This window comes from Heterocephalus glaber, unplaced genomic scaffold, assembly GCF_053883595.1.
Source record: "Heterocephalus glaber isolate CG9 unplaced genomic scaffold, H.glaber_assembly_v1.0 deba00001497, whole genome shotgun sequence".
NCBI classification, from domain to species: Eukaryota; Metazoa; Chordata; class Mammalia; order Rodentia; family Bathyergidae; genus Heterocephalus; species Heterocephalus glaber.
Window position 1 is genome coordinate 50,407,522 of NW_028258320.1, and position 72,089 is coordinate 50,479,610.

Consider the following 72,089-nt stretch of genomic DNA (forward strand, 5'->3'; position numbering starts at 1 on the left):
TATGTGTAGAAAAGGTTTATAAAAACAATGGTGAATAAAATGATTAGAGGGTGACTTTAGTCATAGAGACAACAAGCTTGGGAATCTGAAAGTCACTGTCAAGAAAGTATTCCCTCATATAGAAGTATAAAAATGAGAGGGAGGAGGAGGAGGAGGGGAGAGAGAGAGAGAGAGAGAATATGAGAGAAAACTCACATTAGCATAAGAAAATACAGGTATTAGTTGACAATCATAATCAGCTGTTTTCAAAGCAGGTGGCATGGCAGCAGGGCATGACAGAGGAGAAACAGTCCATGGCAAAGCAGGCAGGAAACAGCAAGCAATTTGCTACCCTTTTCCTTTTTATTCCATTCAGACTACAAGCCTATTGGTTGGTGCCACCCACACCCAAGGTGAGTCTTCTGTCTTCAGTAAATCCGTCCATCCATGCCCAGAACCAAGGTAATTCAATCAGTGGACAACCAGTTATTCTGAACTCTTAATCCATAGTCAGACACCCTGGATCCAGCCACCTCCAGAAGCCCCACCTATGAGAGGATGAGGCTTTGGAGGGTATATCTAGATACAAGCCATAACAATGAAATACTTAGGAATTAACCTAACTAAAGAAGTGAAAGGCCTCTACAATAAAAACTACAGTACTCTGAAAAGGAAAGAAAACAGAACATCAGAAAATGGAAAGATATCTCTTGTTCTCCGATGGGCAGAACCTATATAGTCAGAATGGCTATGCTTCCATACAGATTTAATACAACCCCAATCAAAATTTCACATCACAGAACTGGAGATAACAATCCTAAATTTCATATGGATCCAGAAGAGACCCAGAATAACTTAGCAGTCCTGGGTAAAAAGAGCAAACTAGAAAGCCTCACAATTTTGGACTTAAGTTGTATTACAAAGCTACTATGGTAAAAACAGCACAGCCCTGGCACAAAAACAGACAGGATCATGGAACAGGATACAGGATGGAGAAACAACCCCTGTAACATTCAACAATTTGATTTTTGGCAAAGGGGCCAAAAACATACATTGGATTGAAGATAGCCTCTTTAATAAATGGTGTTAGTAAAATGGCTGGACACATCCAAAACATTGAATCTAGATACATATCTCTCACCATGTACTAAACTAAAATAAAAGTGAATTGAAGACCTTAATACAGAAACATTTAACCTGCTGGAATGCAAAATAGATACAATTCTTGAAGTCACAGGCATAGGCAAGGACCTTCAGGACAGACCACTTGCACAGGAAATAGTATTGAGAATCAACAAGTGGGGTCATATCAAATTAAAAACCTTCTGGACAGCAAAAGAAATAATCAACAGAGTTAAATGACAATGTATCAAATGGGAAAAAATTTGGCCAGCTATTCTTCAAACAGAGAACTAACCTGTAGAATATATAAAGAATTAAAAAAAAATAGACTCTTCAAAATAGAAGACCCAATCAGAAAATGGGCAAGCAAAATGCATAGATACTTTACAGAAGATGAAGTATATTTAAATACGTGAAGAAATGTTCAACATCACTGGCCATTTTGGCTTCTGTTCAGATGCCCTCCAAAGCCTCATGAGGTCATAGATGGGGCTTTTCAGAGATGGCTAGATCTAGGGTGTATGATACTGGGACTATGTGCTTGATGCTGTGAGTAAGGGTGTGTGATTACTAAAGTAGTCCACTGATTGATTTGGTATAGTTCTTGGTGTAAATAATGGGAAGGCCCAACCTGGGTATGGGTGGCACCACCCAAAGGATGGGTGGCCTGGAAAGGATAAAAGGGAGAGGCAGGCTGCTACTGCCGCTTCCTTGATACTTTGCTACTCCGCTGCCTTCCTGTCTTCCCATCATGAACTGTTTGTCCTCTGCAATGCACCCTGCCTTGCCACCCTGCCTTGGAGCCAGCTAACTACGAACTGAAACCTCTACAAACTGTGAAACAAATGTGCTCTTTTAACTTTGGTTGTTGGGTATTTTGTCTCAGCAACAAGAAAAGTAACTAAAACACTGGCCTTTAGAGAAATGGAAATTAAAACAACACTGAGATTACTTCTTACTCCATAAAGAGTGGCTATCATCAAGAAATCAAATAACAACAAATGATGGACTGACTGCAGGGAACAAGGAACCTTGCTATACTTTTGCTAGGAATGTAAACTAGTACACTTTCTATGGAAATCAGTGTGAATATTCCTCAAACATATTAAAACTAGAAATTTTGTTAAACCGATTTGTTGGCCCTCTAGTTATCTTTCCAAAAGAGTTAAAGACACAATATATAGTGATTTGTGCACACCTATGTTTATAGCAGCACAACTCATAATAATTAAACCTTGGAAGTGTTCTATATGTCCATCAATGGATGAATGGATAAAGAAAATGTGGTTTTTACACACAGTAGAGAACTACTCTGGCAGAAAGAAAGATAAACTTGAGTCATATATAGGAAAATGGGTGAACATTGAGACCAAAATATTAAGTAAAATAAATCAGATGCACAAGCTTAAATATCACATGATTTCCCTTATAGGAGAAACTCAAATTATAAATAAAGAGTAAAAGAAAAGATAGGTAATAGGAAGTAGGGAGATAAAACTTTCTCAAATGGGAATGTGATCAAAGATGGATGGGGGAGGGTGTGTCGGGAAAGGTGATTAAAAAAGGAATTAATATGTGTTATTTATATGTACCAAGTCCCCACAAGGAATATAAACATTATGTAGTGAAAACATATACTAATAAAAAATTAAAAATGAGAGATCCCAGTAAGAAGCCTGCATGGACCAGAGCTGCGTAGAGGCATGAGGACTCCAGCCAGGGTCACACCCTGAAAAGAGCTGCACAGCCCCACAAGCAACAGCCAGAGGCCCACCCAGATTCCATTGGTAAGTGCACACAGATCCCAGCGAGAAGCCCACATGGACAAGAGTTGAGCAGGTACAGGCAGGTCCAAGCCAGGGCCCATCTCATACCCCAGTAGCTTGGGCCCACAAGCCCCAGCCAAAGGTGTGACTAGAAAAGACTGCAGAGGCAAACAAGCAACAGCCAGAGGTCTGCCCAGATTCCATTGGCAAGTGTGCACAGATCTCAGCGAGAAACCTGCATGTACCAGAGCTGAGTGGGTGCAGGCAGGTCCCAGCCAGGCCCCCACCCAGACCCCAGCAGCTTGAGCCCACAAGCCCCAGCCAAAGGCCTGCCTGGAAAAGAGCTACAAAGGCTGGCAAGCAACAGCCAGAGACCTGCCCAGATACCATTGGTGTGTGCAGACCCCAGCCAGAAGCCCAATCAGACACAAGTGATTCAGATGCACAGTCCCGAGCCAAAGGCCATCCCAGACAACAGCTATGCTGGGGGGCAGGACCCAGCCAGAGGCATGCACAGATACCATCCCAAGTGTGCACAGGCCCCAGCCAGAACCCTGCAGGAAAAATAGAGCAGAGCAGGGATCCAGAGGGCCATCACTCTGAAGCCAAGAATTGGCACAGTGGTGAGCAGCAGAGGAAAGGCCTCTCTGTGGCTTGCTGAGAAGTGAAGACCACTGTGTGAGCAAAAAGTTTCCTCAACAAAGCTGTATTAGGCTGCATCTTTTGAAATGAGAAGTCACATAAATAAGTCTCAAAACCAGAATACCAGGTCACCTAAGGCAACCCCAAAGGGAAACAAGATGGAACAATCTGATACTCAATCACCTGGACTCCCTCAACTGGCAACAAAAGACCATCTGGAAAAAATGAAATCAGAAATAATTTCTCAGATAACAGCATAGATTGTGCCCATAGTGCAAGATATAATTAATAATTCTAGAGAGAACACAGATAAAAAAATTGAGCTGAGGAACATGATGGAATCCCAGCACAGGAAACAAATGGAATCCATAAAACAGATGCAAACAGATATCCAGGAGATTAAAAAATCCAGTGAGAGTTTACACAGAAAAATGAACGAATGTGAGGACAGAATTTCAGATATAGAAGACAGGACTGCAATTACTGAACAGGAAAAGAAAAATTTCTTTAAAATAGTAAGGGACCATGAGAAATCAATCCAGCAGCTGCTAGATGATGGAAAGAAAAATAACATAAGACTGATTGGAGTTAATGAAGAAACAGGAGACAGTGCAAAAGACATAAAAAACTGTTCACAGAAGTAATGGCACAAAACTTCCCAAGCAGGGAAAAGAACTTGACATACAGATAGGTGCGGAATATAGGACTTGAACTGGCCATGATAAACAGAATCTATACCTAGGCATATACTAGTTAAGATTCCAGAAACCCAACAGAAGAACAAAATTCTACAATCAGTTAGAGAAAAGATACAAATTACATACAAAGGAAAGCCTATCAGAATCACAGGAAACTAAACAAAAACCCTCATGGCAAGAAGAGCCTGGAGTGAAATATTTCAAACCCTAAAAGAAAACAACCTCCAATCCAGATTGATATATCCTGCAAAACTATCTTTCGAAATTGATGAAGAAATAAGATACTTTCATGACAAAGAGCACCTTAGGTATTTCATGAATACAGAACCAGCACTCCAAAATATTTTAAACAATATTCTAGGAAAAGACAATGAGGATCCCAACCCCAGAAAGCCCAGCATAATGGATCCATCAAGCAGGACAAGAAATTAAATGCAAAGGGGAAGAATCCAACAAAATGAAAACGTCATGACCATGATAAGTCAATACATATCATCAATTATAACCATCAATGTTAATAGTCTCAGTTCACCAATCAAAAGAAATAGACTGGTAGAATGGGTCAAGAAGCAAGATCCAACAATGTGCTGCATACCAGAAACACAAAATTCACAAAGAAACTCATGGACTGAAAGTTAAAGGGTGGAACACAATACTCCATGCAATAGGAACCTGAAAAAAAGCAGGAATAGCTATCCTCTTTGCAGATCAAATGGATTTCAAACCATCACTAATTAATAGAGACTAAGAAGGCCACTACATCCTTGTAAAGGGAGCAATCCAAGAGGAAGAGATGACCATCATAAATATATGTGCACCAAATACTAGTGCACCCAACTTTATGAAGCAAATATGAATGGACATGTAAAATTAAATAAGCAATAATAAAATAGTAGTGGGAGACCTAAAAACCCACTGTGACAAGTAGATAGATCAACTAGGCAAAAAATAGACAACAAGATACTAGAACTCAATCAAACTCTTGAACAAATGCACATAACAGATGTTTATAGAGTGTTCTACTCCCCAAAATCAGAATATGCATTCTTCTTTTTGCACATGGGTTGTTCTCCAAAATAGACCAAATATTCACTCATAGAACATGTTTAAGTAACTGCAAAAGAACTGAAGTTATTCCCTGAATATTATCAGATTAGAGTGTGATGAAATTGCAGATCAATAGCAAAGGAAACTGCAAGAATTTCATAAAGACATGGAAATTGAGCAACACTATCCTGAACAACCAATGGGTCACAGGGGAAATTAAAGAAGAAATCAGGCAGTTTCTACAATTAAATGCCAATGCCAATATGCCATATCAGAATCTACAGAACACAATGAAAGCAGTCTTATGAGGGAAATTCATAGCAGTGAATACTCATATTTGGAAAAGAGAGTGAGCTCAAATAAACAACCTAATGCAGAACCTCAAGATTCTAGAAAAAGAAGTGCAGGAAAAACCCAAAGCCCATACAAGGCAGGAAATTATAAAGATCAGAGCAGAAATCAATGCAATGGAGACTAAGAGAATGATACAAATAATCAACAAAGCAAAGAGTTGGTTCTTCAAAAGAATCAACAAAATTGACAAACCCTTAGCCAACTTTATCAAAAAAGAAAGAAAGACCCAAATCCATGCAATTAGGAATAAAAAGGGAGAAATTGCAACAGACACAGCAGAAATTCAGAGGATCATCAATACCTACTTTGAGAACCTATACACCAATAAAATGGAAAACACAGAAGAAATGGATGGTTTCCTACATATGTATGAATTACCAAGGTTGAATGAGAAGACCTAAAAATTCTAAAAAACCCAATATCAACCAACAAAATTGAAAACATAATTAAAAACTTACCAACTAAGAAAAGCCTGGGTCCCGATGGCTTCACTGTTGAATTCTACAAGATATTTAGAGAAGAATTATTGCAATTACTCTTTAAACTCTTCAATGAAATTGATAGGGAAGCAATACTCCCAAATTCATTCCTGGAAGCAAGCATCACCTTGATCCCCAAAGCAGAAAAGACCCAAGCTAAAAATAGAACTACACACATATCTCATTAATGAACATACATGCAAAAATCCTCAATAAGATACTGGCAAACAGAATGGAAAAGATTATCAAGAAGATCATACACCCTGACCAAGTGGGATTCACCCCAGGGATGCAGGGATGGTTCAACATATGCAAATTAATAAATGTAACACACTATATTAATAGAACCAAGGACAAATCCATATGATTGTCTCAGTAGATGCAGAAAAAACATCTTGCAAATTGCAAATTGCAATACCCTTTCATGTTAAAAATCCTACAGAAATTAGGAATAGAGAGTCTCTATCTCAACCTGATAAAAGCCATCTATGAACAACCGACAGCCAATATCATACTAAATGGTCAAAAAATGTAATCCTTCACACTAAAATCAGCAACAAGATAAGGATGTCCACTGTCACCACTCCTGTTCAATATAGTTTTGGAAAAATTAGCCACAGCAATTTGACAAGAGAAAGAAATAATGGGAATAAAGACAGGAAATGAAGAAGATAAATTGTGATTATTTGCAGAGCCCGTTGCAGACAGGCAGGTCTGTGCATGCCCTACCGAGGTCCCAAGTCGCTCCGAAGAAACCGAATCATCCCACTGCAGACAGGCAAGTCTGCCTACATTCTACCGAGGTCCCGAGTGGCACAGAACACACTGAATAACCCCACTGCAGACAGGCAGCCACCTGGTTCCACACTACAAAGATGCAGAGGACACCAGACCACCAGACCAAGGTACTGAGTCGCGCTGCTCCCGGCCCAGAGGTAGGGACTTCTGAGCCGCCATCCCACTACTCCTGGTCCAGAGGAAGGGGCTTCCCGGCCACCATCCCTCCTGCTGCTCCCAGCCCACAGGAAAGGGCTTTTGGGCCACCATCCCTACCGCTGCTCCAAGCCCCTGTCCCACCTCTCCTAGCTCAGAGGAGGTAACTCGTGCAGGTGTTAACAGCGCCACACCCCAGTTGAAATGAGAAATTACGTAAATAAGTCTCAAAACCAGACTTCCAGATCACCTACAGCAACCCCAAAGGGAAATGAGATGGACCCCTCTGATACTCAACCATCTGGACCCACTGAACTGGCAAGAAAAGGGGATCTGGAAAAAATGAAATCAGAAATAATTTCCCAGATAACAGGAGAAATTGTGCCCCTAGTGCAAGACATGATTAATAAATCTAGAGAGGAGCTGAGGAACATGATGGAATCCCAACATAAGAAACAAACAGAATCCATAAAACAGATGCAAATAGATTTCCAGGACATGAAAAACTCCATTGAAAGTCTACACAGCAGAATGAGCCAATGTGAGGACAGAATTTCAGATATAGAAGATAAGATTGCAATTAGCGACTAGGAAAAGAAAAATTGCTTCAAAATTATAAGGGAACATGAGAAATCAATCCAGCAGCTGCTAGGTGATGCAAAGAAGAATAACATAAGACTGATTGGAGTCAATGAAGAAACAGGAGAGAGTGCAGATGACATAAAAAACCTCTTCACAGAAATAATGGCAGAAAACTTCCCAAGCAGGGGAAAAGAGCTTGACATACAGGTAAATGAAGCATATAGGACTCCAAATAGCCTTGATCAAAAAAAATCTACACATGGGCATATAATTGTTAGGATTCCAGAAACACAACAGAAGAACAAAGTTCTACAAGCAGTCAGAGAAGAGAAACAAATCACATACAAAGGAAAGCCCATCAGAATCACAGCAGACTTCTCAACACAAACCATCAAGGCAAGAAGAGCTTGGCGTGACATATTCCAAGCCCTAAAAGAAAACAGCCTCCAACCCAGATTGATGGACCCTGCAAAACTATCTTTCAAAATGGATGGAGAAATAAGATACTTTCATGACAAAGAGCACCTTAGGAACTTCGTGAATACCAAACCAGCACTCCAAAGAATTTTACATAATATCCTAGGACAGACATTGAAGATCACAACCCGGGGAAGCAAAGCAGAATGAACCCATCTGGCATGACAAGAAATTAAATGGAAAGGGGGAGAACCCAACAAAAAGAAAAAGTCATGGCAATGACAAGTCAATACGTTTCAGTTTTAACCATCAATGTTAATGGTCTCAATTCACCAATCAAAAGAAATAGACTGGCAGAATGGGTCAAGAAGCAAAATCCAACAATATGTTGCATAAAAGAGACACACTTAATTCAAAAGGAAACTCATAGACTGAAAGTTAAAGGGTGGAAAACAATACTGCATGTGACAGGAACCCGAAAAAAAGCAGAAGTAGCTATCCTCTTTGCAGATCAAGTAGATTTCAAGCCAACAGTGATTAAGAGAGATGAAGAAGGACACTACATCCTTGTAAAGGGAAGAATCCAAGAGGAAGACATGACAATCATAATTATCTATGCACCAAACACTAGTGCGCCCAACTATATAAAACAAATACTAATGGACATGAAAAGTCATATATGCACTAATACAATTGTAGTGGGGGACCTCAACACCCCACTGTCACAAATAGATAGATCAACTAGACAAAAAATAAGTAATGAAATACTAGAACTCAATCAAACTCTTGAAGAAATGAACTTGACAGATGTTTACAGAGTGTTCCACCCCACAAAATCAGAATACACATTCTTCTTAGCTGCACATGGGTCATTCTCAGAAATAGATCACATACTCACACATAGAACATGTTTAAGTAAGTGCAAAAGAATTGAAGTTATCCCCTGTATATTATCAGACCATAGTGCGATGAAAGTGGAGATCCATAGCAAAAGAAACTCAAAAAATTTCATAAACACGTGGAAATTGAATAACACACTTCTGAATAACCAATGGGTCACAGAGGAAATTAAAGAAGAAATCAGACAGTTCCTTCAATTAAATGACAATGGCAGTACAACATATCAGAATCTATGGGACACAATGAAAGCTGTCTTATGGGGGAAATTCATAGCAGTAAATATGCATATTAGGAAAACAGAACGAGCCCAATTAGACAATCTGATACTGACACTCAAGCTTCTAGAAAAAGAAGAGCAGGACAACCCCAAAGCTCATACAAGGGAGGAAATTATAAAGATCAGAGGAGAAATCAATGCAATGGAGACTAAGAGAATGATACAAAAAATCAATGAAGCCAAGAGTTGGTTCTTCGAAAGAATCAACAAAATTGACAAACCTTTAGCCAACCTTGTCAGAAAAAGGAAAGAAAAGGCCCAGATCCATGCAATTAGGAATGAAAAGGGTGAAATTACAACAGACCCAGCAGAAATCCAGAGGATCATCAATACCTACTTCCAGAACCTATACGCCAATAAGATGGACAACACAGAAGAAATGGACAGATTCCTAGATACATATGAATTACCAAAGTTGAATGAAGAAGACCTAAAAATTCTGAACAACCCAATATCAACCAATGAAATTGAAAATGTAATGAAAACCTGACCAACTAAGAAAAGCTCAGGCCCTGATGGCTTCACTGTTGAATTCTACAACACATTTAGAGAGGAACTGCTGCCACTACTGTTTAAACTCTTCAACGAAATTGATAGGGAAGCAATACTCCCAAATTCATTCCTGGAATCAAGCATCACCTTGATCCCCAAAGCAGAGAAAGACCCAACTGAAAAAGAGAACTATAGGCCAATCTCACTAATGAACATAGATGCAAAAATCCTTAATAAGATACTGGCAAACAGAATGCAGAAGATCATCAAGAAGATCATACACCCTGATCAAGTGGGATTCATCCCAGGGATGCAGGGATGGTTCAATATACGCAAATCAATCAATGTAATACACTATATCAATAGAGCCAAGGACAAAAATCATATGATTATCTCCATAGATGCAGAAAAATCATTTGACAAAATTCAACATGCATTTATGATAAAAATCCTACAAAAAATTGGAATAGATGGTCTCTACCTCAAACTGATAGAAGCCATCTATGAAAACCCAACAGCCAATATCATACTAAATGGTCAAAAATTGAAATCCTTCACACTCAAATCAGGAACAAGACAAGGATGTCCACTATCACCACTCTTGTTCAATATAGTTCTGGAAACAGTAGCCATGGCAATTAGACAAGAGAAAGAAATAAAAGGAATAAAGATAGGTTATGAAGAAGTCAAATTGTCATTATTTGCAGATGACATGATACTCTATATAGAAGACCCCAAGAACTCCCCCAAAAGTCTTCTAGACTTAATAACCAAATTCAGTCAAGTAGCTGGTTACAAGGTCAACACACAAAAATCAATAGCTTTCCTCTACACCAATGACAGACTCTCTGAGAGAGAAATAGGTCAAACAATTCCTTTCATAGTAGCATCCAAAAAACTGAAATACCTAGGAATCAACCTAACGAAAGAAATCAAAGACCTCTTCTCTGAAAACTATAGCACTCTGAAAAGAGAGATTGAAGATGATATCAGAAAATGGACAGACATCCCCTGCACCTGGGTAGGAAGGATTAATATAGTGAAAATGGCCATACTTCCAAAACTGCTATATAGACTGAATGCAATTCCAATTGAGATCCCAGCAGCATACTTCATGCACCTTGAGAAAACAATCCAAAAATTCATTTGGAACAAGAAGAGACCCAGAATGGCAAAAGCAATTCTAGGTAACAGAGACATGGCAGGGGGTATCACAATCCTCAACCTGCAACTATACTACAGAGCTACTGTGATAAAAACAGCATGGGACTGGCAAAGAAACAGACCTGAGGACCAGTGGAACAGATTAGAAGATGCAGAAACAATGCCAGACACACTCAGCCATCTCATCTTTGATGAAGGAGCCAAACACTCTCACTGGAGGAAAGATAGCCTCTTTAATAAATGGTGCTGGAAAAATTGGGCTTCAACTTGCCAAAGATTAAAACTAGACCTATACCTCTCACCATGCACTAAACTAAAATTGAAATGGACTAAAGATTTACATATTAAAAGAGAAACACTAAACCCTAAAAGAGAGGTTAGATAGAACTCTTGAAGACATTGGTGTAGGAAAAAACTTTATGAACAAAACCTCAGTTGCCCATGAACTAGCACCAAAAAAAAAATCAAGAAGTGGCATCTCTTCTTGTTAAAAAGCTTCTGCATAGCAAGAGAAACCACCAATAGTGTGAAGAGACAACCCACAATGTGGGAAAAATTTTTTTACCAGTTATTCCTCATACAAAGGTCTAATATCTTGAATCTATAAAGAATTAAAAAAAATCAGACCTCCCAAATTTAAAAACCCAATCCAAAAATGGGCATCTGAAATGAACAGACATCTCTCAAAGAAGTAGAAACAGCAAATAAACATGTGAAAAAATGTTCAACATCACTGGTCATTCAAGAGATGCAAATGAATACAACACTGAGATTGCACCTCACCCCAGAAAGAATGGCTGCTATCATGAAATCAACCTATAACAAGTACTGGCAGGGCTTTGGGGAAAATGGAACCCTTCTCCACTGCTGGTGGGAGTGTAGACTGGTGCAACCACTGTGGAAATCAGTATGGAGATACCTTAGAGAACTAGGATTAGAGGTTCCATTTGACCCAGGTATTCCCCTATTGGGGATCTTCCCAAAAGAATTAAAAGAATCATACCACAGTGATATTTGTGCCCCCATGTTCAGAGAGGAACTGTTTGTGATAGCTAAAATTTGGAAACAGCCCAATTGCCCATCAGCTACAGACTGGATAAAGAAAATGTGTGTGCTTTTCTTTTTATAAAATGGAGTACTACTCAGACATAAAGAATGAGAAATTAGAGACATTTATAGCTAAATGCATGCACATTGAGGTGATGCTCTTAAGTGAAATAAATTGAACAGACGTGTAAATACCACAAAGTTTCTCTAGTGTGAGAAACTGAAAGTGTAAATAGGATCAAAATGTATAATACATAATGTGAAACAGGAAGCAAAGTGGCAAAGGGGATGGGGAAGTGGGAGGGGCAGGAGAAAGAAAGAAGGGAATGGAATTAATATGAGAAAAGGAAAAAAATGGAAACAGTCTATGTAAATAGCAAGGCATGGAGGGGTTGAAGTGAGGGCAGGGGAACGGGGAAAAATAACAACCAAGATATATTATGTAAAGGTGCAAATTTCCGATGTTGAATATCATTATATTGTCTACCTATAATGTAGCAATGAAATTAATTTAAAAAATCAAAAATGATGTCAGTTGTCTTTATTTACAGATGACATGATATTTTACATTAAAAACCCAAAATTATTTCAAAAAATTCCAAATCAAATTGACAGTCAAATTCAATAGTGTAGCAGAACACAAAATCTACAGAAAAAAAATCAATAGCATTCTTGCACATCAAAAATGCACTCAAGAAGCATCCGCAGCCCAAGCGGCCGCCGGCTCGGTGTGGCTCAGTGGGCTGCAGTGTTACTGGTGAGGAGGAGGTGTTCTCGGTCGTTCCGCCCTCCGCCGCCGATGCTCCTCCGGGCACCCCGTAGCCCGCACGCCCACCATGACGAAGGGCGAGAAGTCTTTCAACGATAGCCTGGCTGAGTGGAAGCTCTTCTTGTACAACCCGACCACCCGAAAGTTCCTGGGGCGCACCGCCAAGAGCTGGGGTTTGATCTTGCTCTTCTACCTAGTTTTTTATGGGTTCCTGGCTGCATTCTTCTCATTCACAATGTGGGCTATGCTTCAGACTTTGAATGATGAGGTTCCAAAATATCGTGACCAGATTCCTGGTCCAGGACTTTTGGTTTTTCCAAAACCAGTGACTGCATTGGAATATACATTCAGTGTGTCTGATCCAAGTTCCTATGAAGGGTGCATTAAAGACCTTAAGAAGTTTCTAAAGTCATATTCTTTAGAAGAACAGAAGAATCTCACCAGCTGTACTGATGGAGTACTTTTTGAACAGAAGGGTCCAGTTTATGTTGCATGTCGGTTTGCTGATTTCTTACTTCAAGCATGCAGTGGTAGAAATGATCCTGATTTTGGCTATTCCCAAAGACAACCTTATATTCTTGTGGAAATTAATAGAATAATTGGATTAAACCCTGAAGGATCACCAAGGATAGACTGTATTTCTAAGGATGAAAACACAGTATCAACTTATCTTACTCATGGAATCATTGACTTAAAGTATTTTCCATATTATGGAAAGAAACTGCATGTGAGCTAGCTACAGCCATTGGTTGCTGTCCAGGTCTCCTTTGAATCTAACAGTACTAAGAAAGAAATAACAGTAGCATGCAAAATTGAGGGATCAAGGAACCTAAGAAATGAGGACAATCGTGACAAGTTTTTGGGAAGAGTTGCATTCAAAATCACAGCACGCACATAGTCTGAGTAGGATGCCTCCACAGAATAAATGTGTTGGCTGTCTTCATTTTGTGTCCGCTGGACCTGTCATTCTGGAATTCTGAGACCACCTAGGAAAAAGGTGGCGCTGCCTGACCTGGGTAGCAGCATAGCGTGCTTCCAGATCACAGTGTTCAGTGTCCTCCAAAGTAACTGCCTGCTGCCTCTGCTGCCCTTTGAACCAGTGTCCAGTCACCAGATAAGGACCAGTGAACACTGATCCAAGCATGTGGGTGGGGGTCTTGTCCTCTTTTTAAAATGTGGTTTAATTGCCAAGTGTCTAAAACTTATTGTGCTGTGCAATGTAAATATTTTATGGATTTAACACTGGTTAACTCATATTTTGATGCCAACAAAGTTTTAGGGGTAAAATGGTACCTGGCCAACATTAAGTAACTTTATGGCTGCAAGAAATGTGTGTGGAGAAGCTCTGTATATGAAAAAGAAAAAAGAATAAAAGTGAATCTGAAAGTGTTATCTTGGCTTTTTGTAAAATTTTTACATGCTGAATTAGTCTGGATCTTTTTGATTAAGAGTACAAACTTTTTGTTGTAAAACATGTTTTTAAAAAAGCTGATAGCGTTATTTTTGTGTTGGAACTGAGTCTCTTATAGGTTAATGTATTGCAGACCATTAAAAACAGCGTTTTTAGTTAGAATGAATATGCACTGAATTTTTTATGAAATTAAATTCATGAGTCTTAAATTGTATAATAGTTTGTGAAATATCTTGTTACTGCTTTTATTTAGCAGACTGTGGACTCTAATAAAAGATTTAAATTGTGAAAAAAATGCACTCAAAGTGAAAAATATTAGTGAAATAATACCATTCACAATAACAGCAATAAAAGTGAAATACTTAGGAATTTACTGAACCAAGGAAGTGAAAGATATCTACAATTAAAACTATAGTACTCTGAAAATGGAGATTGAACAAGACATTTGAAAATAGAAAAACATCCTTTTCCCCCCTAGATAGACAGAACCAACATTGTCAAAATCGCTATTTTCTCCAAACTGAAATATAGATTTAATGCAATCCCAATAAAAATGTGACAATATTCCTTATAGAAATAGACTATACAATCCTAAAATTCATATGGAGCCAGAAGAGTCTCAGGATAGCAAAAGTAATCTTAATTAACAAGAGCAAAGCAGAAAGTATCCCAATCTAGGACTTCAAGTTATATTACAAAGCTACAGTATAAAAATAGTACAGTAAAAACAGGCACATGAACCAATGGGATAGAAGAGCAGATGCAGAAACAACCACAGGAACATTCAGTCACCTGATCTTTGATGAAGGGACCAAAAACATACACTGGAGGAAAGATAGCCTCTTGAGCAAATAGTGCTGGAAAAACTGGCTATTGACATGCAGAAGATTGAATCTAGAGCCACATCTCTCACCACACACTAAAATAAAATAAAAATAGATCAAAAATGTATATATTAAAACAGAAACACTTATTTTTGTGGAAGATTAAACACAAGAACCAAATCACATTCAATGGTTAAGTTCAATGTTGACCTTATAGGAAATTTGTTTTGATTCTCATTCCATTCAATTTGTGACCAGTATCATGGAAAGAATTGAGTTTGTGAACTGAGGCACCACTGGTAAAACTCTTGTAGACATAGGCATAGGCAAGGACTTTCTGAACAGAACCTCAATTGCACAAGGAATAACATTAGGAATTAACAAATAGGATTATATTAAATCGAAAAGCTTCTGCACAGTAAAGCAAACAACAGAATGAAGAGCTAACCTACACAGTAGAGAAATTTTTACCAACTACAACTCAGAGGATTAATAATTGGAATATATAAATAACTAAAAAACAAACAAACAAACAAACAGGTAGACCCCCCTAAAATAGAAGACCCAATAAAAAATAGGTCTGAACTGAATGAATAGATATTTTTCAGAAGAAGTATAAATGGACAATAAATACATGAAGAAATGCTCAACATCACTGGGTATTAGAGAAATGCAAATCAAAACAGCATTGAGAGAGAGAGAGAGAGAGAGAGAGAGAGAGAGAGAGAGAGAGAGAGAGAGAGAACAACATTGAGATTTTATTTTACTCCAGAAAGAATGGCAGTCATCAAGAAATCAAATAATAATAAATGCTATAATAAATAATAATAAATGCTAGTGAGGCTGTGGGGAAAAAGCAATCCTTTTTCATTGTGGGTGGGAATGTAAATTAGTACAACCACTATGGAAATCAGTATGTAGCTTCCTTAAAATATTTGAAAATAGAAATTCCATTCACCCCATGTATTCCCCTTCTATCTTTTTGAAAGTGTTAAATCATCACATTATGGAGTTAAATTCATACTTATGTTTATAGCAGCACAATTCATAATAGCTAAATCTGAGAAGCACCCTATAGGCCCATCAACAGAGCTTAATATCACACAGTTTTTCTTATATGAGAAAGCCAAAGTATAAATAAACAAAAGAGCAAAGTAAAAGATAAAAAATAGAAAGCAGGGACATAGAACTGTGGCAAAGGGATTAAAAGATGGAGGGAGAGAGGAGGGAGTAGAGGGGAATAGGATAAAAAAGAAATAAGATGTGTTACATACATGTATCCACTCCAGGTGATGAATGTAATCATTCTATAGAGTTGCCAAAAAATGTATACACTTCAGAAAAAGAAAAATAGTATGATGTTTTTTCAACAGATGGTGTTACCCTTGTATGTGGGACTCTAGAGGATATTTTGTATTACAGAAAACTTACTACAGTGCCGGCTCTTGAGAAGAAGTTGAAAATGCATGTGCAGCTATCTTAATGATCAAGGTTACCCAAGCAGCAGTTTGCTGTACCAATATAAATGTCTGGAAGCTAATGGCCACAAGTTTGAGCACCTCTTGTAACTGTAGAAGTCAAAGATAACTTGTATTAATCTGATGATGTCCCAATAAATTTAGTATTACAATATTTATAGAAGTTTTTCTTTTCTTGAAGTGTGTATACATTTTTTTGGCAGACTCTGTATTGCAAACATGTACTAATAAAAAATACAAAACATTAAAAGTAAAAAATTTTAAAAAATAAATGTGATGTGAACACCCAGTTGACATGTTGAAAGCAATGCAAAGATCTAACAAGACATTTGACATCAAAATCAAAAACAGTCTTTCCATTATTTTTTAATATGCCTCTCCCTAATGAACCTTATCCCCTCCCCCACTATCTGTTGGTTTGTGATTCAAACAAAATCAAATGCCAAATGAAAAAAATGTCATGAATTTTTTCTCCAGGAAATATAACATCCTGAGGTAAAGAATTTAACTTTTTACTCAGTAGATAATATTTTTTATTCATTTGAGGCAAGAGTACAGTCAAGGGGCAGTAGCAAGCCTAGTAGCTCTTTCAAGACCCAACCAAGAGTTCCTGAGGACAAGAAAAGAGGATAGGAACAGAGCATAACATTAAGTTTAAAAGTCTGTTGCAATCAGTCTGTTGGAAATCTGTATCAAGCTGTCATGTCTTTCCAAACTGAAAGTTATATTGGAAATTGCCCATCTTGCAATAAAATTTCTTCTTTGTAAAAAGCAGAAAACAAAATTAAAGTTTCCTTTTAAACTTTAAAGGTAACATTTTATCTGGAGAAAACATGGAAAAATATCTGAATAAAAGTTGATTTTGTGGGCTGAATACTCCGGTGTTCCCACATTCGTATGTTAAAACTTCAAACTCGGAATTTGATGGCATTCAGAGACAGAGTATTTAGGAGATGATTAGATCCTGAGGGAAGAGCCCTTGTGTTTGGGATTAGCAAGAGCTCTCTGGCCTTCTTTTCACCATGTGAGAGCACAATGAGAAGTCAGCAGGCTGCAATCAGAGAGGTCGTCATTAGGACCAACCATATTGCCCCCTGACTTCAGATTTCCATACTCTAAATTTGGCTGAAATAAATTTCTGTTGGCCCGGGGATTTTACTCAGTGGTTTCGCCGCCTGCTGCGCAAGCGCAAGAACCTGAGTTCGATCCCCGGTACCAAAAATAAATAAATAAATAAATTTCTGTTATATATAAACCACCCAATGTGTGGCACTTAGAACTAGTTGCCTGAACAAACTAGATATTTAGTGACCTTTCTACTTCCCTCCACCCTATCTCTCAGGTCACCAGCCAGGTCTCAGTCACACACATTCCTCTTGTCCATGCACACATACAATGAGTCTATAGTGGACACAGTGTAACAGTGATCAGCATTGTTTATTATTAAAAAAATAAAACCAAGGATCACCTTATATTCTGTTCTATATTTTCTCACCAAATATTTTATGAACATTTCCTTTGAGATCAACATATATAGCTTTCATTCATCCTATTAAATGCTTCATAATATTCCATGGTGTGATACACTACCTTTAATTTAATCCTTTTCCTAAAGAGGTACATTTTGGTTGTTTCCAGTCTTCTGGTTTGGCTGTATAGCTGGGGCTGGGTATGGGTTGAGCAGAGCAGCTACTATACACACTTGGTCAATGATGCTCACACACAGATGAAACATGATCTGCAGAGCCAAGGTCAGCAGGAACTGGCTCCTTTCAGATGATGTGTGTTAGTGAGATAACAAAAGGGGACATTCTGGAGGCCCTTGATGTCTTATTTTTTACCTGTTACATAATGATTTGATAGCACCCAAGGGAGTGAGTTGATTAATGCATCATAATGTTCTAACCCAGAGACATGGGAGTTTAATTCCACATTGGGAGAGGAGCAGGGTGCATAGACAGCAACCTTGTATCTCCAGAAGAACTACAAGAAGGTACTGCTAGGCCCTAAGCAGAGCAATATAGGACATATAGTCTAGATATTTTACCTGTATTTGTAAGAAAATTGTTTTGTTAAGCTCACTTATGAAAAAGATATGTTCATTCATAGAGGAAAGTAACAATAAAACATGGAATATTTTCAAAATGACAGAAGAATCTGGTGTGAATAATGTTGTCTGAGAATGGAGCCTTGACTCCCACAATTCAGTGGCCCTCTCAACAGACCAAGTTTTTGGAAACAAAGACATTATTTTTGTAAGGTGCTTCACTATCTTGGTTTGCTTGTGCTACTGTAACAAAACACTTGAAACTGGGTAATTTTTGAAGAATAGATATGTATTTTCTACAGTGATGGAAGCTAAGAAGTCCAAGATCCAGGTACTGGCAGAGTCAATGTCTGGTGAAGGCTATTCTTACTTGGAAAAGGACACTTTGTTGTTGTACTTTCTGGAAGGGACAAATGATGTGTCTTATTGGGTGGAGGGGCAGAAGCACAAGACAGGATGAACTCAATAGAAAACAGAGATTCAGCTGAGCCTTTTGGGCCACTGTACCACTTCCCCCAGTGCCAAGGAGCAGAGCCCACCCCAGCATCAAGGAGGTGAGCCTTTCGGGCCACTGTACCACCACTCCAAGTGCTGAGGAGCAGAGTCCCCCCTGGCGCAGAGGAGCTGAGGCTTTCTAGACACCATACCCCGCCCCCCGAGCCAGCACAACACCCCCCCTTAGAAATGAGAAGACATGTAAACAAGTCTCAAAAACAGACTTCAAGATCACCTAAAGCAACTCCAAAGGGAAACAAGATGGAACAATCTGATGATACTCAACCACCTGGACTCCCTCAACTGGCAACAAAAGAGGATCTGGAAAAAGGGAAATCAGAAATAATTTCTCAGATAAGAGCAGAGATTGTGACCATAGTGCAAGACATGATTAATAAATCTAGAGTGGACACAAAAAAATTGAGGAGGTGAGGAACAAGATGAAATCCCAACATAGGAAACAAATGGAATGCATAAAACAGATACAAACAGATTTCCAAGAGATTGAAAACTCCATTGAAAGTTTATGCAGCAGAATGAGCCAATGTGAGGACAGAATTTTGGATATAGAAGGTAAGATTGCAATTAGTGACCAGGAAAAGAAAAATTGCTTTAAAATAGTAAGGGACCATGAGAAATCAATGCAGCAGCTGCTAGATGATACAAAGAATAACATAAGACTGATCAGAGTCAATGAAGAAACAGAAGAGAATGCAGATGACATGAAAAATCTGTTCACAGGAGTGATAGTGGAAAACTTCCCAAGCAGAGGAAAAGGACTTGACATACAGATAAGTGAGGCATATAGGACTCCAAGTAGCTGTGATAAAAAAATCTACATCTAGACATATAATAGTTAAGATTCCAGAAACCCAACAGAAGAACAAAATTCTACAAGCAGTTAGAGAAAAGAAACAAATCACATACAAAGGAAAGCCCATCAGAATCACAGCAGACTTCTCAACACAAACCATCAAGGCAAGAAGAGCTTGGAGTGATGTATTTCAAGCCCTAAAAGAGAATAGCCTCCAACCCAGGTTGATGTACACTGCAAAACTATCTTTCAAAATTGATGGAGAAATAAGATACTTTCATGACAAAAAGCACCTCAGGAACTTCATGAATACCAAATCAGCATTACAAAAAATTAAGTAAATGATAATGACAATACAAGATATCAGAATCTATGAGATGCAATGAAAGCAGGTTTACAAGGGAAATTCATAGCAGTGAACACTCATATTAGGAAAACGGAGCTAGCCCAATTAAACAATCTGATGCTGAACCTCAAGCTTCTAGAAAAAGAAGAACAGGATAAACCCAAAGCCAGTACACGGGAGGAAATTATAAAGACCAGAGTAGAAATCAATGCAATGAAGACTTAGAGAATGATACAAAAAATCTATGAAGCAAAGAGTTGGTTCTTTGAAAGAATCAACAAAATTGACAAACCCTTAGCCAACCTTATCAGAGAAAGGAAAGAAAAGGGCCAAACCCATGTAATTAGAAATGAAAAGGGTGAAATTACAATGGACCCAGAAGAAATTCAGAGGATCATCAATATTTACTTTGAGAACCTATATGCCAATAAGATGGAAAACACAGAAGAAATGGACGATTTCCTAGATATGTATGAATTACCCAAGTTGAACGAAAAAGACCTAAAAATTCTAAACAACCCAATATCAATCAATGAAATTGAACACTTAATTAAAATCCTACCACCTAAGAAAATCCCAGGTCCTGCTGGCTTCACTGCTGAATTCTACAAGACATTTAGAGAGGAACTATTGCCACTACTGTTTAAACTCTTCAATAAAATTAATAGAGAAACAATACTCTCAAAATCATTCCTGGAAGCAAGCATCACCTTGATCCCCAAAGCAGAGAAAGACCCAACTGAAAAAAGGAACTATAGGCCAATCTGACTAATGAACATAGATGCAAAAATCCTTAATAAGATACTGGCAGACAGAATGGAGAAGACCATCAAGAAGATCATGCACCCTGACCAAGTGGGATTCATCCCAGGGATGCAGGGAAGGTTCAACATATGCAAATCAATAAATGTAATAACTATATCAATAGAGCCTAGGACAAAAACCATATGATCATCTCAATAGATGCAGAAACAGCATTTGACAAAATGCAATATGCATTTATGATAAAATCTCCACAAAAAATTGGAATAGACAGTCTCCACCTGAATCTGATAAGAGCCATCTATGAAAAGCCAACAGCCAGAATCATACTAAGTGGTCAAAAACTGAAATACTTCACAGTAAAATCAGGAACAAGACAAAGATGTCCACTATTCCACTCCTGTCCAATACATTTTTGGAAACATTAGCCACAGCAATTAAACAAGAGAAAGAAATAAAAGGAATAAAATAGGAAATGAAGAAGTCAAATTGTCATTATTTGCAGATGACATGGTACTGTATATAGAAGACCCCAAGAACTCCACCAAAACTCTTCTACACTTAATAATCAAATTCAGTAAAGTAGCTGGATAAAAGGTTAATACAAAAAAACAATAGTTTTCCTCTACACAAACAACAAACTCCTTGAGAGAGAAATAGGGCAAACAATTCCTTTCACAATAGCATCCAAAAAACTGAAATACCTAGGAATCAACCTAGCAAAAGAATCAACAACCTCTTCTCTGAAAACTATAGCACTCTGAAAAGAGATTGAAGATGATATCAGGAAATGGAAAGATATCCCTTGCTCCTAGGTAGGAAGAATCAACATGGCGAAAATGGCTATAATTCCAAAATTCATATAGATTCAATGCAATCCCAATTGAAATTCCAGCAGCATATTTCATGGACCTTGAGAAAACAATCTAAAAGTTCTTTTGGAATAAGAAGAAACCTAGATTAGCAAAAGCAATTCTAGGCAACAGAGACATGGCAGGGGGTATCACAATCCCCAACCTGCAACTCTACTACAAAGCTACTGTGATAAAAACAGCATGGTACTGGAAAAGAAACAGACCTGAGGATCAGTGGAACAGATTAGAAGATGCAGAAACAACTCCAGACATACTCAGCCACCTCATCTTTGACAAAGGAGCCAAACACCCTCACTGGAAAAAAGATAGCCTCTTTAATAAATGGTGCTGGAAAAATTGGGTTTCAACTTGCCAAAGATTAAAACTAGATCTATTTCTCTCACCGTGCACTAAACTAAAATTGAAATGGATTAAAGATCTAAATATTAAAACAGAAAAGCTGAACCAGGTGCTACAAAGGTTAGGTAGAACTCTTGGAGACATTGGTATAGGACAGGTTCACTTGCCCGTGAACTAGCACAAACGATCAATAAGTGGGATCTCTTCTTAATAAAAAGCTTCTGCACAGCAAGAGAAACCACCAGCAGTGTGAAGAGACAACCCACAATGTGGGAAAAAATTTTTACCTCCTGTTCCTCAGACAAAGGTCTACTATCTAGAATCTATAAAGAACTTATAAAGATCAGACCTCCCAAATTTAAAGAACCAATCCAAGAAAGGGCATCTGAAATGAACAGACATTTCTCACACAAAGAAGTAGAAATAGCAAATAAATACACTAAAAAATGTTCAACATCACTGGTCATTAGAGAGATGCAAATGAAAACAATGCTGAGATTCCACCTCACTCCAGAAAGAACAGGTGCTATCATGAAATCAGCCATAAGAAATGCTGGTGGGGCTGTGGGGAAAGAGGAACCCTGCTCCACTGCTGGTGGGAGTGTAGACTGGTGCAACCACTGTGGAAATCAGTATGGAGATACCTCAAAGAACTAGGACTGGAAGTCCCATTTGACCCAGCTCTTCCCTTGCTGGGTATCATACCCAAAGAATTAAAAGAATCATATCACAGTGATATATGTGCACCCATGTTCATAGCGGCACAATTTGTAATAGCTAAAACTTGGAAGCAGCCCAATTGCCTATCAACTGGAAATTGGATAAAGAAAATATGTTTTTTTTTTTTTTAAGTAAAATGGAGTACTACTCATCCGTAAAAAATTAGAGACATTTATAGCTAAATGGATGCACACTGAGGTGATACTCTTAAGTGAAATAACCAGTACACACATGTGTAAATATGGAATAGATTCTCTACTGTGAGAAACTGAAAGTGTAAATAAGGACTAAAAGTTATAATAGATAATGTGAAATAGGAAGAAAAGTGACAAAGGGGAAGGGGAAGTTGGAGGGGTAGGGGAAAGGAAAGAAGGGAATGGAATTGATATGGGAAAATGAAAAAATGAAAATAAAGTCTTTGAAATAGGTAGGGTTGTAGGGGTTGAAAAGAGGGCAGGAGAATGGGAAAATTAAAGAGCCAAGATAAATTATGTAAAGGTGCAAATTTACAATGATGAACGTCATTATATTGTATACCTAAAATGTACCAATAAAATTAATATTAAAAAAGAAATAAAAATAAAAAAAGAGAGAATGAGCTCCCTGTACAGACTCCTTTTATAAGGGTCCCTAATCCAATTCATGAGGGCTCTACTTTCATAACTTGATCATTTCTAGAAGGTCCCACCTCTTAATCATGTTCCATTGGTGATTAAATTTCAACCTGTGAATTTTAGGAGACACATTCAGATCATAGGACCATCTTATACTGGATCAAAATAAGTCCATGTGCCAACCTTCCTTAGAGATTTCAATGTCTTTTTGCCAGCTTTTGCATTTTTCTTTGTAGAGAATTCTCATACTAAGAAATTTCTACAGGATCTGATGAAGTGATACATAGCTACAGATTTGAAGTTATCTACTTGGAGTTGAATCAAACATCCCATCCTAGTTCTCTGATCACTTCTCAAGCAGCAACCAAAGGATTTTTTCTTTTGTCTTTATCAGGACCCCTCTATTTTGTAAAATGTGGTTTAGAGCAACAGAGGATTCTTAAGGTGAACTTAATTTTGTGAAGCAATATTACTTTTAGAATCAGTGCTTCTCTTTCAAGGAGACAGCAGGACCTGTGACAAACTAGATGTGGGAAAACACTAAGTCAATGTAGTTTGGGACTCCACTGACCAGGATGTCAACTTCTGACACCTAGCATCCAGGTAATGCTTTGATCAGTCAAGCAATAACCTTCCCAGGCCCCCACACTCCCTTGCAACCTTTTCCCATCACTATTGGCACTTCAGAATTTTCCTAAAGTGATCTCTCAACTTGAAACCCCTCTCATTCCCCTAAAGCAAATAAAAAGATATTTAATATAATTTCTGTTGGAAACAGGGAATCTTGCCACGTACAGGTGGAGTGGTGAGGAAAACAGGTGCCTCCAGTAGGGCCACTGGTCCTTCCATCTGTCAATGTGCCTGTCAACTTTGTTTTTTAAGTAGCGGCTCATAGTGGATGAGCTAGAAGGTAGGGTCAGCAGAACAATGTCTCCCAAAGATGCCCAAATCTGAATCCCAAGAAGCTTTGAATATGTTACACGAATTGTAAAGGGAACTTTGAACATATGATTAAATTCAGAATCTGTAGAGGTCTGCAGACGTGGTCCCGAGGTTGCCAGTCACACTGAAAACACCGAATCAGCCCGCTGCAGACAGGCAGGTCTGCGGATGCTGTCCTAAGGTCACCAGTAGGGCTGAAAACACCGAATCAGCCCACCGACTGGACCCCCCCGCTCCTTTGGCCTCTTCTCTGTACAGCCACCTGGTTCCACACTACAAAGACGCATAGGATATCAGACCACCAGGCCGCTGTACTGGAGCTAATCAAGTTCTCAGCATTTAAAGAATTCCTGCCCAGAGGTAGGAGCTTCTGAGCCTACTCCTACTACTCCTGGTCCAGAGGAAGGGGCGGCTCGGAGCCTAGAGGAAAGGGCTTTTGGGCCACCAGCCGTACCGCCTCTCCTGGCCCCTGGCCCACCTCTCTCAGCTCAGAGGAGGTGAGCCACACGGACGCCAACAGCATCTCCCTCCCCGCCCCCCCCCCAGTTGAAATGAGAAAACACGTAAATAAGTCTCAAAATCAGACTTCCAGATCACCTACAGCAACTCCAAAGAGAGATGAGATGGAACACTCTGATACTCAACCATCTGGACCCACTGCACTGGCAACAAAAGGGGATCTGGAAAAAATGAAATCAGAAATAATTTCTCAGATAACAGGAGAAATTGTGCCCCTAGTGCAAGACATGATTAATAAATCTAGAGAGGAGCTCAGGAACATGATGGAATCCCAACATAAGAAACAAATGGTTTCCATAAAACAGATGCAAACAGATTTCCAGGAGATTAAAAACTACATTGAAAGTCTGCACAGCAGAATGAACCAATGTGAGGATAGAATTTCAGATACAGAAGATAAGATTGCAATTAGTAACCAGGAAAAGAAAAATTGCATTAAAATTTTAAGGGAACACAAAAAATCAATCCAGCAACTGCTAGACAATGCAAGGAAGAATAACATAAGACTGATTGGGCTCAATGGAGAAACAGGAGAGAGTGCAGATGACATAAAAAAACCCTGTGCAGAAGTAATGGCAGAAAACTTCCCAAGCAGGGGAAAAGAACTTGACATACAGACAAGTGAGGCATATAGAACTCCAAGTAGTCTTGATCAAAAAAAATCTGCACACAGGCATATAATTGTTAAGATTCCAGAAACTCAACAGAAGAACAAAGTTCTACAAGCAGTTAGAGAAAAGAAACAAATCACATACAAAGGAAAGCCTATCAGAATCACAGCAGACTTCTCAACACAAATCATCAAGGCAAGAAGAGCTTGGAGTGACATATTCCAAGCCCTAAAAGAAAACAGCCTCCAACCCAGATTGATGTATCCTGCAAAACTACCTTTCAAAATTGATGGAGAAATAAGATACTGTCATGATAAAGAGCACCTTAGGGACTTCGTGAATACCAAACCAGCACTAGGAACAGACATTGAAGATCACAACCCCAGGAATCAAAGCAGAATGAACCCATCTGGCATGACAAGAAATTAAATGGAAAGGGGGAGAACCCAACAAAAAGAAAAAGTCATGGCAATGACAAGTCAGTACATTTCAGTTTTAACCATCAATGTTAATGGCCTCAATTCAATTCACCAATCAAAAGAAATAGACTTTTTAAAAAATCCAACAATATGCTGCATATAAGAAACACACTTAATTCAAAAGGAAACTCATAGATTGAAAGTTAAAGGGTGGAAAATAATACTGCATGTGACAGGAACCCGAAAAAAAGCAGGAGTAGCTATCCTCTTTGCAGATCAAGTAGATTTCAAACCAACACTGATTAAGAGAGATGAAGAAGGATACTACATCCTTGTAAAGGGAACAATCCAAGAGGAAGAGATGACAATCATAAATATATATGCACCAAACACTAGTGCACTCAACTATATGAAACAAACACTAACGGACATGAAAAGTCATATATGCACTAATACAATTTTAGTGGGGGACCTCAACACCCCACTGTCACAAATAGATAGATCAACTAGACAAAAAATTAAGTAATGAAATACTAGAACTCAATAAAACTCTTGAAGACATGAACTTGACAGATGTTTACAGAGTGTTCCACCCCACAAAATCAGAATACACATTCTTCTTAGCTGCACATGGGTCATTCTCAGAAATTGACCACATACTCACACATAGAACATGTTTAAGTAAGTGCAAAGGAATTGAAGTTATCCCCTTTATATTACCAGACCATAGTGGGATGAAATTGGAGATCCATAGCAAAAGAAACTCAAAAAATTTCATAAACATGTGGAAATTGAACAACACACTTCTGAATAACCAATGTGCCACAGAGGAAATTAAAGAAGAAATCAGACAGTTCCTTCAATTAAATGACAATGATAATACAACATATTGGAATCTATGGGACAAAATGAAAGCAGTTTAACGAGGGCAATTCATAGCAGTGAATATATATATTAGGAAACAGAACGAGCCCAATTAAACAACCTGATGCTGAACCTCAAGCTTCTAGAAAAAGAAGAGCAGGACAACCCCAAAGCTCATACAAGGGAGGAAATTATAAAGATCGGAGGAGAAATCAATGCAATGGAGACTAAGAGAATGATACAAAAAATCAATGAAGCCAAGAGTTGGTTCTTCGAAAGAATCAACAAAATTGATAAACCCTTAGCCAACCTTTTCAGAAAAAGGAAAAAAAGGCCCAAATCCATGCAATTAGGAATGAAAAGGGTGAAATTACAACAGACCCAGCAGAAATCCAGAGGATTATCAATCCCTACTTCCAGAACCTATATGCCAATAAAATGGACAACACAGAAGAAATGGACAGATTCCTAGATACTTATGAATTACCAAAGTTGAATGAAGAAGACCTAAAAATTCTAAACAAACCAATATCAACCAATGAAATTGAAAATGTAATTAAAAACTTACCAACTAAGAAAATCCCAGGCCCTGATGGCTTCACTGCTGGATTCTACAAGTCATTTAGAGACGAACTACTGCCACTACTGTTTAAACTCTTCAATGAAATTGAAAAGGAAGCAATACCCCAAATTTATTCCTGGAAGCAAGCATCACCTTGATCCCCAAAGTAGAGAAAGACCCAACCAAAAAGGAGAACTATAGGCCATTCTCACTAATGAACATAGGTGCAAAAATCCTTCATAAAATACTGGCAAATAGAATGCAGAAGATCATCAAGAAGATCATACACCCTGATCAAGTGGGATACATCCCAGGGATGCAGGGATGTTTCAATATACGAAAATCAATCAATGTCATACACTATATCAATAGATCCAAGGACAAAAACCATATGATTATCTCCATAGACACAGAAAAAGCATTGGACAAAGTCCAACATGCATTTATGATAAAAATCCTATAAAAAATTGGAATAGATGGTCTCTACCTCAAACTGATAGAAGCCATCTATGAAAAATCAACAGCCAATATCATACTAAATGGTCAAAAACCGAAATCCTTCACACTAAAATCAGGAACAAGACAAGGATGTCCACTATCACCACTCTTATTCAATACAGTTTTGGAAAAATTAGCCACAGCAATTAGACAAGAGAAGTAAATAAAATGAATAAAGACAGGAAATGAAGAAGTCAAATTGTCATTATTTGCAGATGACATGATACTCTATATAGAAGACCCCAAGAACTCCACCAAAAGTCTTCTAGACTTAATAACCAAATTCAGTCAAGTAGCTGGTCAACACACCAAAATCAATAGCTTTCCTTTATACCAATGGCAGACTCACCAAGAGAGAAATAGGGCAAACAATTCCTTTCACAATAGCATCCACAAAACTGAAATACCTAGGTATCAACCTAATGAAAGAAATCAAAGACTTCTTCTCTGAAAACTATAGCACTCTGAAAAGAGAGATTGAAGATGATATCAGAAAATGGACAGACATCCCCTGCACCTGGGTAGGAAGGATTAATATAGTGAAAATGGCCATACTTCTAAAACTGCTATATAGATTCAATGCAATTCTAATTGAGATCCCAGCAGCATACTTCATGGACCTTGAGAAAACAATCCAAAAATTCCTTTGGAACAAGAAGAGACCCAGAATAGCAAAAGCAATTGTAGGTAACAGAGACATGGCAGGGGGTATCACAATCCCCAGCCTGCAACTCTACTACAAAGCAACTGTGATAAAAACAGCATGGTACTGGCAAAGCATCAGACCTGAGGACCAGTGGAACAGATTAGAAGATGCAGAAACAACGCCAGACTCACTCAGCCATCTTATCTTTGATAAAGGTGCCAAACACCCTCACTGGAGGAAAGATAGCCTCTTTAATAAATGGTGCTGGAAAAGTTGGGGTTCAACTTGCCAAAGATTAATACTAGACCTATATCTCTCACCATGCACTAAACTAAAATCTAAATGGATGAAAGATCTAAATATTAAAATAGAAACACTGAACCAGTTGGAACAGAGGTTAGGTAGAACTCTTGAAGACATTGGTGTAGAAAAAGATTTTATGAACAAAACCTCAGTTGCCCATGAACTAGCCCAAATCAACAAGTGGGATCTCTTCTTATTAAAAGGCTTCTGCACAGCAAGAGAAACCACCAGCAGTGTTAAGAGACCACCCACAATATGGGAAATAATCTTCACCTGTTTTTCCTCAGACAAAGGTCTACTATCTCAAATCTATAAAGAATTTAAAAAGATCAGACCTCCCAAATTTAAAGACCCAATCCAAAAATGGGCATCTGAAATGAACAGACATTTCTCACACAAAGAAGTAGAAATAGCAAATAAATACATGAAAAAATGTTCAACATTTCTGGTCGTTTGTGAGATGCAAATGAAAACAACACTGAGATTCCACCTCACTCCAGAAAGAATGGCTGCTATCGTGAAATCAACCAATACCAAATGCTGGCAGGGCTGTAGGGAAAGAGGAGTCCTGCTCCACTGCTGGTGGGAGTGTAGACTGGTGCAACCACTGTGGAAATCAGTATGGAGATACCTCAAAGAACTAGGACTGGAAGTCCCATTTGACCCTGCTATTCCACTGCTGGAGATCTTCCCCAAAGAATTAAAAGAATCATACCACAGTGATATATGTGCACCCATGTTCATAGCATCACAGTTCGTATTAGCTAAAACTTGGAAACAGCCCAAATGCCCATCAACTGGAGACTGGATAGAGAAATTTTTTTTTTATAAAATGGAGTACTACTCAGCCATAAAAAATGAGAAATTAGAGACATTTATAGCTAGATGGATGCACATTGAGGCAATACTCTTAAGTGAAATAAATAGGACACGCATGTATAAATACTGAATAGTTTCTCTGGTGTGAGAAACTGAAAGTGTAAATAAGGACTAAAATGTATAATAGGTAATGAGAAATAGGAAGAAAAGGGGCAAAGGGGAAGGAAGTGGGAGGGGTAGGGGAAATGAAAGAAGGGTATGGAATTAATATGAGAAAATGGAAAAATAGGAACATAATCTTTGTAAATAGGGAGGAATGGAGAGGTTGAAGGGAGGGCTGGGCAAGGGTGAAAAATAAGAACCAAGAGAGATTATGTAAACGTGCAAATTTCCAATGATGAAGTCTTTATATTTTATACCTAAAATGTACCAATGATTGGAATTAATAATTGATAATGCTAAATAGGAAGAAAATGTCCAAAGGGATAGGGGTAGTGGGAGGGGCAAGGGAAAGGAAAGAAGGGAAAGGAAAAATGCTGAGAAATGGAAAAAATGGAAATAAAGTCTTTGTAAATAGGGAAGGGTGGAGGGGGTGAAGGGAGGGCTAGGAATGGGGAAAAATTAAGAACCAAGATGCATCATGTAAAGGTACAAGTTCCCAATGAGAAATGTAATTGTGTTATATATCTAAAATGTACCAATAAAATAATTAAAAAATAAATAAATTCAGAATCTTTAGATGGGGAGATTATCCTGGGTTGTGAGTGGGCTCAATGAAATCCTTAAGAGATGGAAGCAGAGAGGTAACAGACAGAGAGGATGGAAGATCCTGAGCTGCTGGCTTTGAAATATTACACATTTTATTAAGAAACATTTACACAGAATGCACAGTGTTTTGGTAAGTGTGTGCAGTGGGAAGGGGCTGTTCTCATCTCCATAGGACAAAGGAGAAAATGAGTCACAGTTGTATGCACAGCAAGGGCTCGCTGGTGCATATGAGCCAAGGAGGATACGGTCCTTGTTATTAAATTCTCTTCCATTTCACTACATTAACATTTATCCACTGAGATTTTATGTTTTGTTAATTTTTGTTTCATTCCCCTCAAGGGCTTCTGTATACTTAGAATTTCTTTTTCCAGATACAATGTCACATTTTAATATTGAGAGATAATAATAGATGGCTGTGTTGATTTGTTTTACATGTTTTACCATAATATACAGGACAGACTGATGGTCATAGTGTGGCCAAGAAACAACTTCACCTCCTAAGGCAAGATGGGAATGGAACGGCTTTTGACCAGGCTAGTAAGTCCTGCCTTATCTACAGTACCCCCCCCCCCCCTCCTTTTTAATCTGTCTCTTGTACATACTGACCATGGTGACTAGACAATTCTACTTTTTCAGAAGAGCATAGCTGAACTCAGAGTGGGAGATTCTTAACTACCATTGTTTCCAGGACTTCAACACTGCCTTGAACTGAATACTGGTTTAGTAAGTTCAACAAATCTTTGAATTTTGCTTCCAATTGAAGATTGACTGTGGAAAGGCTGTCTCTGGTGTGATTCACTCCTGTGGAGCTGCTGGTCCTCACAGACTGGGGAGCATCTTTCTGGGCCCTGAGAGGCTCTCACAGGCTGCACTTAGGGGACAGGTGTGTTCCAGGGTGTCTTTTTTTTACACTTATGATCGGGGAATGAGGCAGAGTTTGTAGTGTGGTGGAATGTTGCCAAAGCCAACTGTGATGGGCTTAAGGTCGATATCCTTTGGCTCAACAAGAGACTTCAGATTAAAATGCTGTAGAATGGCAGTCAAAAGCAGAAACACTTCCATGCGGGCCAGGCCTTCTCCAACACACACCCGTTTTCCTAGAAGTAACAACAGCATTGATGAGACAGAGTCTCAGAGAGACAATGTTCTTAACAGTGAGCTTGCAAGGAGAGGGGCAGGAGGAGGCTGTGGGTAAACTCTGTCCTAAACCAGGATTTACTCTCTTCACCTAGGAGGAAATACAAAGCATATTAATGAACAAGAATATTAATGACATTGGTTTATTCAGAGGCCAGCTCTTACATGCCATCAGTCATCCAGGATGCAGATACAAAAACTTGGAAGTAAGGAAAATGGTCTCTGCCCAGTAAAGAATATGCTACCCAATGCTTACTCACAATGCCCTACAGGAAGGAAGTAAGGCCAAGTTAGCAATCAAAGCATGAAAGTTAGCTTGAAATCAAGCTGCTTGTAGGGGAGGCCCTGGGAAGGAGCCAAGGGCTTTAGAAGGGCCACTGAGTCACATCCCAGGATAGCTTTCATGTTTCCTATGATGAGTTCAGGTGACCAAAGGTCAGAGTCTGTTTCATAACCCTTGTTTAAAGTTATGGAAGATTAGATAATATGGTATCTGTTTGTTTTTGCAGTACTGGGGATTGAGCTTAGTGCCTGACTCCCTTTTTCTAATTTTTACTTTGAGACAGGGTCTTATTTACTAAATTAGAGGCTAGCTTTGATCTTGCAATCCTCCTGCTTCAGCCTCCTCCAGTAACATGGTTTTGAGAGACTTTCACTAAGCCCTGTTAAAGCACAAACAGAGTTTAACAATGAAGGAGACAAAATATCCCTCTGAAAAAGTAATACATCTACAACACCTCATCTTCAAGATGTCTGGTAAAAATGTCATTTAACTTCTCTGAATAAGAAGGAGCACAGTTGAGTCATATTTTAAATAGAAACAAGGAATGTGATGGTTCTGGGACATTTGTACCTGCCTGATCACGTATGGAGTAGAGATGAGGAGCAGAGGAGAGATTGGCTAGGCAAAGTGTTGTCTCTGAACCCTGCTTACCTGCAGAAAATGCCTTGAAGTAGTCACTGTACTTGAACTTGCCACTTTCATTTAGAAAGTGCTCTGGTTTGAACTTCTCTGGATCTGGGAATTCTTGGTCATCATACAAAACGGAGTCCAGAGTTGGAATGACAACTGTGCCCTGAGGGAAGCATAGGTGTATCCATCAGTCAAGTTAACAAAACATGATCTCTCCTGGGAACCCCAGAGAAGAAGGCTGTTTGAATTTTATGTTGCACAAGCTAGTATCTTTCCAGTTGGAGAACTTGTTTAGGTAGCGACTAAATAGAAAGCAGTCAGAGGGCAGGTCTAAATGGAAGAAAACCCCTAAACTTTTCACAGGATGGACTCCAGGACTGGTTGCTGCAGCTGTTTTTTGCTGGTGTTGGAATTTCTACAAATCCCAGGTGTCACTAGAGGAGGCATTTTCCCAGAGTTCCTCCATCTTTTTGGTCCTAGGTCCATGCTAGGACTGCTGGGGAAGCAGCACTCTGCAGGGTGAGGAGCTGATCTAGCCTAGGCCAACTGATATGGAACAGAGTCTGTGGACCCCCGTCGTGCTTCTGGTAGAGGAAGTGATGTGCTGACAGGATGGTGCTCATGGTGTGTGTTCCAGCTCATGTCTGACCTTAGGGATGAGGTATCCTTGGAACATGGTGTCTCGGGTTGCTTCATGGGGCAGGTTGGAGGGCACTAGGTTGATGAATCGCTGAATCTCATGTACTACAGCATCCATGTAGGGCATTTCTAACCTGTCTTTGACAGCAGGTATGCGTGTTGGCCCAATCACCCTGTCAATTTCTTCATGAAGTTTCTCTGCCAAGATATAAGAAATATAAAGAAATCAATTGGAATATAAAGATATATAAAATTAATTTGAAGGGTTGACTCCAGGCTGGACATTCACCTATCATCCACCCATTTATCTAATTACCCTTCCAGCTATCCACCCACACCTATGCACCTGCCCACCTATCTTGCCACCCATCTACTACTTATTCATTCACCTATCTACCATTCATCTAACCATCCATCCCTCCATCCAACCATCCTTCCAACTTCACATGTATCTAATCACTCTTCCATCTATTCATCAAACTCACCCAGTGGATGTTTATGGAGCATACTAAACAGTGCTTAAGATACCCTAGGCCCTTTGAATTATTGAATAAATTACCAACGATTGGTAATAAGAAATAAATTCTATGAGGTTATTTATAGTTTACAGAAAGTTTTGGTATCCATTATCCTAGCTGCTGATGCTTTATCCATCTCTCTTCATGTCAGGAGATGAGAATAAGAAAAGAGTCTTAGGAATTTTTTCTTGGAGAGAAATCTTTGCATTAATGATTGCCCTGGACTGGTTTATTGTATATTTCTGAAGAATATGAAGGGAAATGGTAGGGGCAATTGGAATATTACTTTGATTAGTATAAATAAGTTACTTAGCAGAATGCAGACCCACTGTCTCTCTCCACCTTAGTTTAGGTCATTCTTTTCTGTATCCAGTAGCCCTGGTAGGGCATGAATTGACCAGTGTTCAAGGGTACCAGGTTCCTTGCACTTACAAGGACTTCTGCCATCAAAGCAATTCATCCAGCAATCCCACAGCACCCAAGGTTAACAAGCAGCTACAGACTGGAGCCTAATGTGCACAAGGCTGGCCATGCTGTGAGATTTAACTGTGTTGCCTGAATATCTTGCTTTTCATTTATGTACCTTCAACTTCTGGGTACTTCATGAGAATCAGAAGCCCATATCTCAAAGTGGTGCTGGTAGTCTCTGTTCCCGCAAAGAACAAGTCAGCCAAAGTCACAGAAATGTTTTCCATTGTGTACATAGAAAGCTCCCCACTCTGATTTTCCTTTGAAAACACAGGAGACAGAGAGGTACCTGGTGAGAGGATGTCTTTGGATGGCTGGGAAAGGGGCACCTGCTGCCCTTCATGAGGGAGGAGCCAGGGTTTAAGAGACAGTGCAACCAGGACTCAAGCATCTCTACCTCACAACTGGGAAAACAGGCTCCCAGGAAATAGGCTGGGGCAAGCAGAAATCTTTATCTAGGCCACCGGACTCTGTCTTTGCCAAGAGTGCCAGAGCAATCCTTCTGCCCTGAGGCTGGTACCTTTGGACCATGTGGCAAGGGTAGACAGGAAGGGACTAAACTGATGGCTGGATTTTCAGACAGTCTGGGGAGTTATCCAGGGGAAATAGGCATGGAATTCATATGTTGTTTTCAGGTCATAGGAAAGGAAGTAGAGGCCTCACCAATTTGAGTCAGAGGAAAGATTCTAGGGGCTGGTGGGAGATGAAGACAGGGAGGCTTGGGAGTGCCTGAAAACCAGACACAATTGGGGAATAAGTATAAACAAAGAATACTGAGGTCTTCTTAGACAATATGTGATAGTCAAAGGAGTACAACCCAGCCTGGCCTGGAGGGAGCTGAGATGAGGGCCCCATGGCCAGCCCACTCACCCTTGTGCCTCCATGTATGAAGAATGGAGTGGGGCGATCATGCTTAAGCCTAGTGTGTTTGTATAAAACTATAGTAGTTAGTTATAGTTAAAACTATATAGTTATATATATATATATAGTGTTAAAACTATAGTGGGTAGTTTGGACACCAGCAAGTGGGTCTCACATCAGTGTGAGAAGTCTATGCACCCAATTCCATCCTAGCAAGCCCATTTCATGTGGTGGATTGTGGGTACCTTCTCCATTTCTGCAAGCAGGCAGTCAGTGACATCCCGGGGGCAATTGGGGTCCAGTGACTGAAGGTGTTCTTTAGCTCTTTCTAATGCATAAGCTTTTATTTCAGACAGATTTTTCATTACTTTTCTGTGGCTTCCAGGCATGTAGCATAGGTAGTCTGAAAAATAATTGTAAAAATGTAGAGAGAGGGAATTATATTACTATTTTTTTCTGGCTGCAGCATAATTTTTATGTGCTGAAATAATAACCTCAAAACCTGAATGTATGGCTTCCATTATTGTATTATTTGGAATATTTGGAGCTAAAACTATCTTCTGGAGGCAATTCTTTTTTTTTTTTTGTTAAATTCTTTTATGGGTACATTGTAGGTATACAACACAATTACATTTCTCATTGGGAATTGTACCTTTACATAATGCATCTTGGTTCTTATTTTTTCCCCATTCCTAGCCCTCCCTTCACCCCCTCCACCCTTCCCTATTTACAAACACTTTATTTCCATTTTTTCCATTTCTCAGCATTTTTCCTTTCCCTTCTTTCCTTTCCCCTGCCCCTCCCACTACCCCTACCCCTTTGGACCTTTTCATCCTATTTTACATTATCGATTATTCATTCTAATCATTGGTACATTTTAGGTATACAATATAATGACATTCATCATTGGAAATTTGCACCTTTACATAATCTCTCTTGGTTCTTATTTTTCACCCTTGCCCAGCCCTCCCTTCAACCCCTCCAGTCCTCCCTATTTACAAAGATTATGTTCCTATTTTTCCATTTTCTCATATTAATCCCATTTCCTTCTATCCTTTCCCCTAGCCCTCCCATTTCCTTCCCCTTTGACCCTTTTCTTCCTATTTCACATTACCTATTATACATTTAGTCCTTATTTACACTTTCAGTTTCTCACATCAGAGAAACTATTCGGTATTTATACATGTGTGTCCTATTTTTTTCACTTAAGGGTATCGCCTCAATGTGCATCCACTTAGCTATAAATGTCTCTAATTTCTCATTTTTTATGGCTGAGTAGTGCTCCATTTTATAAAAAAACCCACATTTTCTTTATCCAGTCTGGAGGCAATTCTTGTAGACAGTGTACTTTCACATGGGTTGATACATTCTGTGAGATTAGAAAATGAGAGCACCATAGATGTCTTTCAGAGCTACCTAGTAAAACACCCTCTGAAATGCTCCTGATCTCAGGCTTTTGTAGGCCTATCATGTATAACCAATTTTTCCTTCTCTTTAATCTAATGTAAACTATACAATTGAAGATTAATGGAAAAGAGGGAAATGGCTTCACCTGCAACCAGGGAGTACTGAGTAGGTAGAAGTCCTCATTGAATAATCTCATGAGCCTCAGACATGTCTTGTCCTTATAGTCAAAACGACTGTGGAAGAGGATGTCAGCTATGACATTGCAGGGAGCACAGCCAATGAGAAAAGTGGGGTCAAAAGGCTGGCCTGGAAAACAGGTAAGATGTCAGAATCCATGTGGGGGCAAGTGGTGTGAACATGATCACCAAACCTTCCCCAACCCACAACTTAGTCTCCTGTAAGTCTTTGCCAATGGCCATGGCAACATACCCTAAAAATTTAACAAGCACAGAAGAGTGCATATTTCAGCCACTTCAGGTTTTCTTTACTTTTAAATGCTATCTAGGGGATAACAATCACACATGGTGGCCACTCTTGCTCTCCTTAGAAGAACAGCTGGAAACTCATCAGAAACACCAATATGCCCAAAGTCCCCTTAGCTGCCAACTGTTTCCAAGTTATTGAATGCAGTCTGAGGGCCTGGTCAAGAATCCCCATCCCCTGCTATATGGTGAAGGATATATACCCTGGGTCTTCCTGAGCTCCTGCAGCAAAAACCCAGCTTCCTTCTGGATCCGTGCCTCATTGCCCTGTTTTCCCATCCCGTAGTCTCGGAGTATGCTCAGGGAGAACCGCCGGACATCCTTCCAGGTGGGTCCATTATTGAAAATAATTCCTAAGGAAGAGGTTCCAGCAGAGGTTACTTCAAATGCCCAGTTCTTGGAGAGATGGGGCTGGAGTGAGAAGTGGCATGACAGGACTTTCGGGGTAGTGGGCTGGGCTTGTAGGTGCAGAAGAAGCAGAGGGAGGAGGGAATGTGGCATGCTTCTCTGGCACATTTCATCCCTTCTGGATGCTTTCTTCTTCATGGCACCAGTTTATTTTCTTTGGTTTTCCACTTTCCCCTGAACCTTTCCATGTCAAATAAAACTTCATGTGGCTACTTAAAGAAAGAATTCTCACCTCTTTTCTGCCTATTGACAAAATTCTTGGACAGCCTTTCTGTTCCCATGGATTTGAACTCTCACACTGTCAACATCACAACTTGGCTTTCTGGCTTCATAGCAATGGTTTGACTAAGATCCAAAGTTCACACGATTTCCCACTGCAGGGACCATTGAGCTGGGAAGATTGAATACTGTTCCTTCTATGTGCTGCTTGGTGGTTAAAACCCTCCTCTGCCCTCCCTCTCCTCCTGGCATGTGGCATGCTGGATTCTCCTGCAGCATAAAGACATTGAGAATCAGCAGATCTAAATATTTTTCCTTTAAAAATGTTGCGTCCCTATCAGAGTCAATCCTATGAACATTTTCTGTGCTTCTCTAGATACGGGCCTGAGTACCCTGAGCACTGTCTTCTTCAGCTTATCTCTCTGAAGACCATTAATCCCCTTGGGACCAGCTCACCCTGGCCAGTCCCAGCCAGTTCCTACCCAGCAGAGCCCTTATAATCCAGGGGCCCCTTGTATCTCCCTCTCTCCCTTCTTCCTTCTTTCTCTTACTTTATCCAGTGTCAGTCTAAGCCATGTGGCATGTATTAAAATAGGATTTTGGAAATCTAGGTGGAGGCAGCAAAGACTCCTTGAGACCAACCTGTGGAGACACAAATCCTGGCCCCTCCCTTGCTGCCTTCAACACAAATGCCTTGGACCTATGAGTGGTAGATAAAGGCCCCAAAGCAGGAGTGTTCTCTTTACAACAGGACCCTATTTTATGAAGTCTTCCTCCAACAACCTCTGAGGTGATGACAAGGGCTGAGACAATTTTGCTTTTACTGAGACAGCACAGTAAAACAAATCTCAGTGTTGTAGAGGAAAATATCAAATGCCACCTCTTGTAAGATGCAAAGACTTCAGAAACAGACTGGAAAGATGTGCAGGAAAACCAAGAGGCAGAGCATATGGCTGTGAGGTCACCAGTTTAAAATCCCACATAACAGTCAGTGTCCAGCAGGTTTGGGTACCAAATGGTAGGTGAGGAAATCTGGTGGATGGAACCATTTACACTACAGAGCAATTGAAACCGTGAGTGGAAAGAATCCCAGGAAGTGCAGAACTAGAGGCAGATCCTGGGGGAAGGCTGGCTCAGGCCTTACTTTTCTGTAGTCAGCCTGGGTGCTAGGAGAGCCCAACTGGTTGGTATACAGTACTACTCACAGTAGCTTTTACCCATGTATAAACTATCACGAATTGGTCTGAAGTGTCATTTGGCTTTCATCTTCATTCCATGGCTGTCACTATTATTGTTAGGGTAAGATTTGGCTGGGTGGATGGTTTGCACTCATCATTGTCCCTGTGGGTGTGCCCCACTCATTGTCAGGAAGCAGACTCACCTTTGTCCTTGTATTCCTGGAACACGGGGATTTCACCTCGGCCAGAGAATTCATTCTTGTGGTTCAGCAGCACCTCCTTTACTGCCTTGTAGCCATGTAGGACAACTATACGTCGTGAGCCCAGGTGCAGTGTGAATACAGGCCCATAGCGCTTGGCCAGCTGTGGGGACCACCATATACAGTGGGTGGAAGCATGCAGAGAAAATGCCTTGCTCTAGAGCCCCCCATTACATTTATTGTGGTCCATCAGGAAATTAGATTTAGGGTAAGGTCATCTTTGTCCAGCTTAACACAGGAAGACTCTAGTCTGACCATCAACGTCAGGCACTTTGGCTCCTCAAGGTCCTTTCCTGCAGCTGTGGCTCCAGTGCCTGCACTTGTAACTCTATTGTTGCTTCCAAAATCAAGGATCTGGATCCCATGGTGCTGCCTGCTGACCTGGAGCCTGTGCCCCAGCCACAAATGCACCTTCTCAGTGTAAAATGATGCTTCCTAAAATACATACCAAGAACCGGCTCTGGGCCTTGTGACATTCTGACCTTGGTTAACTCACACAATACTCACAGTAGTTGCAGGAGGTTAGTGTTATTCTGATGAAGCACAAATTGCTCCAACACTTCATTCTTCAGCCTGTTCTTTGGTATCACATAGGCTGACACCAGACAGGTGCATCCATCACTGGCATCAGAGCTGGTCCTTGGCAACTATGGCCACACCAGTCTCCCTATAATCATGCCAACTACATGAGGCTTCCAGGGTCTGTGAAGCCAAAGCCCATCCTGAGTGCTCCATGCTCACCATCTATCACTAGGTAAGTGTTCTGTACATTACTCTGTATTAGATGCTATTATTCAGGTAAGTCATAACAGGCTGGTTTTAAATAACAGTACTTTGGCAGTGAATTGAATACACATGTATTAAATATAATTCCTGACTTACTCCCCCTAAAATTAAAATTATTCTCCTACCTTGGTGAAGGATTTGGGAATATCCTTGATATCCACCTGGAGAAGATTCCCAATAATGGGAAGTGGGAAAGGTCCAGGGGGTAGGTTCCAGCTGCTGTAGATCTGCTTCCAGATGGATATAAGCAGGAGGGTGACCACCCACACCAACAGGGCAAGAGTGATGCCAAGTACAGCCATGGCTCCTCTGGGATTTCACCACTAACTTGTGGTAATGATCCATGGAAAGGTAAAGCTTTTATAATGCATCTTTGAGAGGAGGGTAACCTACCAACCAATGCCACCTTCCTTCTCCCTTGGCCAAGGTGTTAGTTTATTATTAGTGGTGTTGGCTGTCATTTCAAAGGGATCCCTGCATCACATGTCTCTTAGAAGTTTCATCCAGTGACCTGACAAAAATGAGGCTGTGTTCTGTCAATACTCTGGTTACTGACATCTGTCACAGTGCAAATAAACACATCCAGGGACACTTTAATTCTCCAAATAAAATGAAAAGATTTCCTTTATTTAAATCTCTAGGCCAGTCCAGGAAATAGGAGACTGTCCTCCTCCTTGATACCAGTTGGAATGGTGGGGAATATTCAGATTATTTTTGCGAGTTTGTTTGGGTAGGATTTATGTAAAGACACACCAATAATACATTGGTCATTTCAGGAAAGGACCAGCTCAAGCAGCAAATGTCTCTTAATTTCTGATCAAGAGATTTGTCTAATTAGCCTCAGTACACTACTACTGCAGTAGTCACTACTTGGAAACTATTGAGGGCAGAGGTGGGAATTCAACTTCTGAATCCCATTCTACTTTGTCAAAATAACTGGTTAATCCAGTGGAAGGAAAAAGAACCAAAGCAAAAGTTTACCAGTTTTGAGAAAGTTAATCTCTGATTATTTTAAAAGAGGTATATTTTTATTCTAGAAAATTTGGTAGAAATTATTCTACAGAATAATTTTGTCAAATTCTAAAAAAATTACATTAGGGATTTTTATTGGATTTGTCTTATATCAATGAATTAAATTTAGAAGAATTTGTATTTTTAAAATAACCAGTCTTTGTTTATCCAGAAGTTCCACATTTCTTTGGACTTCTTATGTACATTATTTCCTTCATATAGTCTTACATCTACTTTCCTATTAGGGCTGTCTCCAGGTATTTTGTGAGTTTTGCATGTGTGTGTATGCATGCATATGTGTGTATGTATATGTGTAGTGTAAAGAGACTATTGTTCTTTCTGTTTTCTAATTAGTAATATTGGGAAGGTCTTTATTTGCATATTGTAATTTTATATAAGTAACATATCTTTGTGTACTGCAGAAAATGTGATGAAAAATAAGGAAAAAAATCCCACAGTGCATCCAAATCATTTGTGGATTTGGGCAATGGTCTTTTACTTACATAAAAATGAGACTAGACACCATACACTGCATTCTAAGTCAGTTTTCCCCCAGGTAATCTTTTATCAACATGGACAAGTCATTGTTCTGCCTTTAAAGCCACAGCTATGGTGCTGATGTCTGTTTGTTGACTCTCCTGACTATGGAGAAGTGTTACCTTCTGTTAGGGGCTTCAGGGACTTTCTTGCCTTTGAGGTAAGACCTGATGATATGAGCTGCCTTGCTTCTGGGTGGGGTCATTATGTGCCCTCCTGTTGACTCTTCTCCAGGGGTCAGTGTGGGGTGAGCTCTATCTTGAGGGAGAACACTGAGTTGTTTTGATCCCTGTACCCTATTCTCCTTTCCCAGACCCAAACAAGCCTATTCAGGGAAGATGCTCATGAGTTCTACAAGTTCCCTTGCTATTGGTCTCTCCTGGTGACAGAGGAGCAGAGTTAGCTCCCCTTTAGGCAGGAAGTCAAGGTGGGGTGAGGACAGGAAGTAGAAAAGTGTGAAAAGTGGAGCAAACTTCTGGCTTCCATTGGCTGAGAACAGTTACACCTCCACAGCTTGCTTTAACATGTATATCCCAGAGAGTCTAAGGCTGCAGATGCAGTCCGTAGCAAGGTCCCACTATATTGGGCCTTTTGGCTGAAATGCTGTTGAGGGTCCAATCAACATCAAGTTCTATATACAGAAATAAATATTTTGAAAAAAAGGATGTTTCTGTGGGCTTCTTTTTAGAAGCAAAGAATTTTATTTGTTTTACATCTCATTCAATTGATTGGACCTTCTAGGACAAGGTCAGATAATCAGGTTGGTAGAGGTGGCTGCACCATCTGCCTATAGCAGTGGAAGATTCTTCAAGCTTTCATCACTCTACTAGTTAGCTAGGTATGCAGAGAGATCATATTAGGACAGTTTTCTTCTCTAGTTCACAACATTGTACAGGAATGAGAGTTGAGTTAATGAAATATGTTTTTGATTGAGACGATCCCATGATTATTACCAAGATCTGCTAGTGTGATGCTAAATGAAAGCAGTGTCTCATATAAAAGTACACCCATAGTTTCACATCACAACCAACTTTCCATGGGTGATACTCTTTTAACATGTTAACAGTGTCAACTCATTAATACTACCGTTAATATCTTTGCTTCTATACCCATAAATAAAATTGGGCTGTTAATTTTTTTGAGTTTTATTAGGTTTTTGTGTAAGAATCATGTTAACTTTACTAATCGTAGAAATGCCCTCTATCTTTCTCTATGCTCTTGAGTACTTAAAATTGTAGAGGAATTTTCTGGACTTGGAAACCATGATAGATCTTGTTAGTAAAACAATGGAGTTGGAGTCTACTAGAGTTAAAGTATTATTTAAAAAAGATAATTTTAATAGAGAAAGTAAAACATGTCCTTGTAAAATATACAAATAATATAGATGTGAATGAAGCAAAAAGTAAGAGTTCCAAATCCACCCCACAGAGGGGTAGCTTCCATATTTTAAGCCCCTCTAAGAAAAAAACATGTTGCCAATTCTTTTCATCTTTTCTTATTTTTATTTTAAACTTGCTAAACTATTTTTTTGAACTTAGTTTAATTCTATGTATCATATGAATTTGAATTGCTATCCAGTGTCCTTTATTTCACCCCAAAGAACTCCTTTTAATATTTTTAGAAAACAGGCCTCTTTGTGACATTCCCTCAGTTATTTTATTTGAGACTTCTTCATTTTGCTTTCTTTTTTGAAGAGTATTTTTTTTTTCTGGATACAGAGGTTCTTTGAGCATTATGAATGTGTTGCCTCCTCCTTCTGGTCCCTCCAGTCCCAGTGCGCAGCTGCTGCTGTATGTAGAGAGTATGGCTTGTAGCGATGGTTCACTTTGCTCTGCTGTCTTCCAGTTTCCCTTTGTCTTTGTTTGATAGTTTGACTTCGATGTGTCTGGATGTGAGTCTCCTTTAGTTTATCCTACTGGAAATTTGTTAAGGTTCTTGGTTATGTAGATAAGTGTTTTTAAAAAATTAAATTTGGGGAATTCTCAGCCGTTATTTCTTCACATTGCTTTTCTGTTCCCTTCTTTTTTCTCCTTCTGGGGCTCCCATTATTCATGTGTAGATATTGAGGTCCCTCTGGTCTCTGAGGCTGTATTTCAACTTTTTTCTTTATGTTGACAATTTTTCCAGTGTTCTCATTACCCTTCTGGAGGAAGAGATCCTAGAGGGTCTTCCTCTGCCATTCTAGAAGTCTTCTCTTATCTGTCCTTTTCATTAGTAAAGTGAAAGTATCCCAAGAAATTTCTTGAAAATTTAAAATTTTTAAAATTATTGGTTAGAACATATCCCCTCCTATATGCAAGAGAGGTTGCAAAGTCAGCAACTTTCCAAGACTTCAGCAGTATAAATAGCTTTGTGTCCCTTTTGGTCACTGTGGCCACAAGTGTTTCCTGTTTATGTGGATTTAAATTATTATCTTTATTCATTGTAACATTTTAAGTATCTCTCTGAAACAAAATTGTTTCTTTATAAGTGTCTTGTAAACATCCTATAGTTTTGACATAATCAGAAAGTTTTTCCTTTCAGAAGGAGAATTATTAGCCATATTCATCATGTTTACTGGTAAATTTGGCTTTATAATGTGTATCATTTTCATATCTTCTGCTGAATTGATCATGTTTTCTTTGTTCCTCTTCTTGTTTGATGCTTTGAAGTTCCAAAATCCTATTGTTATTCTGTTAGATATTACCTTTCTATCTGAAAATATCTTTAGACTGATATTCTTCATTAACTTGAATAACTAACCAACAGCTTCTGATCTCAACAGAAAGAGACCATTAGCATAGATTTCTTCTTCACTTTTCATGCAATATACCACACCACCCCAACTCTAGGGAATTTTAGGTTCAGAATTTCTAGTTTTTAATTTGTTCAAATATATTTACTTCTATTTTATACATCAACTGTTGGCAATATAATTAAGATTCCCTTATCAAAAACTTATTTGCCCTCAAGTATACACTCTAATGATCTTTTTGTCTGTCTCATCTATGTCCTGTTGTGTCTTTTATCCCTGATCCCAGGCATGTGAAATCTCCTACCAGATTTAATGGGGAGAAAGAAGATAGGCTACACAAAGGGACACATCTGGAAGGTCTACTCCCCTGGCTCTCTGGCCTTTTTCCATAGGGCTGTGTCCTTGTTAATGGAAGATCACATGGCAGAAATATTTTCTGTTGGGCTTAATGCACACTCATATTCACAAGAAGGAAGTATAAAATATCCCAGAAGTTCTCTAAGAGGACCCTCAGTGGCCATAAATCCTTAGGGCACAATGGGAAAAAGGTAGAAGTGTGTTACTTTTCTTGATGTCCAAAAGGACTACATAGTAAGAAGGGAAGGAAACAGTGATGGTGCTGGAAACATGACCAGTATAATTGATTGGAGGATTTACCCCCGGGAATCTCTTGTTTTTATGGTAAAAGGCAGAAATATCTCTTTTCATTAAAAATATCAATCTTGACAAAAGCCAAAAATCTTTTCCAAGTAAAACAAGCAGAGAGCGAGCGGACAACATCACAGCGTCCAAAGGGCAAACCAGCTAGACCTAGAGTTTCCACATCAAGGGAGTGGGGTTCTATGCTATGTTCTCTTATCTGTCATTTGACTCATTCTCTGTCTGAGCTGCAGTTTAACTTTATAGGCACAAACAATACTGATTTCCTAGGAGCGAGGTTAGGCCTGCTGCGTGGAGGAAGCAGTTGCCGGTCTCGTCTGGGCTTCAACTCCTTGAGAGCCTCAAGGAGATGCAATCATTTCAAAGTAATGCTTGCGGGACACGCAGATGCCCACCAGAGGGCGCCAATGCGGGAGAGAAAGGAAACCGAGCTCCAAAGTGCTTGAAGTCTTTAATACTTTATTTGATGCATAGATAAGGATTGTGAGATAGTGCAGGTGCAAAGAGTGCTAATATCATGAACACCAAGCACCTGACCCTAACCCAGAACCACCAACCCATTCCATCTGCATCTGCCAGCACACACCACCACATCCTCTGTCTTGAATTTTTCACCCCGTTGCCTTTATAAAATAGGATGTGAGGTGCGGCTGCCGGTCACTGACTTCATGACTTCACTGATACAACTATGAAACACTTTATTTACCCACCATCCTGCTAGACTATTCCTAAGATTTTGCAAACATTGCAAAGACTGTTGCTAGGAACGCTTTTGCATGTACTTTGAGGAGCACTGTGCAAGAACATCTGTGGACCAGGCTGTACCTGACAACCTGGTGCACAAGGCACCCTGCCATTTCCCACGTATTTGAGCCCCTCTGCACCCTCATGGGAGGCCCGAGTGCTGTGTTGTGTTACTCCCTCTCCAGCACTTGGTATCATTCATACATTTCTTAACTTTTGCCCATCTACTGGGAATGAAATGGTTGTGTTCTACTTTGCATCTCCCTAATTATGAAGAAAAAAGAGAATCTGTGATTATTTGTAGTGTGGTTAACAATTCTTGCTTAGTTTTATATGTTAAAATGATTTTTTCCCACTGTTTGTTTTTCTCTCTTTTATTTTCTCTTTAAAGAAAACAGATACTCTCAAATTATAGAAATTAATTTGAATGTGAGCACTTTTTGGGAGAGTTTAAAGATTCTTCCTTACCATGGAAAGATAAAGATAGTTGCCTATTTGCAAGTTTTGTTTTTAATATATATGTCTAAATCCAGATAGAATTGATTTTTGTTTATCATAAGGACTAAGGATGAAATATTTTTTCCATGTAGATATGAATGTCCTAATTTCTCATCCCAGATCTCTAATCCTTCCTGCACAGGTCAGGGTTCCCATACCCGCAGTACATAAGAGCCAGTCTGGCTCTTCCTGGGCCAATGATACACTACTTTAATTAATAAAGTTTTGTGAGGCTTGAAATGTAATGGTCCTACCATCATATTTTTTTTCAATAGTGCCTTGGTTCCTTGTTCTTCCACACATTTTTCAGTGTTATGAGATTTTATTTTTCATCCAGATTTATTAGAACATCATGATGTATAGAGAACCAAGACCATCAGATGTCAAATCAGTTGCTCTCCCTTTGCAATGACAAATACACAGATTACCAAGTTGTTCACAAGACTGTTCCTGGTCTTGTGACAGAATCTTCTTATCAAGCCATTACTTGCTGCTTTAGATGAAAAGAGATCTTTGTGAGACTTTTTAATATTTAGATATGTGCTTTCTCCAATTTAAAATGGAAACATTTAATAACTTTGAAAATAATAATATAAAATAGAATGTATGTTTCATTTGTTTTTGTGGTTCTGGAGATCAGGGCCTCATGAATCCTAGACAAGTACTCAACCATTGAGCTGCAACTCTAGAATATGTTTTTCTTTGGTCTCAGTTTCATGCCACTGCCCAACCAGCATTTCCCATCTTTCCTAGTTACCCCTTTCATTATTCAACTGCAGCCAATAATTTTGCTTAAATGAGATGCATCTTTTCATTGTCAGTCACTCATTTCCTTTCCTTCCTTGGCACACAGCCTAAATTCTGTAGTTAGCTATAAAATCTCTCCCTTAATCCTCAACTCACCTTCCTCTCTTAGCAAAGCTGTCATCCTGTTTTTTGTTTTGTTTTGTTTTGGTATTGGGTATCAAACTCAGGACCTTGTGCTTTCAAGGCAGACACGGTGCCACTGAGCTAAATCCCCAGCCCCCTGCCATCCTGTTTAAATGTGACATCAGCTATTGCACCAGGCCTTACAATAAGAGGAAGAAGAAGATGGAGAAGAGCCTGAGGTCTTTTTAAACAAAACAATTTGGCTGTGTTCTTTCCTGGGTCAAAAAGACTTGGCTGGCTCTTAGGGTGGGATAGGAGATGAAGCTGAACATATAAAGCCAGGATCAAAACCTTGAGGGCATTGCAAAGGGGCCAGAATCTTTTAATTAGAATGTTTAGTCATTTATACGTATTCCATACAAATTTTAAGACTCAGTTAAATATCTTCAAAAACTCTTTTGGGATTTTGATTGGCATTACATAGACTGTGAATTAAAAATCTTTAAATACTGTTTCCTGCTATCCATTGAATGTGATCTACTTCCACTTCTTTTGTCTTTGTTTGGCATCAGGAATCAAACTCAGGCCTTTGTACTTGCCAGGCAGGGACTGTGCTGCTGAGCTACATCCCCAGCCCTCCACTTCCACTTCTTTAAGCCTTTTGCACATTTTATGAATTTCTTCATATAAATTATATATACTTATGTTAGATTTATTCTTAGGTTACTGAGAATTTTTAAACAGAGTTTTTAAGAATTACATTTTCTACCTATTTATTGCTGATCTCTAGCAATGCAAATGGATTTTGTTAACCCTCGAGGCAGCCCTTTTGGTAAACTCTCTTATGTCTAATACTTTCTAGGTAGATTCTTCTTGAGGTTTTTCAGTACACAGTCTTATCATCTGTGACAAATAAGAAGTTTGGCTCATCTTTTCTAATTCTTATTCCTATGAATTCATTTTCTTGTCTTACTGTTTGAATAGAGCCTCAGCACACTATTGCTTTGGTTTCTTTTTTTAATGGAGGTGTGATTTTTAGCATTCCCCCTTTAAAATGATGTCTGTTACAGGGTTTGGTAGATATCATTTTGAAATTTAAAGAAGTCTTTTTAAAATTTATATTCTAATAAGTATTTCTTAAATTAGTAATGTTGAATCGTATTAGAAGCTTTTATTCATCTTTTGAAAGGGTCACCCATTTTCCCTTTATTTGTTATTGTGGTAAATAACATTTATATATAGTCTAATGTTAAGACAGTCTTAAAATCCTGAGATAGATCCAATATAGTCATGTCACTTTATCTTATTTACATATTGGTGGATTTGTAACCAAAGGAAGAACCAGCCGGTAGCTGGATTTGGTTTGTTTACTATTACATGTATGTTTGGGATTTTTTTCATCTGCGTTCAGGATGAGATTGACCCCTTCTAGTGTCCTTTTCAGCTTTTATATTGTTAGGGTTACCCCCAGTTTTCATAGAATGATTTGTTGACTATTCTCTTATGTCTGATCCTTCAGAAGAGTTGTGTAGAATAGGGAGGATCTATTTTCTGAAAGTTTGAAATAATTCACTTTTGAAACTACCCGGTATTTTTATTTGAGAGGACATTTAAAAACAATAATCCAATTTGCTTAAGGAAAATATGATTTGTCAGGCTCTATAGCTCTTGAATTACTGGTAGAAAATTGTTCTTCTTCTAGGAATGCTTGATTTCTTCTAATCTTTTATACTTTTGACCTAAGTTTATTTTAGTATTTTCTTATATATTCAGTCCTCATTGCTTTGATCATTATGTTCTCTTTTCACTCCAAATATTGTTTATTTAAGCTTTTTTTGTTCTTACATAGCCTCATACACAGTTTATTTATTTTATTGACCTTTTTCAAAGAACAAGTCTCAATTGGGTCCTTTCTATTTCATCATTATTTGCATTTCATGGTTTCTGGCTTCATCTTCATTGTCTGACCTTGTGTTCTCTGAGTTCATTATGCTGTTCACTTCCAAGCTGGCTCATTTCTTTTCAGTTCTTCTTTTTAAAAATATATGCATTTATGACTATATCCTTACCTCCAGTTCCACTTTTACTGCTTCCCTGTTTGATATTTAATGCTTTCATTATTAGTTGAGCTTGAAATGTTTTAATTTCCATTCTTTGATCCATGGTGTAGAAAGGAAATATTTTTCAAAAAAATACATAGGAATTATTTTCTAATTAGAGAAAGTTTCAAATGTGTAAAAATAGTGAGAAAAACATAATATACCCCATCTACCATCCCTCAGATTTAGCAGTGACCAAAACATATGTAATTTTCTTACATCTGTAGAGTTAAGTTCACTTTCTCTTCATTTATAAAACCAGTATCTCATCTAAAAAACAAGAATAACATAGAGATTATATATATATGTATATATATTTTTTTCTTTTGCTATTGATACCTACCTTTGTTCCATTGCTGTCAGATAATGTGGACCATGTGTGCTGCTTCTTGCAAAATACCAGGATTTGCCCCTGACCTGGCACCCAAACCCTTTGTAATGAGACTAGGATAGAGGATAGAAAGAGCAGAGGCCCAACACAGTTTGATGTCACTGGGCTTTTCAAGCACAAAATTCTACTTCTGGGAACTCACTTTTAAATGAATTTTTTAAATGCACTGGTTCATCCTGATTAGTCACTAAGTTGCCCAGGCTGGGCTCAGACTTGTAATCCTCCTGCCTCCACCTTCCAAGTGCTGTGATTGCAGGCATGTGCTTCTTTTTATGCTCTTTCTTACATTCTGGCATATGGTATTTCAGGTTTATCTTAAATTTGCCTTTAACCTAGAAACAGCCATTTATCTGATGATCTCTTGCTTTTTTTATTGAAGAACAGTATTTTAAAGCCAAAATGCAAGCACTGAGTGTGCTCATTGCTTATATCATTGCTTCTCAACCCTCTCAGAAAAGAGAACCAGGACATATGTACATGTATGTTAACCCAAGGCTGCATACGTGTCAATGTATTGTTGCATATATCAATCTAAATTTTTTTTAGTACTGGGGATCGAACTCAGGACCTTGTGCTTGCAAGGCAGGCAGAGTCTACACATATTAAACATAAATTTTTACTGGTATCTCTAACTGTACTCCACTATTAACAGCTTGATTCTAGCCTTCTTCTCTTGCTTATTTGTAACCTCTTTCTCAAATAGTGAGAAACTTGGGTCCCATTATCTACTGTAAATTTACTTGTAAATATTGTGTATTTACTTTATATCTATCATCTATCTACATATATCTATTTTATGTATATAAAGCAGTTTCAGAATTTTAAATTGATGCTCTTATAAGAATCCCATTTACCAATGACTATATAGTCTTTATGTACTTTCTTTTTCTTCAGTCTTATAGAATCTCATCAAAACTTCATTTTCTGTAATTACTTAGGTCAGCCCATTTCACTAGATTCCCTTAGTGAGATTATGTCAAAAATTCACAGTAGAGTTCAATTCACTTTTCACAGACTGCATTCTACCTTGAAAACCTCAACATTCTGGGTGACTTCTCAAGATTTCCCTTAATACAAAATTCACTGTTGGTGGTCTAGAGTTGAATGGGCTTTAAACATTGCATAGCACCATGCATTCATCTTCCAGTGTCACACAGAAAAGTTGTGAGCCTAAAAATCCTCTTATATGGTCAGTTTATATACAATCCCCTTCTCTCTTCTTTGGCAACTATTGGTCTGCATTCCATTCCTACAGGTGTTTTTTTTTTTTTTTTTTGTCTTTTCCTGACTGTGATGTAAACGAAGCCATACCTTTGGGGTGTGCCATCTTTTACATAGTAAAATTCACTGAAGATTCACCCATTCTGGTGCACTAATAGATACGTTATTCCTTTTAATTGCTGTGTAGTATTCCATTCTATGAATATACTACAATTTGGTCTTCTGTTTACATCGAGGACAGATTGGCTGTTTCCAGCTTTTAGTGATTATGCACAAAGCTACTTTAAACATTAGCATACAGACTTTTATGCAAACATCAGGTTATTTTCATTAATTATTTATTGTTTAATTTTTATTTTTAGTAGTTTATTGACCCTGCACATATTTAAAAAGTGTACAGTTTTGATACATTTTGAATTATGCAGTTATGAAACTACTGCCATAAACAACACAGTATATTTAGCCCTCACCTCTAAATATTTGGGTCCTTTTGTCATCGTTTTCTGTCTCATCTTCCCCTCTTCTCTCCATACCCAGAAAACCACAGATCCATCATTACAGATTAGTTTTCATTTTCTAGAATTTCACATAATGGAACTCTATTTATTCCCTTTGAAGATTTATTTCCCTCAATGTAATAGTTTCAAAATTCATTCATATTGTTTTGTATGTTAATAGTTCAGTCTTTTCTATTGCAGTTGTATTGCATTGTATGAATGTAACAAAATTTGTCTATGCTTTTCTATTGTAGGTAGTCTTCTACTGTATGTATGTACCAACATTTGTTTATCTATTCACATGTTCATAGATATTTATACTGTTTCTAGTTTTTGGTGAAAACAAATAAAGACCTTGAAGATATTTATGTACATGGAATTGTGTGAATAGTTTTCTTTTTCCTCTTGGGTACATATCTAATGGAAAGTCTGGGTCATATTTTCAATTTTTAAATTTTGATATGAGTTTAAAATATCTAAAATATTTCCTCTTTATTGAGTGCAGAATATTTTAATTTTTTTCTTGATAGCTCTTTGACTTATGAGTTATGTAAAACTATGTTGTTTAGTTTCTAAATATTGGAGACTTTTCTATATATCATTTTATTTTTGACTTCTAGTTTAACTACGTTCAGATAACATATGTTTATGATTCTCCTTCTTTTTAGTTTGTTAAAGTCTATTATATGGCACAGAGTATGGTCTATCTGATGAGTACTCTATATGCACTTGAGAAGAACACCTATTCTGCTCTTGTTAGATGACGTGATCTATAAATATCAGTCAGGTCAAGTTGGCTAGTTGTGTGGTGCAGTTCTTCTAATGCTCACTTATTTTTTGCTTATTTTTTCTATCAATCAGTGAGATAAGAGGATTGAAAATTTCAAATGTAGTTGTGGATTTGTCAATTTATCTTTTTGGTATTTTAAATCCTTAATTAAGTAGATCTGTATTTATGATTGCTATGTCTTTGTGGAAAATTGAGTACTTTTTCATATGTGTTGTCCCATGTTATTTGCTAGTACTATTCTTCATTCTTAAGTCTGTTTTTACTAGAGGAAAAAATGTTTAAACTGTAGGTAAAATAGTAGAATATTATTTGAATGCTGATTATTTAAATATGTATATTGTAAATCCTAGAGCAGTGGTGGCAAACTTATGGCACACATGCCGCAGTTATCATTGGAAGCTCTAAAAGGTTCACCATAACTGTCCTAATGCAACAACTAAAAAGGATTCTTAAAAGTGATATACATAATAAATCAGTAGTAGTCACAAAATGGAGTCATAAAAAGAGTCAACCCAAAAGAAGAGAAACAGGATAACAATTAATGATACAATAGGAAATGTCTATCAAGACGGTGGATTTAATTAACCATACTGATAATTACACTAAAAGTAAGCTATCTAAACACTCAAGTGAAAGGACAGAGCTGTTCCAACTAGATAGAAATTAAAGCAAGACCAAACTATGTGCTGTCAAGGATCAATCAACTTTAAATGTAAATTTATAGATAGGATATAAATAAAAGAATGTGGCATGCAATCACTGATAAAATGAACTTTAGTATTAACTTCACTTGTGTTAATACCTAGGAATCAGTTTGGTCAGTTGCCTGATAGGTATATAATAGCTTCTATGGAATGGAGAACTATTTTCCAAAGCTGTACCATTTTGCATTCCTATCAGCAATGAGGAGAGTTCCTGTTGCTCCACATTCACGTCAGCATTTGGTGTTACCAGCCTTTGAACTTTAGCTATATCACTATCAGTGATATGGTATCTCACTGCTTCTCTGATTTGCATTTCCCTTGTGACAAATGAAGGTGGGCATCTTTTCCTGTCTTCTTGCACCCATATATCTTCTTTGGTGAAGTCTGTTCATCTCTGTTGTCTTTAAATTGTATTGTTTTCTTCTTGTTGAGTTTTAAGAGCTTTTCTATGTTTTGAGTAAAAATCTTGTACTGTATATGTTCTTTTCAAATATATTCTCCAAGCCTTTGGCTTGTCTTTTTATTGTCTTAACAGTGTCTTTTGTGAGAAAATATTTATAATTTTTATGAAGTCCTATTTATCAGATTTTACTTTTATGGATTGTGCTTTTAATTACATTTAAATTAATTGTCTAAATTTTGCCAAATCCAAAGTTACATAGTATTTTTCCTATGTTTTCTTTTAAGATTTATATTTTTATATTTATATTTAGGGTTATGATCTATCTTGAACTTTAGCGATGTGATATATGTCTAGTTTCATTTGTTTTGTATATGACCATTCAATTGTTCCATCACTTATTGTTGAAAAGAATACCCTTTTTCCTTCAAATTGTCATTTTACCATGCAAACAATCAACGGAGTGTACTTGATGGGTCTATTTCTTGCTCTCTATTCAGATCTTAAACTGTGCATTTGTCCTTACATCAAACCCCACTCAGACCTTTAAGTGTATATTTAAACTAGGTAGTGGGAATCCTATAGCTTGGTTCTTTTTCAGAATTGTTTTGATTGTTACAGTTCTTTTCCACCTAAATTTTAGAATTAATTTGTCAATATCTGATTTCTGGGATATTTATAGGGATAGCATTGGATTTATAGATCAAACAGGGTAATTGATATACTAACAAAAATATTTTTCAATCTATGAAAATAGTATAAATTTTTGTTTATAGGTTACTTGTGATCTGATCTGCGTTTGGTAATTTTCAGCCTACACATCCTACATATATTATATTAAACTAATTTTTATTTGCTTCATTTTGTTGCTATTTTAAATGTTTTAAAAATATTGGATTTCATTTTAAAATTTTAGTTTCAAACTGCAGTTGTTCATAGCTGGGAATGAATTGGTAATAGTAACACTATTGGCTTTGAAAGTGAGTAATTCAGTGGCATTTAGTACGTGTGTATCACCTACAGTTCCAAAATATTTTCATCATGCCAATAACAAGCTCACTAAGCAATTCCTCTCCCTTTCTCTTCACTCCCAGGCCCTGGAAATCACCAACTGATGGTCTGTCTCTAGGGATTTGTCTGTTCTGGACATGTCATGTAAATGAGGTCATACAACTTCTGTTAATCGATCTTCCTGTTTATTTAGTGCTTCCTAAACTGTGTCAACTTTATTGATGAGCCATTTGAAGTCACTCTTCTTCTCCAGCATTGTGTTCCGCTATTTCTATTGCTTCCATTACTGTTTTGTACACTTTTTCTCTCCTGAAACAATCTGATCTTGCATGTTGTCTGCCTTTTTCATTAAGACCTTTGCCATATTTAGTGGGTTGTATTAAATTCCGTCTGATAACTCCATCACTTCTGTCACATCTGAATCCAAATCTAAGTAATTGTTTTGTACTTTCAGACTTTTTTTTTCTTGCTTTGTGATATGCTGTATATGTTGTATATATAGTAGGTACTGAAATACAGCATGTCTTATGTTTCTAAAAGAGCACAACTTTCATTCTCCTATGCCTTTAATATGAGCGTTTGTACTAAAGTTGGGAATTGAACTGAGTTTCAAGTTTGTTGTTTCTGCATAAACATGCACCAGAGGTTTCTGAGTCTCCTAATCATACTTGTGTTTGTCTATCTGGATGGCTTTAGGTTTCTCTTTGCTCTTGGGAGACAGACATTTTTTTGTATTTCTTCCATTTATATTCCACCAATATTTTTTGATATTTTTAATTGATTACTGTTTATGTGATTATGAGATGTGGAGATTTGGATTCAGCCTGTCTTAGAAGATTCTGTCTTCCCACACCCCGCCCAAATGTCGAAGAATGCTATGAGATTTTCGTGTAATTTCCAGGGCAGAGTTCTTCCTGTGGTGTGTCCCTTCCACAAGAGCACTAGATGGGGGTGGGGGGACTGGCAACTTCTACCTCTGCAGTATATTTTAATGGAATTTTCAACGCATATTGCTGAAGTTTTAGGGATATAGTCATTGCATGGAAACATCTCATAATTTAGCAGCATCTTTAAATTGATAATACTTTTTTTTTTTTTTTTTTTTTTTTTTTGGTACCAGGGATCGAAGTCGGGTCTTTGCACTTGCGCAGCAGGCCGTGAAACCACTGCGCTAAATGCCTGGTCCGATAATATTTTTAAGAGGCATCTTAGACACCTGGGTTATTCTTTTCTGGATTTAAATCGTGTCAAAGTTCTTGTGGTTTCCTTAAATTTATCTTCATATGCAGAAAGAATGTCACTTGCATTGATAGCCTAGAAAATAGAGTCTTCTCAAGAATTCCAGAGTTTCTTTTTAATCTTTTATTAAATTTTATTTACAAGGATAATCTTCTCTGCCATAAACTATGTAGGCTAATATGTGCCTACAACACATAGACTCCTTGGGTTTGTGCTATAGAATGACCTCTGAATGACAGTGTGTCACAAAAGTTAGTTCTGTGTACCAAAGTCCACACTGAATAATGACACTGAAATGTGAAAATCTAGCAATACGGTGCTCCTAATAGTAGACATGCTAATGTCACCAGTAAATACCAGTTTAAAAAATTCTAATGCTTTTAAAAATTAGCTTTTAATTTTGAATTAATGAAGATTAGAGGAATCATCTTCTATTTCTAACCATATTGACATGATCAAATAATGTAGACTGTAAAATGTTTACTTTTTATAATTTGATAAGATTTACCTTGTTCCCAATTACATCATTGATTTTTGCAATTGGTACATGAGCACACAAACAAAATATTTATTTTCTGTTTAAAAAGTAAGCTTAATGGGCCGGGGAGTTACCTCAGTTGTTCTGCCACCTGCCTCAAAAGCACAAGGTTCCAAGTTCAATTCTTGATACCAAAAAAAAAAAAAAATAAGCTTAGTGATTACATTACTCAGTTTTTTCTGTCTTTACTTATTTTTTTTGTACTAAATGAGTTCAATTCTGACACAGTGTTTCCAAAACCATCACTGTAGTGGTACTTTTGTCTAATTCTTTACTTGTTTCTAGTAGATCTCAACTCATATATTTAATTCTATGTTGCTTGGTATTTACAGATTAATTATTATTATATCTTCTTAATAAATCATGTCTTTATGTTTGTCTATAGTTTCTTTTTGTTCTACTTAGTACATTGAGTCATAAATGCCATAGTTGTTGTGATATCAATATTATAAAATACATAAAGAAATATATCCTAAAAGTGTAGAATTTGGCCTATTATTATGAAAGGAAATAGCCATAATTGAAGGGTTTTCAGATCAATAAACAGAATATAATCCAAACTTTAGAAGAATTCCTATCCCCTTTCAGTTTTCCCCCAAATAAAACTTTACCATAATTTCTAATGTCATAAAATAGTTTTGCCTTCATTTAAGCTCTATTTAACTGTCATAAAATCACATAAAAGACATTCTTTCATGTCTCAATTTTTTTTACTTAATTAGACTTATGTTATGTTTGTTTGATTTACCCAGGCTTTAATTGATAAAAGTAGCTCAGTCATTTTTACTGCTTTATATAATAATCCACTTCATGGCTTTAGCATGATGCATCCATTATATCCCAAATGACATTTAGTTTGTTTTTACTTTTTGGACATTGGAAATGAAGCTTCCATGAACAGTCCAGCCCATGTCTTTTTACACACATGTGCACATATTTCTGTTGTTTATATATATAAAAGTGAAATTTCTATAGCATAAGATAAACACAAGTCATATGCCAAGCTTCAATGTATGTATCAATCTGTTGTTGGATTTTGTGTGGCTTAGTTGACTTTATTTCTCATTTATCGCACCAATTCCACATTACTTTATTTACATAGTTTAAAAATAAGTCTTGACATGTGATAGTAAAGTTTTCCAACTTTGTTCTTCTTCTACAAGGTGCTATTTGTGGCACTTTGCATTTCTTTCTACATATTAAAGTCAGCTTATACATCTCTATGAAAACCTGCAGGGATTATGATTAGAATTGTATTGAATCTGTAGAAAATTTATAGGACATTGACATGGTACAACTTTGAGTGTTCTATTTAAAAAGCATTGCATTGGTTATCTATTGCTTTGTGAGGAACCAACTACAACTCCTGATCCAGGCAATGTTTGGATAGAGTGACTGCCTTCTCTCAGTTCTTAAGTCTCTCTCCCATGTGTCTCTTATCTTTCTTGGAACAATGGGAACCTGGGCTCCTTTTATGCACCTCATGGCAATGCCATTGTCAGAAACCTTGCTGCCTTGGGTACTCATTGCAATAATAAGGCACTTTTGGGTCTGACTCATGAATTAAAGATATCAGTGACCTAGCAGAGCCTCAAAACACATATTGTGGTCTCTGCATTCTATTTTGATTAGTGAAGACTTCACAGTAGTTGGAAATTACTTCTGGTTGTAGATGGTGCTTGTGACACTTATTTTGGAATTTGCTACTTTTGTTCCATGTAGCAGACATCTCTGTCCAGTACTAGAGGGCTATAAGTGGCACATGCTTCCTGCTTTCCATAATTTGGCTCTCTTGTTTTACATCAGGAGTCAGATTGAAACCCTACGTGACTCAAATGAGCATGTCAGATGGCAGACTGGGCAAGTACAACTCCTCACTCAGTGGCTACCACAGAGGCCTAAGTCCTGGTCTGTGAAGCGGCAGAGCTCTGCTGAGTTATATGCAGCTGATGTCAGTGTGACACCAATTAAAATACTTTCTCCTGAGCTATGGCTTCTCACTGACCCAATGGGCTGCTGGCTAATTGCACCCAGTCCCAGTACCTGTTTGTTCTTTCCAAACAAGATAAGCAGTGCCTCCTCCCTTACACCCCTGTTTGGTGCCATCATGCCAGATGTTTGGCTCTATATCATTAGATGTCTTCAAAGCATATCCTGCTCGCTTCCTCCCCATGCTTGTAATCAATAAATACTGAATGTCTGTGGAGGTCTTTATCTTTGCTGCCCAGAGCAGCATAGATCAGACCCAAGACACAGTTCTCTAAGTCTTGTTTCTTTCTTTCCTTTTATTAGTTCTGTGCTGTATTGCCTCATAAGAGACCAGAACCCACTATACAAGTCTCTGGTAATGTCCCATTTCTTGTTCCCTATATTTAATCATCATTCTTTGCTAATTTCAAAGGAGAACATATTAAAAATGACATTCATCCACCATCATTAAAATGAGTTTTCTGTAATATTTTTGTTGTTATATATATTTTAAAATCATCATATGTGAGACAGTCTTATTTCTATTTGCTATGTGTTTGTCTTTTGTTGTTGCTGCTGTAACTGTACCACAGACTACACAACTAAGGATGAAAAGAAATTTATTTTTCACATACTGGAGATTGAGAGGCCCAGTACAAAGGTGCCAGCATTTGGTGAGGGACTTATTGCTGCAAGAGAGGGAAATGAAAGAGGAAGCTCAACTCACTTTTATAATAAACCCTCTCAAAATACTCAACTAACTTTCATGATAGTGATATTAATGCATTTATCAGAGCACAAGCCACATTATCTACACACCTCCCATTAGGTCCCACTTTTCAGCATTGCTGTGTTGGGAATTAAGTTTCCATAAACATTGGGGAAAATATTCAGGTCATAGTAATAGGTTCATGAAATATAGCACATGTATAGTTTTGGCTAAATACCATCATAAATACATACAGTGGAACCTTGAGTTATGACTAGCCTCATATACAAACAGCTTGGGTTGTGACTGGAATTTTAATTTTAACTTATGACCAAAGTTTTGAGTTATGATCTGGACGGTTGCAAACAAAGACTTGTGATGCCAGAATAACATATGTAAGTGTACCTAAGTGTCAGTCTGAGCCCAGATAAGTATGTTTGTGGATGTGGCTTTGGTCAGTGCTTTATATAATCACTATGATTACTGTTATCAAAATGGCTCCCAAAAAGCTAGAAAAGAAGTTAATGAAGGAAGAGAAGGTAAAGAAAGCAGTCACAATTGAAAAGAAGAAGGGAATTGTGGAGAAATATGAGAGTGGCATTCATGTGATCCATTTCACTAATATGTACAGCATGTCAAAATCCACCATGTCGACAATCTTACAGAGAAAATATTTGTATAAGGAAGCTAGTGTTGCTAAAGGTGTTACTCAAATTACCAAGTCATGATCAACAGTGTTAGATGAGGCAGAAAGGCTATTATCAGTGTGAATAAATTAAAGGCAGATGGCAGGTTATAGCCTGAGTCTATAATTAATGAAAAAGCTAGGGCTATAAATGCAGATCTTGTAAAGGATAATCCATCAATGAGTGATAATGGTGAAACATTTCATGCCAAGATTGGGTGGTTTCACAATTTTAAAGCAAAAACTGGGGTCTATACTAGGCATGGTGAAGCATCCAGTGCTAATAAAAGGGCTGCTGAAAATTACACACACCACTTAGAAACAATGACACAGAGAAATGGCTTTTGGTCTCATCAAATTTTTAACTATGATGAAACTGTCCTTTTCTGGAGGAAAATTCCCAGGAGAACATACATTACCCAGGAAGAGAAGAAAATGCCAGACCACATGCCTGTGAAGGATAGGCTAAATTTATTGCTATGTGTCAATGAAAACGGTGATCTCAAGAGATAAAGTCTCTTGTACTTTATACTAGAGTGTTCAAAAAACATAAAGTCATGAAGAATAGGCTAAGGGTTATGTGGAGATCTAACACAAAAGCCTGGGTAAAAAGAGTACTTTTTTCTTGAGTGGATCAGGGAGGCTTTCTCTCCTACTGTTAAGAAATAGCTACAGGACAAAAGTATATACTCAAGGCTCTCATGGTCAGTACTCCTGCTCACCCACAAGATTTGGAAGAAGAATTGGCTGAAGATTTCCTATGGCTCTCAGTCAAGTTTCTCCAACATAATACAACTCCTCTACTGCAGCCTATGGACAAGTGGGTTATAGCTAATTTTAAGAAACTATACACCAAAGAACTGTTCCTGATGTGCTTCCAGATGGTCTCAGGTACAGATTTAACCCTTAGAGAGTTTTGGAAGAACATTAAAACATCCTTTCCTGTGTGAGTTTGAGAAATCCTGGGCCAAAGACCCTCTAAGACCCTGAGATCTGCCTGGAAGAAAGTGTGGCCTAAAATTATACAGAAGAGAGACTCTGAAGGCTATGTAGAGGAGCTAAGCCTTCAACTGACCCTGTGGTTGATGACATTGTTACTATAGCAGAGTCTGTAGACTTGCAGGTAGACAGTGGTGATGTTGAGGAACTGGTGGAGGAACACTCAGAGGAACTGTATACAGGGAAACTTCAGCAACTTCTGGCTGAGCAACACTGAAGAGGAGGGGGAGTATCAACAATCAGTGCAGCATAGTTTTACTTCCGAAATAAAGGAAATACTGAAAAAATGGACTGAGCTACAAACATTTATAGAGAGGATCCACCCAGATAGAGAAAAAGCCAATTAATCATTGAATTCACTTGCTTAATGACAATGTCATGTCATACTACAGAATGGTGTTAAAGAAAAGACAGAAACAGATAACCTTAGACCAGTTTTTAGTTCTGAAAAAGTTGAGACCTAGTGAGCCAGAAGCAGATCCTAGTGGATTACAGACTCTTCTAAGGAGAGAAAAGGACACTAGAGAGCCAGATTCCTGATTTCTTATGGAAGGGGACTCTCCTTCCAAATAATAATCACCTTCCATTTCATCCTCCCTCCCTGCAAGCCAAAGATGTCAAGTTGAATGGTGAGTACAGTATGAAATTGTTGTTTCTGGTAATCTAGGCACATTTTATAACTTTTTGGTGAATTTACTAGGAAAATTAATGGTGTTTCTGGTAAATTATGCACATTATACAAGCCTTTTTTATTATGAAAAGATTAGTTACGGGGTGCTTTGGGAGGTTCAAAATGCATTATGGGTATTTTCATTATTTCTTATGGGAAAATAGTCTTAACTTACAACCAACTTGAGCTACAACTAGCTCTCAAGAATGAATTGAGTTCATAAGTAAAGGGTCCACTACAAAGGAAAGTTCCATCATTATGATTATTTAACCATTCTAATAGTTTTTTGGTGGAGTTGCTAGGGTTTTCTGTACATAAGATCTTATCTTCTCCAAACAAGAACAATTTCGCTGCTTTCCTTTCTGTTTAGAAACTTTTTTTTATAACTTTCTTTCATCTGGTTGCTCAAGCTAGGACTTGCTGTGTTGAATAAAAGTGGTCAGAATGGGCATCCTTGCTTTATTGCTGATCTTGTATGAAAAACGTTCAAGTTTTCACTATTTGAGGGTGATGATAGCTGTTTGCTTGTTACATATAGATTTTATAGTGTTGAGAAACACTTGTTCTATACTTAATTTGCTAATTTTTTGGCACCAGGGATTGAACTTGGGACCTTGTGCTTGTGAGGCAGGCAGTGGCACCACTGAGCTATATCCCTGGCCCTGTTAAAAAATTTTCTTCCACAAATAAATGAGACATTTAATTTTTTTAATTTTTATTTTTCTGTTTATTTATTTATTTTTTCATAAATTCTTTTATTGGTACATTTTAGGTATACAATACATTTACATTTATCTTTGGGTGCTTGTACCTGTACATGATGTATCTTGGTTCTCAATTTTTCCCCATTACCTGTTGTTAAAATATTTTTTAACCATGAAATGATGGTGAATTTTTTTTCTTTTTTGAAACAAGGTCTTTTGTATGTGGTGCAGCCTCGATTTGAACTCATAGCAATCCTCCTGCCTCAGCCTCCAAAGCTGGGATTACAGGTTTGCACCACCAGGCTCAGCTGCACTGTGTCAAATACAGTTTTTGCATCTATTTAGGTTATCATATGGTTTTTGCTCTTCATTCTGTTAACATAATAAATCATATTTATTGAATCACATATTTTGGGTCATCCTTGTATCCCAATGATCCTTTAAATAAATTGTGGAATACAGTATTTTAGCATTTTGTTGATGATTTTTGAACCTATACTCTTTAGAAATATTGGATCTTTTTTGTGCTATTTTTGTCTGGCTTTGATATTGGGATGGGATAATGTTCTAACATTGAAAAGTAATCTTTCATTTTCAGGTTTTTGGGAAGAGATTGAGAAGGATAGCTATTAGTTGTTCTTTAAATATTTGACAGAATTCATCAGTGAGGCTATCAAGTTCTTTAAATTTTTTTTATCACTGATTCAATCTCTTTATCCATTATTGGTCTGTTCTGATTTGAAATTTCTTCATGATTTAGTATTGGTACACAATAGGTTTCTAGAAATTTATCCATCTTTTCTAGGTTATCATATTTTGAAGTATATGTAATTGTTCATAATAGTTTTTGATGATCCTTAGCACTTCTATAGTATCAATTATAATATATTCTCTAATTTATTTGTTTTTTTCCCATTAAGTTTAATGGTACATTTTAGGTATAAAATATAGTTACATTCATCATTGGGATCTTGTACCATTACATGAATATCTTGGTCCTTATTTTTCCTCTTACCCTGCTCTCCCTTCATCCCTTCCATCCTTCCCTATTTGCAGACTTTGTTTCCATTTTTTTCCTTTTCTCATATTTTTTTCTTTTCCTTCTTTCCTTTCCCCTACCCCTCCCATTTCCTCTCCTCCTTTAGACCTTTTCTTCCTATTTCACAAAATCAATTACACATTTTTAAAATTACAATATCAAGATCTAGGAGACATTACCAAAGATTTAACAGATTTTAAAAGGATATAGAAAGCATATTTCAAAAATCTTTTTTGGAATAAATTTGAAAACTTCTATGAAGTACCTTGGAAGACAAATTAATGAAACTAACTCTGGAGGAAATATAAAATTTGAACAGCACCTATTAAAGGAAGTATATTCCTAGCTTCAAAACCTACCTATATGACAACAACAGGCTTGTATACATTTTAACTAATAAATTATATCAAACATTTAAAGCAGAAAAAAGAAGAAATAGTTCTCCCCTCATTTTAGGGGAGAACTATCAACATTCTGCTAATCCTAAAACTGGATAAAGATAATAGAAGAAAAAGTATGAACATAGAAATTTGTTTAACAAAACAAACTATTAAAAGTCAGATCTGGCAGTATGTAGAAAGTGGTTTTATTATAGGGATGGCAGTGTTGGTTCAGCATTGGAAGATCCACCCCCAAAAGTCATCATTTTAACAAAGGAAAAGAAAAAGCCATATGATCCTGTTAGTAGTTGGAGAAAAAGGATTGGACTAAATACTATAGCTGTCCATAGTAAAAGCTTTCAGGAGACTAGAAGTAGAACAGAACCTTCTCAACAGATCAAAGATATGTACTCCATACTTCCAGGCTTATATGAATGGAGAAGATACAATGCTTTCTCCCTAAGGTGGGGAACAAGGGCAGATGCCTACTCTTCATCTGTCCATTAAACTTTGAAACATAGGCTTAACCAAAATAGTATGGCAATAAAATGACACAATTAGGATAGGATTGGCAAGGTAGAAGCAAAATCTTTATATGTAGATGAAATGATCATCTAGAGAAAATACTAAGAAATCTCTAGGAGCCCCTAGAACTTGTATTTGAATTCAGCAGGATTAGAAAACACAAGGTATATATAAAAATTCAGGTCTGTGTATACTTGCTATAAATGAAGAATTGGATATTGAAATTTAAAAGTTATGTAGGAGTACAAAGGACCTAGAAAAGTAAAGAGAAAAAGAAAAAAAAACAGTGTTGGAAGACATTTAGTACCTAATTTTAAGACTTCCTCTAAAGCTACAGTAATCAAGGCAGTGTTGCTGTAAGGAAAGACATATAGATCATTGGAATAAAGCAGAGAATCTAGAAATAGAATCACACATATACGGTCCACTGAGTTTTGAAAGATTATTTAACATTAAGATTTTACAGAACGTAAACTCAATTCAAGAGCAGAGGAAAAGACAGTGTTTTCAGCAAATGGCTCTAGAACACCTGGTATCCGTATATAAAAAATTAACCTCAACCCTTTATTTCCATATATAAAAATAACTTGAAAGGATCTATGAACCTAAATATGAAAGACTAAAACTATAAAACTTTAAAAAGAAATTATAAGGTAATAATGTTTATGTATTTAGTGTAGGCAAGAACTTCCTAGGATATAAAAAACATGATGTATAAAAGAAAAAATTGATAAATGAGATTCCATCAAAATTTAGAACTTTAAATGACATCATTAAAGTGAAAAGTAGTCCTTAAAGAGACCATATTTCCAATGCATATAACCTATGACCAGAATATATAAAGAACTTTTACAGCTCATGAATAGATAACCCAATTAAAAAGTAGACACAAGAAGATGATAAATAGCCAGTACAGCACAAGGGAAGGTGTGCAACTCTAGAATCAAAAAAGTACTAATCAGTACAATAACAAGATAGAATGATACACTCATTAGGGAGATGAAGTTAAAAGTTTTAAAAGTCTTGTCATGACTTTTTCTTTTTGTTGGATTATCCCCCTTTGCGTTTAATTTGTCATGCCCAACAGATTCATTATACTGGGCTTCCTGGGGTTGTGATCCTCATTGTCTTTTCCTGGGATATTGTCTAAAAGTTTTTGGAGTGTTGGTTTGGTATTCATGAAGTTCCTGAAGTGCTCTTTATCATGAAAGTATCTTATTTCTCCATCAATTTTGAAAGATAGTTTTGCAGGGTACGCCAGTCTGGGTTGGAGGCTGTTTTCCTTTAGGGCTTGAAATACATCACTCCAAGCTCTCCTTGCCTTGAGGGTTTGCATTGAGAAGTCTGCTGTGATTCTGATGGGCTTTCCTTTGTATGTGATTTGTTTCTTTTCTCTAGCTGCTTGTAGAATTTTGTTCTTCTTTTGGGTTTCTGGAATCCCAACTATTATATGCCTGTGTGTACATTTTTTTTGCTTAAACTCTTTTATTGGTACATTTTAGGTATACAATACATTTACATTTATCTTTGGGTACTTGTGCCTGTACATGATGTATCTTGGTTCTTATTTGTTCCCCATTACCTGTGTGACCTTCACCCCTCCACCCTTCCCTATTTACATACTTGTTTCCACTTTTTTTCTTTTCTCATAATTTTTCCTTTCCATTCTTCTCTTTTCCCATCTCCTCCCACCACCCCTACCCCCTTTGGACCTTTTCCTATTTCAAAGTATCAATTATTAGTTATTAATCCTTTTAATCCTTATTTACACTCTCAGTTTCTCACACTAGAGAAACTATTCAGTATTTACACGTGTTTCTTATTTATTTCACTTAAGAGTATGGCCTCAATATGCATCCATTTAGCTATAAATGACTCTAGTTTCTCATTCTTTATGGCTGAGTAGTACTCCATTTTATTAAAAAACCACATCTTCTTTATCCAGTTTCCAGTTGATGGGCACTTGGGCCGTTTCCAAGCTTTAGCTATTACAAACTGTGCCGCAATAAACATGGGTACACATATATCTCTGTGGTATGATTCTTCTAATTCTTTTGGGAAAATACCCAGCAGGGGAATAGCTGGGTCAAATGGGACCTCCAGCCCTAGTTCTTTGAGGTATCTCCACACTGATTTCCAGTCTGCACTCCCACCAACAATGTAGAAGGGTTCTTTTCTCTCCACACCCCCCACCAGCATTTGTTATTGGTTGATTTCTTGATAGAAGCCATTCTTTGTGGGGTGAGGTGGAATCTCAGTGTTGTTTTCATCTGCATTTCTCAAATGACCAGCAATGTTCAACATTTTTTCATATGTTTATTTGCTGCTTTTACTTCTTTGTCTGAGAAATGTCTGTTCATTTCAGATGCCCATTTTTGAATTGGGTCTTTGTATTTGGGGGGTCTGATTTTTTTTCAGTTCTTTATATATTCTAAATAGTAGCCCTTTGTCTGAGTTACAGGTGCTAAAATATTTTTCCTACAATGTTAGTTGTCTGTTAGCTTTGTTGGTGGTTTTTCTTGCAGTGCAGAAGCTTTTTAATAAGATGAATTCCCTGTTGTTGATTCTTTGTGCTAGTTCACGGGCAACTGAGGTTTTGTTCATAAAATCTTTTCCCACACCGATGTCTTCAAGGGTTCTACCTAACCTCTATTCCAACTGGATCACAGTTTCTATTTTAATATTTAGATCTTTAATCCATTTTGATTTTAGTTTAGTGCATGGTGAGAGATATAGGTGTAGTTTTAATCTTTGGCAAGTTGAAGCCCAATTTTTCCAGCACCATTTATTAAAGAGGCTATCTTTCCTCCAGTGAGGGTGTTTGACTCCTTTGTCGAAGATGAGATGGCTGAGGGTGTCTGGTGTTGTTTCTGCATCTTCTAATCTGTTCCACTGGTCCTCAAGTCTGTTTCTTTGCCAGTCCCATGCTGTTTTTATCACAGTAGCTTTGTAGTAGAGTTTCAGGTTGGGGATTGTGATACCCCCTGCCGTGTCTCTGTTACCTAGAATTGCTTTTGCTATTCTGGGTCTCTTCTTGCTCCAAATGAATTTTTGGATTGTTTTCTCAAGGTCTATGAAGTATGCTGCTGGGATCTCAATTGGAATTGCATTCAATCTATATAGCAGTTTTGGAAGTATGGCCATTTTCACTATATTAATCCTTCCTACCCAGGAGCAGGGGATGTCTGTCCATTTTCTGATATCATCTTCAATCTCTCTTTTCAAAATGCCATAGTTTTCAGAGAAGAGGTCTTTGATTTCTTTCGTTAGGATAATTCCTAGGTATTTCAGTTTTGTGGATGCTATTGTGAAAGGAATTATTTGCCCTATTTCTCTCTCAGTGAGTCTGTCATTCATATAGAGGAAAGCTATTGATTTTTGTGTGTTGACCTTGTAACCAGCTACTTGACTGAATTTGGTTATTGTCTAGAAGACTTTTGGTGGAGTTCTTGAGGTCTTCTATATAGAGTATCATGTCATCTGCAAATAATGACAATTTGACTTCTTCATTTCCTATCTTTATTCCTTTTATTTCTTTCTCTTGTCTAATTGCTGTGGCTAATGTTTCCAGAACTATATTGAACAAGAGTGGTGATAGTGGACATCCATGTCTTGTTCCTGATTTGAGTGTGAAGGATTTCAGTTTGTGACCATTTTAGTATGATATTGGCTGTTGGTTTTTCATAGATGGCTTCTATCAGTTTGAGGTAGAGACCATCTATTCCAATTTTTTGTAGGGTTTTTTTTTTTATCGTAAATGCATGTTGGATTTTGTCAAATGCTTTTTCTGCATCTATGGAGATAATCATATGGTTTTTGTCCTTGGCTCTAGTGATATAGTGTATTACATTGATTGATTTGCCTATGTTGAACCATTCCTGCATCCCTGGGATGAATCCCACTTGATCAGGGTGTATGATCTTCTTGATGATCTTCTGCATTCTGTTTGCCAGTATCTTATTAAGGATTTTTGCATCTATGTTCATTAGTGAGATTGGCCTATAGTTCTCTTTTTCAGTTGGGTCTTTCTCTGCTTTAGGGATCAAGGTGATGCTTGCTTCCAGGAATGAATTTGGGAGTATTGCTTCCCTTTCAATTTCATTGAAGAGTTTAAACAGTAGTGGCAGCAGTTCCTCTCTAAATGTCTTGTAGAATTCAGCAGTGAAGCCATCAGGGCCTGGGCTTTTCTTAGGTGATAAGTTTTTAATTACATTTTCAATTTCATTGGTTGATATTGGGTTGTTCAGAATTTTTAGGTCTTCTTTGTTCAACTTTGGTAATTCATATGTGTCTAGGAATCTGTCCATTTCTCCTGTGTTGTCCATCTTATTGGCGTATAGGTTCTGGAAGTAGGTATTGATGATCCTCTGGATTTCTGCTGGTTCTGTTGTAATTTCAGCCTTTTCATTCCTAATTGCATGGATTTGGGCCTTTTCTTTCCTTTTTCTGACAAGGTTGGCTACAGGTTTGTCAATTTTGTTGATTCTTTTGAAGAACCAACTCTTGGCTTCATTGATTTTTTGTATCATTTTCTTAGTCTCCATTGCATTGATTTCTCCTCTGATCTTTAAAATTTCCTCCCTTGTATGAGCTTTGGGATTGTCCTGCTCTTCTTTTTCTAGAAGCTTGAGGTGCAGCATCAGGTTGTTTAATTGGGATCTTTCTGTTTTCCTAATATGCATATTCACTGCTATGAATTTCCCTCGTAAGACAGCTTTCATTTTGTCCCATAGATTCCAATATGTTGTATTGTCATTGTCATTTAATTGAAGGAACTGTCTGATTTCTTCTTTAATTTCCTCTGTGACCCATTGGTTATTCAGAAGTGTGTTGTTCAATTTCCACATGTTTATGAAATTTTTTTGAGTTTCTTTTGCTATGGATCTCCAATTTCATCACACTATGGTCTGATAATGTGCAGGGTATAACTTCAATTCCTTTGCACTTACTTAAACATGTCCTATGTGTGAGTATGTGATCTATTTCTGAGAATGACCCATGTGCAGCTGAGAAGAATGTGTATTCTGATTTTGTGGGGTGGAAGACTCTGTAAACATCTCTTAAGTTCATTTGTTCAAGAGTTCGATTGAGTTCTAGTATTTTATTACTTATTTTTAGTCTAGTTGATCTATCTATTTGTGACAGTGGGGTGTTGAGGTCCCCCACTAAAATTGTATTAGTGCATATATGACTTTTCATGTCCATTAGTATTTGTTTTATATAGTTGGGTGCACTAGTGTTTGGTGCATAGATATTTATGATTGTCATCTCTTCCTCTTGGATTGTTCCCTTTACAAGGATGTAGTGTCCTTCTTCCTCTCTCTTAATCAGTGTTGGTTTGAAATCTACTTGATCTGCAAAGAGGACAGCTACTCCTGCTTTTTTTCAGGTTCCTGAAAATACATGCAGTATTGTTTTCCACCCTTTAACTTTCAGTCTGAGCTTCCTTTTGAATTAAGTGTGTTTCTTGTATGCAGCATATTGTTGGATTTTGCTTCTTGACCCATTCTGCCAGTCTATTTCTTTTGATTGGTGAATTGAGACCATTAACATTGATGGTTAAAACTGAAACGTATTGACTTATCATTGCCATGACTTTTTCTTTTCATTGGGTTCTCCCCCTTTACGTTTAATTTCTTGTCATTGTAGATGGGTTCATTCTGCTTTGCTTCCTGGGGTTGTGATCTTCAATGTCTGTTCCTAGTATATTGTGTAAAATTCTTTGGAGTGCTGGTTTGGTATTCACGAAGTTCCTAAGGTGCTCTTTGTCATGAAAGTATCTTATTTCTCCATCCATTTTGAAAGATAGTTTTGCAGGGTCCATCAATCTGGGTTGGAGGCCGTTTTCTTTTAGGGCTTGGAATATGTCACTCCAAGCTCTTCTTGCCTTGATGGTTTGTGTTGAGAAGTCTGCTGTGATTCTGATGGGCTTTCCTTTGTATGTGATTTGTTTCTTTTCTCTGACTGCTTGGAGAACTTTGTTCTTCTGTTGTGTTTCTGGAATCTTAACAATTATATGCCTATGTGTAGATTTTTTTTTGATCAAGGCTATTTGGAGTCCTATATGCCTCACTTATCTGTATGTCAAGCTCTTTTCCCCTGCTTGGGAAGTTTTCTGCCATTATTTCTGTGAAGAGATTTTTTTATGTCATGTGCACTCTCTCCTGTTTCTTCATTGAGCCCAATCAGTCTTATGTTATTCTTTTTTGCATCATCTAGCAGCTGCTGGATTGATTTCTCATGTTCCCTTATAATTTTGAAGCAATTTTTCTTTTCCTGGTCGCTAATTGCAATCTTATCTTCTCTATCTGAAATTCTGTCCTCACATTGGCTCATTCTGCTGTGTAGACTTCCAATGGAGTTTTTCATGTCCTGGAAATCTATTTGCATCTGTTTTATGGATTTCATTTGTTTCTTATGTTGGGATTCCATCATGTTCCTGAGCTCCTCTCTAGATTTATTAATGATGTCTTCCACTAGGGGCACAATTTCTCCTGTTATCTGAGAAATTATTTCTGATTTCATTTTTTCCAGATCCCCTTTTGTTGCCAGTTCAGTGGGTCCAGGTGGTTGAGAATCAGAATGTTCCATCTCATTTCCCTTTGGGGTTGCTGTAGGTGATCTGGAAGTCTGGTTTTGAGACTTATTTACATGTTTTCTCATTTCAACTGGGGCAGGGGACTTTTAGTGCCTGCATGGATTACCTCCTCTGAGCTGGGTGAGGTTGAGGTGGGACAGGGGCCAGGAGCAGTGGTAAGGATGTTGACCCAAAAGCCCTTTCCTGTGGGGTGGGAGCAGCCAGAGGGATGATGGCCGGAAAATCCCTTCCTCTGGACCAGGAGCAGTGGGATGGTGGCTCAGAAGCCCCTTCCTCTGAGCCAGGAGCAGTGGGACAGAAAGTAGCCCAAAAGCCCTTTCCTCTGGGCTGGGAGCAGCAGGAGGGATGGTGAGTGGGAAGCCCCTTCCTCTGGACCAGGAGCAGTGGGACGATGGCTCAGAAGCTCCTACCTCTGGGCTGGGAACAGTGGGACTCAGTACCTTGGTCTGGTGGTCTGGTGTCCTCTGCATCTTTGTATTGTGGAATCAGGTGGCTGCCTGTCTTCAACGGGGTGATTCGGTGTCTTCTGCGTGACTCAGGAGCTCGGTAGGGTGTGCACAGATCTGCCTGTCTGCAGCGGGCTGATTCGGCGTGTGTTCTGCACAACTGGAGACCTCGGTGAGGTGTGGACAGACCTCTGCATACCTTTTGATCAGAAAATTTAAACCATTTACTTCCATAGTTTGGGTAGAAGTTGTAGAAGTTGTGGTGCTCAATGTGTAGACTGGATTTTTCCAGGAAGACTCCACAGGTTTGGTTTTATTGTTAGAAGAGTAAAGGAGGCAGGAAGTGCCTGAACTCCCATCCCACGTCTTAAAGGTCTATTTGTTCTTTTGGTTCCCAGATGCAGGCCAGATAGGAGCCTGACCCTCACATATCAACTAGAAAAGCCATGCAGACAAATACCTTCCAAGGAGAGACCAGAATGTCTCTGTCCCTTGTCTGCAGTGATCCTGAGGAGGGTGGCAGCATATACCTTGGAAATGCTTAAATTCATTTAGAACCCCATGTTTAGTATGATCTTAGGGAGACTACTGAATCCCAAATTCTTTTAGTTGCCAGAACTAGGTGGTTTAGGACCAGCCCTCAGATGCAATCTGTAAAAGTTGGGACACTCAATGAATGTGTGGACAAAATCCTATAAAGAATTGGTAGAACTGAATATACCACTGGTGTGAGCTAGAAAAGAAGGCATAAGAAGTGTTAAACTCTTGTGGTACCTCCAGGAGGTCTGTACTTTGTCAGCTCAGTTAACTCTGATGGAGACTGGTTAAAAACTCAACAATCAGCAGTTGTTGGAAGACTGTGTTGGGAAACCACTTTCAGGAAAAACCATGAGGTTTTAGTTTTAGCCCCTTTTGTGCTCTGAGATCAGAGTAAAAAGACCCCGGAAGAGCTAGTGCACTCATATAAAACCACCACTTTTTTGTGGTCTATGGAGACTCAGGTATGCCTAGTCCCATCTTCTGAGAGAAGTAGAGTGTCAAATGTGAGATTACATCAGAAATCCTTTAGCCCTGATTTTTCATTTTAATAATTTTTTACCCCTGACCCCCTACCCTGATCTTTGCCTATAAATTCCCACTTGCACATGTTATAGTCAAAGATGAAACCAGTCTCTTCCCACTGCAAAATCCCATTTCAGTGATTTCTATACCTATTGTGATGGTATTGAATAATGTCTGCCATACCATACTTTAACAAAATCCATTGAATAGTTTTTTTATTTAATATTCCTCAGTGCCACTGCCATGAAGTACCAGAGACTGGATAGCTTATAACCACAGAAATTTATTTTTTCACAATTCTGGGAGTCAGAATACCAAAATCAACATGTCAGTATGGCCATGCCCACTCTGAAATCTATAGGAGAGAATCATTTCTTCCCTTTTCTAGTTGCTGGTGTTAGCTCTCAATCCTTGAATTCCTCAGCTGGTAGACACATCGCTCCAGACACCTCTCTGCCTTCACATGACCTCCTTTCTGTAAGGGTGTGAGTCTGTGTCTCTCACAAGGACAACAGTCATATTAGATATGACTGCTCACAGAAGTAAGTGATGACACTGGCTCTACCTTAACAACTTCATCTTAAGTAGTTATATCTACAATGACCCTATCTCCAAAGTGAGATCATATTCACAATGCCAGGTACTAGAACTTCAATATATTTTCAGAGGGACCCAATCCAACCCATAAAGCTATGTAATGAGCATTGTAAATGGATGTGAAGAAACAAGTGCATCAGGAT

The 72,089-nt window shown here is 37.9% G+C and overlaps 1 protein-coding gene and 1 pseudogene across 1 annotated transcript; one reads left to right on the forward strand and one right to left on the reverse strand.

The window, feature by feature from the left end:
* Positions 1-12,735: 12,735 nt before the first annotated feature.
* LOC101710256 (sodium/potassium-transporting ATPase subunit beta-3 pseudogene) lies at positions 12,736-13,586 on the forward strand (annotated as a pseudogene).
* A 16,832-nt stretch (positions 13,587-30,418) lies between these two features.
* Positions 30,419-39,963, reverse strand: Cyp2e1 (cytochrome P450 family 2 subfamily E member 1). The gene is made up of 9 exons (XM_013069940.3): positions 39,746-39,963; positions 38,778-38,937; positions 36,973-37,122; positions 36,433-36,593; positions 35,126-35,302; positions 34,135-34,279; positions 33,044-33,231; positions 32,416-32,557; positions 30,419-31,441 (listed from the first exon to the last, which is right to left on the reverse strand). Exons 1-9 carry the CDS (start codon positions 39,920-39,922, stop codon positions 31,257-31,259), a joined length of 1,485 nt encoding a protein of 494 aa, XP_012925394.2. The 5' UTR covers positions 39,923-39,963; the 3' UTR covers positions 30,419-31,256.
* Positions 39,964-72,089: the final 32,126 nt, after the last annotated feature.

Excerpts from the sequence above, each read along its gene's own strand:
- Cyp2e1 (XM_013069940.3), bottom strand. The coding sequence starts at position 39,922 with ATGGCTGTACTTGGCATCACTCTTGCCCTGTTGGTGTGGGTGGTCACC. Across the intron at positions 34,280-35,125 it reads TGCTTGCAGAAATGGAGAAG|GAAAATCAGAGTGGGGAGCT; the intron begins GTACCCACAATC and ends GTGTTTTCAAAG. Across the intron at positions 32,558-33,043 it reads AAGGATACCTCATCCCTAAG|GGCACAGTTGTCATTCCAAC; the intron begins GTCAGACATGAG and ends TGCTTCCCTCAG.